We start from the raw sequence: 72,089 nt of genomic DNA, 5'->3' as shown, positions 1-72,089 counted from the left end.
TTACTTCAAGCTATCGTTAAATATTTAGGTCATGACATTTCTTGCGATACAAGAGCTCTCTCTAGCGGCCGTTTAACCATCATTCAAGACCTTCCAAGACCGGTCACAAAACAACAGGTTACGTCAGGATATTTCTCTGTGTCTGCATAACTTTTGATGGGAATGTTTTCTTGTTGTGGAGTTGTGCTGTGTGTTTCCCGAAATGGATTGTCTTTGTTTGTCGCTGGCACTTGGGTCGCCACAGAAATTAGTGTTTCCTTGTTGTCGCTGACCCGGTTCCGCCACGGACTTTTCCATGATCTGGAAGCTAGCATGTATGGCACCACGGTAGGATGAATTCCTAATTTAAAAGTAGTACCAGCTTGCGGCCTGAGAAGTTGTTTGATTGTAAGTTTTTCAGGAGGAGCACAGTCTTTACAAAATCTAGCTAACACTGCCATCTGGCTGCATGCAGTGGTATAGCAGGCTGACAAGGCTCTATGTGATTAAAAAAAAAAAAAAAAATGCACTCCTCTCACTTACTATATTCTCGTCCATTCACTTTGTTCGTGGACGAAAAGGGGGGATTAATGAATGCAGTTCTATGAATGAATGCAGTTTTAACGCAACCACATACAGACAAACAAAGTGCTCATGAGCCCCCTAACAGTAAAGGTACCTCACGCCGTTCATTCTATTTTAGTACAGGTTAAGACCAGCGCTGGCAAACCGATCCAAAATCAAAAACTGATTGAAACCCTCTTAGAAGCTATAACTAAACCATCAAAGTTAGCGATCGTTAAATGTCAAGCTCACATAGGAAAACAAGATCCTGTCAGCAAAGGAAACGAATTAGCTGATGACTTTGCTAAACAGGCTGCATAAAATAACACACCAATCTCTTTATTCCAACAGAGAAATAACCAGGACCCTGATAATCAACTTGTTTCTTTACAGAGTGCAGCCACGGACAGAGAAAAAAGAAAATGGTCCAAAGAATGGTCCCTCTCTTATGGAGTCTGGACCCATAGGCAAACTAACAAACCTTTCCTCCCAAAGGCTTCTTTCCCAGGTATGGCAAAAATCGCTCAGGCCTAGACCATGGCCATGATTCAAGATGTTGAAAAACACTGGGAAGCTGCAGGCTTCTCTATATATGCAGAGCAGTTCTGCAGACGCTGTGCATTATGTCAAAAGTCTAATGTAGGAAAGGGCACCCAGTAAGTCCAGGTAAGTCCCGCCATTACACCTAATCCAATGGGTCCATTTGAACACCTCCAAATGGATTTCATTGAACTAACTCCGTCTAAAGGTTACCGTTATTGTCTAGTAATTGTTGATGTGTTCTCCCGATGGGTAGAACTTTTTCCTTCTAAACACGCTGATGCTAAAACTGTAGCCAAAGCTTTAATCAAAGAAATTATTCCTAGGTGGGGCATACCACAGAAATTGCAAACTGATAATGGCACCCTAAAATCTAAATTAGCAAAAATCTGTGAGCAGACAAATTTATCCTGGCCAGACGCTTTGCCTCTGGCCTTAATGGGATTGAGGGGAAGAACACACCGGCAATTAGGACTGCCGCCGTTTGAAATTCTGACCGGACGACCCATGCCTGTGGGCATGGTTATGGGAAATGTTAACCTGCATACTGTGGACAATGATCTTCTCTCTTGTCTTACAGGTCTCTGAGCTTCTCTGAAAGAAGTCCACGAGCAGGTTAACCAGGCCTGGAGGACTAGTCTTCCATCTAAAGACACGCCGATTCCCTTAGGCACTTGGATCCTCGTCCGTGACACTCGGATTAAACATTGGCATCAGCCGAGGTGGAGAGGACCATTCCAAGTTCTTCTGTCCACACCACATGCAGTGAAAATGGAAGGATTGCCCACCTAGATTCACGCCTCACAAAGCAAGAGATGGCACCCTTGATTGCTGTGCTACTATGCTTCCTTTTCCCTTGTCTACTGCCCTGGTCACCTTGAATTTCCCGTTAGGAATCACCACATCAGTGAAGGTTGATTTCTGCTCTATTATCAACTGTGGGACTGGTCGACAAGCCCAGTGGACCTGGTCTGACAAATACGTGTGTATGACTGTTTCGAAGTATTATTGGGGAAGTAACTGCGACACCTGGCAATAGGTTTTTGCTAACACTGGAACTGAGGACTGGGGTTATCAACCTTTTGAGGCCCAAAAATACGGTTTGAAAAATCGATTTTCTATCATAAAAGGACATGCTTCTCATGAATGTGTTGACAACCATTGTAACCCCTTGATTTTCACTTTGAAGAACCCCTCTTTACATGACTCAGGAACCTATATATTAGGGGCATATGTATCTGGAACAGACCCTTTAGGGAGATTTCTAATTAAGATTGACAATCCTGTTACTAACACCTCTCATTCTCCTGCACACAGACCTGTCTCCCCAACTTCTGGTTCAGACTTTTCTCCTGTTACGATTATGAATATTTCCACCCTTTCATCCACTTTTTCAATTGAAACTGGCTATGGCGATCAGAACCGTTGGTTGCAGTGGGTATTATATTCGGCCAAGCAAGTAAATCAATCTGATTGCTACGCCTGTGCTACAGCCAGGCCACATTTGGCTACCGTCCCTTTCCCTCTTTCTAATAACTGCATTACACTTTCTCTCCTCTTTCCCCCCACTCCTCATATGACTCCCCCGATGTTCCAGTCTAATGAAGGCAATTATACCTGCTTCTCTAGTAATTATAGTTCCCCCTTCATGCTTCTCGCCGAAAAGGGGGGTGTATGTACTATGTTTGGTGATGCGTGCTGCACTTGCATCCTTAATAATATGGCTCCCGATGGATCAATCACCCGTGCTATGACAGGTTTAACTGCCCTTTCAAATGAATTAGCTACCACTTCTGGCATTTCTAGCCCCTGGGGCTGATGGCTCAGGTCAGTTTTTATTTCACTGGCCGTTGCTTTTATAATTCTGTTGCTTGTGGCCTGCTGTGTAGTTCCCCTAATTAGACATGTTGTGTCCCAGTATTACACTGCCTCCGTGGCCAAGGCTTATATGTTACACGAAGAATGCATGCTTCCAATTTCTTCCTCCTTCCACTCCTTCCCCTTCTCCTACTCTTTCCCGCGTTACTCCTATGTCACCCATATTTTTGTTGGTTCAAAAAGGGGGGAATGTAGAAGAAGAATGTTCTCCTCAACACCATGTATTTAGTGTGTTTAGTAAATTAGAATTTTTATAATAACTATTTTGTAACTTGCCAGTGAGAGACGCTTTGGCTTATGAACTAACAAAAATATGTTATTCCAGGGTTCAGGAGAAATAGTGTCCACATGAATAAAATCTAAGCTGTTCCTTGTTTTCTCTTTCTCAGAGTGAATGTTTCAGGGACAAGGTCACAAGGCTGCAGAAAGTACATGTAGTTTATGCAAAGGCGTCTCTCCTGTGCTTAGCTTTGAGAACACAGATAATGCTTAGCTCAACAGACATATTGTTTAACTTTACTGTTTTGATAAGGATGTTCTTTCTGTCTTATTAAACATGAGATGCTGAAGTATAAAAAACCCCTCCTGGCTTTTGATCAGGGTTCAATTGAGCTTTGCGGCAATAAGTTATGCTATTTTGAATCTCTACTTACTGTGACTCAGAATGAATAAAAACGAGAATTAAGAAATATTATCTGCCTGCTTTTCAGTGTGCCTTTTTCGTCCACACAGTTCAAAGAGAGACCCCTTTCCAGGTAGGTTGGGTGTGCAGTGGGTGTCAACAACAAGGGCATTAATAAAATACAAAACACAGAACAGAACACAAGTAATCCTCAATATAATAGTGCAATAGAAATATTACAAGTACAGAGCAGAATTCAACCGTAGATGATAATATATAATACGATTTGCATTTGTTCAGAGTCCTGGAGACCTCGGCCATCAAGCTGGGCCAGCCAATCTGATGAAATGACCCCTCTACCCGATGATTCGTGTAATCCTCCATCAGAGATAACTATCTTAGCCAGGCAAAAACAACTTGGCAGGTGGGCCGTGGCACCAAGTGCCACATTTGAGTACCAGGAAGAGAATCCGAATAGGTGAGGGTTAGTAACAAATTATAACTATCACATTACTTATGTTTTAGTGCTAATGATCAACAACAGAGATGCAGTCTGTACAGTTAATAAGCAGCTCTAGTCAGGGTGTGTTAAACTGAAGTAGTGAGTCTTCAGTCGGGATTTGAAAGCTGAGACCGAAGGGGCATCTCTTATAGTAGCAGACAGACCATTCCACATTTTAGGGGCCCTGTAACTAAAAGCTCGACCTCCCACTGTTATTTTATTAATACTTGGAAACATAAGCACCTTGAACTCTTAATGCATGTTCTGGTTTGTAACTCATGATAAGACAACACATCTTTCCATTAGAGTATTGTCAGGAACACACCCATCAATGCTGCATTTCACAATAAGTGTTTATTTCAAAGAACAGTCCTTCTAAACTGAACAACAGGATTCTCCATTCTTCCCCATCCTAGGGATTTATCTAAGAGTGCAGAAACAGTAATAAGCAGTAAAACAAAGTATCGGTATGGTAGACTGCTTTATCGGTTATAAATTAAAAAAATTAAACAGTTCTAGTAAAAGCACTTTATAATTACAGTAATCCCTCGCTGTATCACGCTTCGCCTTTCGCGGCTTCACTCTATCGCGGATTTTATATGTAAGCATTTTTAAATATATAAATATAGATATAGATTTTTTGCTGGTTCGTGGATTTCTGCGGACAATGGGTCTTTTAATTTCTGGTACATGCTTCCTCAGTTGGTTTGCCCAGTTGATTTCATACAAGGGACGCTATTGGCAGATGGCTGAGAAGCTACCCAACTTACTTTTCTCTCTCTCTCTCTTGCGCTGACTTTCTCTGATCCTGACGTAGGGGGATTGAGCAGGGGGGCTGTTCGCACACCTAGACGATACGGACGCTCGTCTAAAAATGCTGAAAGATTATCTTCACGTTGCTACCTTCTGTGCAGCTGCTTCGTGAAGCGACATGCTTCACATACTTAAAAGCTCGAAGGGCACGTATCTATCTATCTATTGATTTTCGATTGTTTGTTTTTCTCTGTCTCTCTCTCTCTCTCTTTCTCTGCTCCTGACAGAGGGGGTGTGAGCTGCCGCCTTCAACAGCTTTGTGCCGCGGTGCTTCGCATACTTAAAAGCCAAAACAGCCCTATTGATTTGTTTGCTTTTCTCTATCTCTCTGACATTATCTGCTCCTGACGCGCACTCCTTTGAAGAGGAAGGTATGTTTGCATTCTTTTAATTTGTGAGACAGAACTGTCATCTCTGTCTTGTCATGGAGCACAGTTTAAACTTTTAAAAAAGAGACAAATGTTTGTTATAACATTCTCTACAACCTCCTGTGTTTCTGCGCAAATCTGTGACCCAAGCATGACAATATAAAAATAACCATATAAACATATGGTTTCTACTTCGCGGATTTTCTTATTTCGCGGGTGGCTCTGGAACGCAACCCCCGCGATGGAGGAGGGATTACTGTAGATTCTTTTACTATATAATAAATGGAAGTAAACCTGGATTAAATAATTTGTTACTTGATACAAGGTCTAATTTATTTCCAGGCTGCATGTGATGCATCTCCCTCAATTTAAGTCAATCAAAAATTTACCCTAAATTAGATCCCTCCTGTGAGAAAGTCTTCAACCTTATTTTTCACTCAACAGTCAGTTTATACCTTACTTAGTACAGTATAGGGGAGTGAGGGGTCCTCACTCTTTAACAACTCCTTTTGGAGTATTACCCAATTAAACAATTTTAGCACTATAATTTGTACTGTAATACTGCCAGGAATGTGTTATTCCTTTGTTTATTACATTCTGATTTTGTTTTGCATACAATTTGTTTTAATATTCATTTGTTAATATTTTTATCATTAATAGTTTATCCCGTCATCATTTTGTGCATTAGCTTTTTTTGTATGGTTATTTTTATGCTGACTGACATTTTGGAATTATGAACCTGATATGTCGTTGGACGCATGATGCGAATGTCATGTGATGTCATCAATATGCAAATCCAGTGTAAAAGCAGACCACAAGCAGCTTAAACTGAATAAAAAATAAGGAAAATATTTTGGTTTTATTAAGTTTTGCTCTTAAAAACTTTAACAAATTAGGAAAACTTTCTGATATCAGGTCACAATCTTGACTGTCCTTTTGCTTTACCTCTAAAAATGGCTTTTTTGTTCTCTGCCACCCTCGAAACAAAAACTGATGGCTGGTATTAGGAAAAAAAAAATTGTCAGCCAGGAAAACAACAGAAATGTTTCTGGATACGGAAAACCTTTGTCAATTACATCATCAAGGACCACCCTTCCAAGTAATCATTGATAACCCTGAACTGTTCGAAGCCTTGTTGGCATCTTTGACTGTCTACTCTTGACTATGTTTCCTTTACTTTATTGATTTTTTTATTTGTTTACTTACTTACTGTCTTTTCTTTTTAATTCACTTTTTAAATGTTCAATATGCAATTGCATGCAATTCGCTAACTTTCAACGTATGTACTGCAGAGCAGTTTTGAAGTGCTTAATATTTTGAGGGACAATAAAACTGAAAATAGAAAGGTGATATATACAAATGAAAATGTGGCTCAATAAAAAAATAGAACACAAGATTTTCTAACCTACTTAATCCAATTGTTGTGAAGGTAGGAGGTTATTCCAACAACACTGCCCAAAAGTGTTGGGTGCGAGTCCATCACAGGCCTTACTCAAAGACACCCACATAAAGCCAATTAAGAACAGGCAATCAACTTGTACAGCCTGTCTTTTGGGATGTGGAAGGAAAATTGGAGTACACACAGAAAAATCCATGCAGACATAGGTGGAGCATGCAAATTCCACACGAACAATGACCAGGTATAAGAATTGAAGCCAGAACACTGGATTTGTTAGGTAGAAGCACTACCCACTGCAAATGAAAAATGTAATGGTAAACAAGAAAAAAACAAAAAAGAAAAACAACAATCTTTATTATGTCTATTCTTAAAAATATGTACAAATAAATATGTTGTCCAAAAAGAAAAATTATTTGAACCTGTATGTATGGGATAGCTGCAATATGTTTTACACAATGCCATGGTATGATTTTCTACTATATTATTCTAAGTTATTGATTTAGACCTATGGTAAGTGGTGATGTAAAACCAATATGTTACCTATTCCTGAGATATATATATATTGTGGACGCTAGGGGTCGCTGTTGCCCTGCTAAGCCCACCAGACAGACGTCCAAGACACACTTGCAAAAAGCACCAAGAAGACTTTTAATATTTTTCTTCAAATAAAGTGTACAAAGCACCACACACTCTACAATTCTCCAATAATAATCAATAAATCACAATACAATAAACAATCCTCCACTCTCAGCTGCTTAGTCACCCAACCTCCCAACTCCGGCTCTCCTTGCTGGGTCTTCACCAGTCCTTTAAATAGTCCATAACCCGGAAGTGTTCCTCCCGGGTTAAACGCCATATTATCCTTCTCAAGTAGCCCGGAAGTACTGCGGGCTTCCGTCCTCACGACTCCGAAGTACTTCTGGGTTGTCGTAACAGTAGTAGTCCCCAGATTCTTTGTGAGCTCCCCCTGGCGGCACCCAACAGCGCTGAGGAAATGGACTCCATGCCCCAGGATGCTTTGAGGGAATCCAGGGGACCGTTGCCGTCCAGGGGAGCTGTCACCTAGCATCCCGGGGGATGCAGTGCCCTGAAAAAGCTGCTTTCCTCCACTCTTTTTTTTCAGGGACGTCCCGGCTGTCCATCACAATATATATGTATATATTACATATATACGTGTGTGTATTTTTTATTTTTTCTTGTAACAGGAACTCTGTCCAGTATTGTATTCAGCTTTGTTCTCTCTGTGAAGCTTCCTTATCTTATTATAGAAATTAACATATTAATGAAAGTTAGATCCTTTACAAGATAAATGCATGATTGAGAGTTAATAAGCAGCAGGAGAAAAGAGAGAGAGTGAAAGAGAGCAAGAATCAGAGAAAGTGCAGTCAGTTTTATAATATCCTTCCCTTGGAATCTGCCAACTTAAAATCAGGAAAGTGCAAAGAGGGGCTGTAAACTGGATGGGGAGATCAAAGAGTCTGTTTTGTAATGTTACAGAGTCAGTAGAGAAAACATGTGTCCTATCAGGAATGTGGTTATATTTAATTGATGGGGTATTTGAAGACAAGTAACTGTACACAGTTATAAAGCATACTGGACCAACCAAGCATAATGCTGTATATTTCCCATCAATAAATTTCTGACTGGAAGTGATTGAATGAGTGCATTATCATTATCTGTGATTGGTTGGAGATCTTTCAGTAATCTATCCATCCGTCCATCCATTAGATTCTGTCTTGCACTTCATGATGTCACTTAATACTATACAACCTTGAACTGGACTAACTGGGTTTGACAATGGATGGATGGAGTAATAATCTATCAATTGAAAATTCCCAAACAATATTCAATACCTAATAAAAGTTTCATTCATACACAGGCATAATAAAACCCCCTCTTGTTTTTGTACTTTTGGCTACTTTGTGTCTTTGCTGGGTTCAGGAATGGCTTTTCAGTATGGATATGGCAGTAGACTCTAACAGTGTTCTTAAAACCAGATACAGACCAAGGAAGCTGACAACCAAAAAAAAAAAATTGTTTATTTATACAAAATCAGTAAAATAAATAGTACAAAGAAAGGAAAAATGACAAACCCACTGTCTTGCACTTGTCAGGTCAGCATCTTTGATATTTATCTGTTAAAGTGATAAGACAATCCAGTGATAAGATTTGAGGAGATTTTGTATGACATGTGGGAGGACAGGGTGTACATAAAATAGTTTTTATATATATATATATATATATATATATATATATATATATATATATATCCATTTTACTTTGTTTAAGAGGAGAGAGTCATGATTATATGGTCATGCCTGGAGTGATCACAGAGTGGGGATTGTTATATTTGAGTGGGTGGCATAAAGTTTTTAAAAAGAGATTTTAAAAAATAGTCAGATGACAAGTGGATTTGAGGCAAAATAGCAATGAAAGCAAGGGAGTAGACAAAATTGGTTTTTACTTCCAAACAAAGTGCAAATTGTCAGTGGCAGTCTTTATAGACTCAAGTTCACATCTGAACTGAGTATCACAGTCAATGATGGCATTTATATATCAGTTTGACAGGAAGTGATGTCAGAAGGGCCTGGAACAGGAAGTGATGTCAGGGAGCTCAAGTGGGATTTCCTTCTGTTGGTCTATGTAGGAGGAAAGAGAGAAGGTGTTAGTGGACACTGAGACACCCTGGTCCAGTGTGAATGAACAATTATTCAAACCCATTAGCTGCCTCCAATGCACACGCGTGTAACACGAAGAGCAGATTAATACTTGATGTGCACTCAATGCCAAAGTGTTTCATCGTCAGGATTACTGTTCAGTTGTGACAACACATTTTTAGAGTTTTAAAAAAAGGCATATTTATTCTCAAACTAGACTGGAGCGGTATGACTACAATGGTTATTTAAAGTGGAAGATATTGTTTAGTAGGTCCTTATTCTGTCCATCTGGTGGATGGATTCTTCATTTTCTCGCTTTTAAACTAGGACTACAAAGCAATCAACTTTCTTACATTTCCTCTCTCTTAATGGTTCACTTTAGATTCTGACCTGCTCTTTGTTCCACCAGTGAGACGTCTACCCCAATTCAACGCTCATGTTTTGTGTAAGAAACAATTTTTAACAGCTATCATGGGATTTCTTTCTGGTTAGACTCCAGAATCACATGAGGGCTTCTTTATAAAGTAATATTGGTTATTTTTGACTTTCACTCAAATGGATACAACCCAGGACCCTTATTGGCCCTAAATGGGTCAAGACTGTTACTTGGTTCCAGGTCTATCTATCCTTTTAAAAGGATACTATGATTTATTTGGTTCTAATCAGGAACCACATGCTAACTCCCTCCATTTTGTATCAGATATCATCTACAGACAGAAAAAAAAGCATTCACCATCTGGCAACCCACAGGTATAACAGATTCAGACATTTTGTTAAAAATGTACTAAAATGTGTGACAACTTATGAGGTCAGTCTCAAGGCATTTACAGGAGTTCTCATACTTTGTAGTTGAAGTAAGCTGCTCCACGTTCCAAATGTCTGCCAAATAATCAACAATTTCCAGTCTTATCAGCCATAACAAATATAAACAAACATCGAATTATCATTTTGGCATAATGCACAAATTAATACATAAAAATAACGTTAACTCACAGGTGACTGCAGTTTCTACAACGCCACTGATTATTAACAGCAAGTGACAAGGTCAATCAGTATCTGAAAGATAAAAGTCACATTTTACAGTCAACCGGTTGGTAAATATGAAGCTTTTTCTCATTTTAATATGTCTATAATTTAAATTTGTTTATTCAGTTCTAGAGAAAAAGTTTAGAAAAAGGCATAAGGGTTGCTGACTGTTTTAGAAGTATCATTCACTGATATGGAAAACAGTGACACCACACTAATTTACATTATAACCATTTTTCCTTTCCAGGCTACTGTCCACCACTGGACTTCTTTCACATACTTAATGGCCTCTTACTCCACTTTCTGCTTCATTTCACTGCTGTTTGTTTATTGTAATCAATCACCACCAATGCTTTTTTGCTCATTCTCCCCGTTCTTGTAGGCTATTCAATTCAATTCAGACCATTATTGTATAGTGCTCCTCACCAAGCCCAGGCCCAGAGTGCTGTATCAAATTCACATGTAAAATGTAATTAAAAATGTATACACATAAAGTTACAGTTTTGTTTAAACATACAGTAAAACAAAGCAATTCCAAGCTGATTAACATAAATGGAACATAACAATATCTGTCCATTAAGATTATACTTAAACTGTGGCCAGTTGATAACAGAAAAAAAGAAAACAAAAAAAATCAGTCAACAACATAAGTGGGGAAAATAAACCTCTTCCTCCAAACAGACAAAGACAGGCACAGTCAGACTGGTCACCCACCCTTTCCTAGGAACTCTACAGCAGAATCTTTCTGTCTGTTGATTACAAGACTCCCGGTATCACAGTTGTCTTTCCATGGACAGAACAACAACTTGGAATTAGAGCAGTGGCACCAAATGCCACAGTAAGATACCAAGAAGAGAAACAATTTAGAGGTGAGATAGAAATGGTACACAATTATTTTTAGTACTACTCACATTCTTAAAAGATTAGTTATGTATATTGTATTTCTTTTTCCTAATCAGCTACTCTTATCAGGATATGCTAGACTAAAGTAGTTGGTCTTCAGCCTGTATTTAAAACTTGGGATCAAAACGGCATCTCTTATAGTTGAAGGCAGATCATACCATAGCTTTGTGGCCCTGTTACACAGAGCCAGAATAACAACTTAAAAACAGGAGTTATGTAGTTGTACTTTTAAGTTCTTGTAATGAACTTGAAGCAGCATTTTGAATTAACCAGTGAATAATGCACTGCTGTAGTTAATCTTATTAGAAATATGAGAATAAATCAAAAAGTAAAGGCAAATTGAAAATTATGCCGTAACTGCAACGGATAGAAGCTAACACAATACAACACATTTGTAATAGGTTATGGGCAATATGAACACACACACAAGCACAGCGCTCTACCTTTAGTGTAGTTGAAGACAAGGTCAGATGAACATGAATGCAACACTGTGGGATTGCACCTCTGTTGAACAGCACGCAATAGTGAGATTTCTTTGGGCAGAGGGAGTGAGAACTGCTGAAATGTGCATGTTTAGAACCATAGCTGATATCCAAATATGCAGCAACATTGGACAATGTAATCCGTTGGTCTTCTGTGATGAAGACATTCACTGTGTTGATGTGGGCTTGTGTGCGCAATGTTGATGGTTGACCAGATCGAGCTTTGTCGGTTACACTTGTTCTTCCTGTTTTAAACATTTCTACCCATTTATACATTTTTGTTGTGTCATGTTGTTTTCACTTCCATACTGAGCCAACGTCCTTCAGTGAATTTTGGCAGATTTCAGTCTCTCTAAGTGAAAGGTCTATATAACTGACATTTTTAGTGTATTATGGACTGTGACATCCAGTAATTAACTATTGATTATTCTAAGAATGGTTGCTGCCAGAACAGCCATTGAGCATTTTACTAGTTTTGTTGGGACTGAGTCTAAAAGATAAGCAGTAAATTTCATTTTAGAAATAAAATTATGACTTCCTGTTCTGTCATCTCTCTGTTAAAATTACTAAGGTGAAGTATTTATGAGATGACTCTGAAATCTGGGATCTTATATTGCCAATTTTATTATTTATCATTTTATCATTATGTCAAAATTCCCATTTCTTAGATTAGTAATTGTTCTAAACAATACACAAAGATTATTTCTGTTGTCATCTGTTAGTCTCACACAGTAGTCACAGCAGCCCATTTTTAATAATTTTAATGCTCTTTGTCCACGCAGTTTGGAAGACATACAACTTTGATGCTCTCTTCCTATGCTCAGGTACTTTCATTAAAGTTTTTATGTGCTGTAATCACTTTTGTTTCAAGGGGAGCTACTGTATCCAAGGCCTCATTCAAAGTCACATTACAATTTGAAGTGAGCTGATCTAAATTATTTTCTCTAATTTTGTTTGAGCATCTTAAAATATCTACAAATTTTACATGACTTACAATCTAGATGTCACTCTGACCTTATTTTAATCTGAAATTATATTGGTAAGAGCAAAAACAAATCAAATGTAATTAAGTAGTAATTACAGATGACTTTATTTAGTTAAGTTTTAACCTCAACTCTGTCAGTAATAATTACCTCTAATGTGTGTGTTGGTTCCTGGAAAAAAAACCCTATTGTGTCTAAGGAAAAATAATAAAATCCCCTTTTAATACTACATGGTCATAATTGAAGTTCACAAATTCAGTGGTAAAAATGAATACAGCCCTGGTGGCCTGGAGACTAGTAGTACAATAGTAATGCTGGAATTTGTTTTAATATCTAATATGAGTGGCTCCAATGATGCAAATTTGCTTACATGTTTGGAAGTGGTTTGAAGTTCATTGTTGAGAACTATCCCAACACCAACCTTTTGACCAGTATCTCTAGATTAATGGAGGAATGTAAAACCATTTGTTGCTGCCTCAACTAAAGGAACAGTGTCAGTTTTTATTAGACTAGGTTTCAGTAAGAAGACACAAATTAGATTTTGTACTTAATATAACATTGTTTACCAAAGCAGCTTTTTTCCAAGAGAGTGAATGTCTAGCAAACAGCATTTTAAGCTGCAAAGATGTTTCTTAGTTGGCATTATACTTTTTATTTTAATTTCAATTAGGTTACTGGTCTAGGTTATTCTAGCTCTAATTATGCCGCTTATACTCTGGTTATTACTTGATTTACATTTTGTTTTGTAACAAAATTTATAAGGTGCCTCAAAACAAGGATTCTGGGTAGCAGCAACAGAACACTAATAAGGGGGATGAAAAAAACAGTGATTTAAGATCACAAAGCCTGTATAGTGCTTTGATTAGTCTGCTAGGCAATTTTGCTGCCATCACTCCTGAAAAATCCCTTTAACCACAAATCATCCCAATTATTAGGTAGTAAATGCTTTTATGTGCCTACCTGGTGGGTCCAAACTGATGACCCGGGTGCTGCAGGACTAAATTTTGATTTTTTAGACTCCCTTCTCACTGTTAAATACTCACCCTGTAGTCGAACTGCTGCTTCTAACTTTGACCATGCACTGACTATAGTGGAGACTGGAGAGACTGAAGCTTAACCAGAAATGTCCAGATTGTATAAACAATTCATCATTATTTGTTTGTGTTTCTTGTGTTGTAACTTCAGAAATGCTGCTCCTGTTGGGGAGGTCAGCTAGAGACTATTCACTCTCTCTAAATAACTAACCAGCAGTCTATACAAGATCTTCTGTTAAAACAAGCAAAGGATAATCAGCAATGTTTTCAGCCTTCTCAAGGCATGGAATCTCGTCTAAACACCACCAATTGTGCTGTGATGCTGATTTTACAAGGTATTGAATATAAACATGGTGCAATTTTCATGTATATATTTATTCATAATTGACCACATATGATTGTAATCATTAATAATTTAAATTACTGTGAAAAATATGCAACATGAATGTTTACGTAATATTCATATGCATAAAATACACATAATTGAAGTCAGAAGAATCCTTTTGTTTAAGTAATTTAAATTTATCTGGCTTGTCAGATCCAATGTTTGTCAAGTTACAAAACATTTTTTTTTGCCTGTCTCTTTCCCAAAGTCATTTATGAAAAAAAAAAATATATATATATATATATATATATACACACAATTTTTTGTAATTAACACAGTAAAGTGACAGATGGGCAAAGAGAGTTTTAGTCACTTCTTAAATCCATATGTGGTTTAAAATCATCTTACTGATCCTTTGTTCTTTAATTTGAGTAGTGATCAATCATATTTTGAGCATTCATATGAAACATTAAGAAGGAATGGTTGCACAGACAGAAAATAAGTAATAAGACGCAATTTAATATTCTTTGTGATGTTCTCATCCTTCACTAATGTCTTCTTGATTGTGTGTATTTAGCTATTGCCGAAGCAGAATCACAAAAATAAAATAACTGGTCCCACAATGTCTAAACATGTAAGGTCAGTAAAATTACTCTTTAGGTGAAACCCAGTTTTATTGTTTCTCCTGACTTTGTATTGCATATCTCCTGTTTGGCTTATCTTTGCTTGGGGAAACTACTTTTATAAATAAATTACATACAGCACTATATGAAATTTGTTCTCATACATCCATTTTCTTAATCCACTTATTCCATTACTGGATTACGGGATACTACAACCTTACTGCTTTGCTTATTTTACAAATAAATGTATGTCAACTGAAAAAAGGACACCTTTTAAAACTTTCACAATAGAAATATATAGACACAATTAAAATAATGAAGTATTCTGAATTTACATTGCACGAGAAGCACTTGACTATATCATAACACACTATGTATCTATATCTTAATTACAATAAATATATTGTACATCCTTCCATTTTTCTTATGTGCATTCTTCTGTTTAGTATATCTATCTATCTATATATGCTGACTGACTCTTTTACTCACACACTCATCACCAAAAATTCTACTTCCCATTTTGTTTAAAAGTTGAAATTTGGCAGAATGGTGTTATCTAGGGTAGTAGGTACCTACTAAGAAAGGACACTGTGATAAATCAATATTTAGGGATACCCCCCTTCCCCAATAAACTAAATACCAAAAAAATGTCAAGAATGCTTTGACTGTTTTTTTGAAATATTCATGATAACATAGAAAAAAGAAAATTAGCCAACACATTTTTTTATTTATCAATATATCAATAATTATTAGTACTGTATTATGCTAATGTACATACTATGTGCTGTGCTTACAGGTGGCTTTAAGGAAATTAAGGAAAGAGCAGAAGCGATTGATGGCTCAAGCAAATCGCACCATTAACCAATAAGATGGACAGATGCCTGAAGATGGGGCAATGTTCTGGACAGGAAAAAGGACAAGATGAAACCGAGACCCAAAGGAAGATGTAACGCTCAATTGTTAGCAAGCACTGATTTTTGTTACAATCTTAGATGCATACTGGCTCTCATTCTTGGTAATCCATTCCACTCTATCAACCTCCTGCCCCTAGTCATGGTGAAAACTACGAGAGGGGCTGAGCCCCCACCACTTCTCAATCTTGGTGCTTAAATCAAGCAATACTGAAAAGCCTGTATTAGATCGGGGCACTTCAATTTCTAGTGGGAAAGCCATAGAAATTGTGTCACAAAACACAAAGCTATTGCTTTGTACTCCTTGATGAATACATGAATACATCAATGTAACACATGGGGTACTGGCATTTATGTATATCCACATCGAGATCCATATACATTCTCATCTGCAGACTTCAAACAAATAAATTCTTAAGTAAAATAAGAGAAAATAATATATTACTCAAATTTTATATTATTTCTACTGACTACATGTTTCATTTCAAAAGAATACACTTTCCTGTAAAATTGTGTTTTGCAATGACCATCAACAAAAGCCAAGTCACTGGGAGAAGCACAAAAAAGCAGGAATTGATCTAATGCAAGTCTATTCTACTCAAAGACAATTGTATATAGCGTGGAGTGAGTAATCAGCTCTAGTGACATGATACTATTATTACATTTTTACTTGAATGATGCCTTTATCCAAGGTGACTTATAACATTTGAGATACAATTGGTTACATTTCTTTTGTTTTCCAGTTGGAGCTCAGACAGGGGAAGTATCAGTAGCAGGATCAACCTCTTGCTTTGAAGTCTTAGGTCCAAAGCCTTAACCACTACACCACACTGCCTGCTAATGATATTTTTTATTAAAGATAGCAGCAGTAGATGCTGTGCATGTGTGATTTCAGTCCACAGTATGACACAGCTATGCTCATACCATGCAGGAATAAATTGTATTTGGCAGTTAAACAGCATATCTTTGGTTGGTGGAAAGAAACTTATGTTTGTATGTAGAACATGTACGTTCCAAGAAGAAGGCAACTCGGCTGGGGTGACAGTACTATTTTCTATTCCTACAAGATACTTTCCATCAAAAATAAAATTCTTTATTAAAATATATACATTTTTGATTAAACAGAAACCAGAGACCAAATTACTGAAACAGTTAAAAAATAGGAATGTCTGAAAAGTGCACAATAAAATAGCTGGTTTAAGAAAATATGAAATATAGGCTGTAATATTAGTCTGTGGATTTTAAGTTACAGATGCTGAAACACAGAGTGAGTGTAAAATGCATTTATATGTTGATTTTTTAAAAAATAGAATTGAGTTTCAAATTAATCAAGTTTAAGATTTTGTAGATTTTTTATAAGGCTACAAGATAAAGTAAACAAGACAATTTTATACAAAAGTTTACACTGGAAAGAATATGACCATTAAACACACTCTTCTACTGTTTGCACGATATGATTAAAACAGATTTTGTTCTAAATATTTATTTTATTTTAAAGAGAGCTGTTATTTTATAATGAGAAAGCTGCTGAAAACCAAAGGAACACAATGTGTCATCAACACTTTCTTTTACTTTTAACAGTTAATATAACTTCTCTCTGGTGTTAGGATCTAGCTACCTAAAATAAACTGTTCAGCCTTAGCTTGACTAGTAAATGGATAATATTTACAAGTGCAGCACTAAAGTTTGGCAGCCTCTTTACATGGCTGTTATATTAGCACACTGGAAGCTGTTGTGGAGAAGAAGATGATGGCAAGATTGGATGTTATCATGAAAAATCCTCTCCATCCCCTCTAGGAGGTGCTCTCTCAGAGCACTTTTACCCACAGTGTGCTGAGAAGTGCCTCTGAGGGTCTTTTGTGCTCAGAGGTATGAGGTAATTCAATACTACTGTACGATGTACTTGTTATACTTATTTATTTATCGATTGATTGATCGATTGATTGATTTGCTGTATTTTTTCATATGAGTCTGTATCCTTGATTTTTAATGTTTCTGCTGCTGTATGCTTCTGAATTTCCCCAAGGGATTAATACAGTTTATCTAAGGTAATCTAATCTAATCTAATCTAATCTAATCTGATTAGAGTTACTTGGAATTTATAGGACATCAATCAGATGGGCATTTAAATGAAACTGGAAAATACACTAGGATGCTTTTCATTACACTGTATAAAAATGTTAAGTTTTTTTGACGTGGAAAAAAAAAGAATATCGCTCCCTAACCCTAACCCTGAAGTCTATTGTCCCCTACTGTTCACATGTCTACATTTACCTGTAGTATTTTCACCGCTGCCTAGCACAGTTAATCTGCAGAATACCTGTAAAATTAACAATATTATATGGCTCTGGTTCAATTCACTGCAGAGGAGTGCAGTGATTTTTTTTAAAAATATGTGACATACTGTATATTTTCTGGAATAACACTAATGAAAAACTGCTGAAAAACCCTACTACACGGGAACATGTCCCTTGCCGTTTCCTACCAATTGCTGTTTACAATTTCTTGATTCCTAGAAGTGAGGCTAAGGATATGCATGGTCCAAATGCAACACACATGCCATATGTGACTGTCAACATAATTGGAAATTCAGGCAATGTACTGCAAGAACAACCACAATTCATATCTCACAGCTCAGCAAAATTTTTACCAGTGACAGCTAATACCATACCATTTTCTAAGCAGGGTCGGGGGGACTGGAGTTCACCGCAGAAAGCATAGGGTGCAAGACAGGAACAATCCCTGGACAAAGTGCCAGTCCATTGCATTAAGAACTCACAGACACACACCACCTACTCACACACACACATGCACACACACACACAGGCCAATTTAGTGTAGCCAGTCCAGCTAACATTCATGTCCCACACACACACACATACGCAGAGAACATGCTAACTCTACACAGAAGGCACCTGGGATGTAAACTGGTCTCCTTATTGCAAAGGAGCAGTGCTACCACTAGCAGTGGCTTGTAATAGGTAATCAGTCCAGTCCAGTGCAGGAAAACATTTTCAGAGAAGGACTATGTAACTTTCTTCCTGCGTCAATTGCTCATATCTATTCATGACTACCTTGCAAGATCACAAATTGAAAGGCTATGGCATAGGAAGAGATAGTAGCTTAGAACATATTAGTTGTTGTGGATAGTAAATGGAGGAGTAAATAAGTCATATCCAAAATAAAATGTTTTAAGATTTTTGGAGGTTTAATGGTGAACACAGGAACAGGTTTTAACAAAGAAGTGAAAAGGTGAGAATCCAAGAAGGGGTCCAGTGGGAGTGTAAAAGATATATTAGTAAATGCAGCTGTGGACCTAAGAAGAAATCTATGAGATATCAAAATTAAGACAAAGAGTGAAGGGAACCTGAGAACAGTAAAAGCTATCAATGCAGAAATAGAAACAGTATTTCATAAGAAGGAAGCAGTAAGCCAAAGGTAGAAAGACTGTTCCTTAATGTGGAAAATGAGTAATGGAAATATATAAAATTCAGGGCCAGTAATGCAGATAACAGTAGAAGAAGTCAGACTAACATTAATGAGGATGAAAAAATGAAAGGACAGCAGATTTTCAGAAGTCTCAGTTAGAATGGTCCAAAGTTTGGAGACTAGGGAATGACAGAAACTGTGGCAGAAAAATGTTGTAGTATCTAGTTTCAAAAAGGAAATGCAACAGATTATAGGAACTTTAGAGGGATTGAATTAATTAAACTTATCTTAAAGTTTTTGGAAAAAATGGTTTATCGACACCTTAGAGATATTTCACCTATCAACAAACCTCAGTTTGAAATCAGAAAAGACAATGGAATCACACACATCATTTTCATGTTTAGAAAGGTGTAAGAGAGCATAATTGAAGGAACTGGAATTATGTACAGTCAAGGAGATTGTCTACTGTTGTCTGAGGAAAAAATGTATGCTGGAAACAATTCTAAATAAAGTCTAAGATGTTTACTATGTACTGGAGCACATAGAGTTATACAGTACAAATGGATAGTTTTGAAATAAATGAATGGTTACATCCAGGGTCAGCACTCAGCCCATATACTTATATATTGGTGATGGATGTACTACATCAGAAAAGAAGAGCTGCTGCTGCTACTACTCTATGCTAGGATTTAGCCATAGTAGCAGATATAGAAAATAAACTATGCTGTAGATTATGAAATTAGCAAGTCGTGGAACTCCAACGATCAAGTGTACACACCAGAAAGACAGATATTATGGTGTACAAGTGCTGTTCATCAGAAAGGAAATTAATATGCTGTGTTGTCCTAAGAGAAAGTAAAACTATTAGTAAGGGGACAGCAGTATTTATTGTAGACTGTAAATTCATTCACAGTAGGCCCAGCCCTAAAACTAAAAATCAGGCTTGTGGCAGGCACACAAAATCTATAAAACCTAATATAGGAGAGGGGAATTATTGGTGGTAATAAGGACAAAATATTAATCTTTAATTATAATTTTATTTAAGAAAAATAATATAATGTGGCAGAGTGTAAAAAATGAGTCACAAAAGACAATTTAAAAAAGAACAAAGGCAAATTTGAAGATCTAAATGCAATACTAAAAATAAGAGGAAATGGTGAAAAAAAAAGCCAAAGAATCAAAATAGACTGTTGAGATTTTGTTATGATTTTCGTATTTTCCGTGACTTATATATTTCTCTGTTTATTTCTCTAGTGGAAACGTAACCAAAATTCAGTAGTCAGAGTCCAGAGATCAAAAAAACAAGTACAGTAGAGTCTTGCTTATCCTACCTTCTCTGATCCAACATTCCGTATTATCCGACGTCCCACCACAAAAAAACCCCAAATAAACGCATCAATCGGCAACAAGAACTGCAAGTTGCGAGCGTGAGCGTAGTCTATTTTTTGTTGCTCCCAACTCTACTGCAGCTAATTACAGTGGAACCTCGGTTTGCGAGCATAATTCGTTCCGGAAACATGCTCGCAGTCCAAAGCACTCGTATATCAAAGCGAATTTCCCCATAATAAATAATGGAAACTCAGATGTTTCGTTCCACAACCCAAAACTATTCATATAAAAATGATTAATATAAAATATAAAGTAAAAATGCATAAAACAAATTAACCTGCACTTTACCTTTGAAAAGAATCATGGCTGGTGTGAGTGACTTTCTAAATTCTTCTGGGATTGCAGCCAGCGGGACGACATATGGAAGAGCGTCCCAAAGCAATCGCAGTCTCCCAGCGCTGTGGCAGTTCGCTGTAAAAGCGAATCTGAAAAGAGCGCGACATGCTATAAGCGCCTACCGTTGATGGGTGATACAAGGAACAAGGAACATTAGAAATGCGCAGGGCACAGTATTACTTGGCCACAACCCTGCCTGACTGCTGTGTCTGTGTATAGGAGAGTGGCAGATCCCGCTACAATAAATAACTGCGCTGTTGCTGTTTCAAGCTGAATAAAGCTGGTGTTGCTAAAGTACTGAGACTCAGCTTCGTGTTTTCGGGTGCAAGACGGGGACTGTCACGTCACAGCACAAACACACACACACACGCAGTCACAATGCTGTAGTAAAAGGTATACGCTTGTGCAGATGTTGACTATATGAGTGACAGAGTTAAGGCTCTAGAAACTGCAATTAAATACATTGAGCAACAAGAAGAAGCTACAGGAATTGACATAATGATGCTGCAAAGATGGCGAGACTTGGCAGCGAAGAAACGGCACTCGTCAGGAAAGCAGACTACGATTAAAAATTTCTTTAAATCATCACAGGACTGAACTTTTTAAGTACAGTACATACTGTATTTAACTTCAGACAATTCTGTAACTGTAAGTTTATTTTTTCAGTTAATTTTTCCTGTTGTTTTGTTGCAAAACATGATTATTAGGTTTGTAATGTGTAAAATTATAACATAGTTTGACGTTTAATAGGCTTTTTCTTAACACCTCCCATTATCCAACATTTTCGCTTATCCGACATTCTGCTGGCCCATTTATGTCGGATAAGCGAGACTCTACTATAGTCAAAAGGTTTGAGTATAAGTTCTATCCATAAAACTTACTTTGGAGATGCTTGGAGTGACCTTTAAACCGCCGCTTCAATGACTTCACAGGTTGTGTGCAATCCACAAAATTGTGTGAGAATGCTATAACAAAGGGAGATGCCAAACAACCTAAAATTATGGTGCCATAGGAAACAAAGATGCCATCACAGGTTAACATGAAAAATCATGATCTTTCTCAATGTACACTGGAAACAAACACTACTGAGAAAATCAAGATCCTTGAAATCTAAAACCCCATAAATCCATCAAGGAATTTCCCATAAAAACTTAATAATGGTACAGATCACAACACATCCCTGAAGACCACAGCACCTTAGAGCTTTAAATCAATAAGGCAGGGGTGTCCAACTCCGGTCCTGGTGGGCCACAGTGGCTGCAGGTTTTCATTCTAACCATCTTCTTAATTAGTGAGCAGTTTTTGCTGCTGATTAACTTGTTTTGCCTTAGTTTTAATTGACATGACTCAAACCCCTTAGTTGTTTCTTTTTCCTTAATGAGCAGCCAAACAATAATGAGACACAATACCAACTGTCACATGACCAGCTAACTGTGAAAATAAAGAAAGTTGAAGGTCTTGGTCATGGTGGTCTGCTCAGGTCACCAAAACATCTTGACAGTGGTCTTAGAAAAAAACATAAAATCAACAGTCTGCTGTGGCAAAATGAGGGCAACAACAAGTCATGGTATTCAATAACGGCTTTAATTAACAGCAAAAATTGGCTTCTCATTAAGAAACTGGTTGGAGTGAAATTGGCTGGATGTTCCAATTTAGCTGGTCCTCTGTTGGCTCGTTTCACATTTTGGCTGCCATTTAATGAAGAAACAAATCAAACAGGGCTATTAAAATGAAGGGAAAAGGAGTTAATCAGCAGTGAAAACTTCTTGCTGATTAGGAAAGGGGTTAGAATGAAAACCTGCAGCCACTGTGGCCCTCCAGGACTGGAGTTGGACACCCATGCAATAAAGCATCCAGCCTCTGTAAAATGTGAAAGGCAACAGAGAAAATCAAAAACAAAGCATAAAAAACAAGGGAGTAAAGGAAAATGACAGACTGAAAGACAAATGAAAAGAGGGAAGGAGCACTTCAGCAATTCTAACTGAACTATGCAATAAAACAAAGTTGTACGCCTTGTTAAATAATAAATTAGTCATACTTCTTTTTCTTCCAAACATTTAGTTAATAAATATATAAAAGAAACAACAGTGCAACAGAAGAAAGTTTACACTGTATAGTAAATTGTCAGTACCCTGTTTCCCATCCATCACTCAAAAAATAACACAAAAAGAACAAGCATATTCAGACTCTGAATGCTGGTATAACAAAATGAGACTTTTTCTTTCTGGTTTCTAGTTAGCAATATGATTGTGTTGCATCTCGCATTCTGCCTCAAGTGGTCTTAGTTTGAAGTGTCTGGTTTCTGGAGCTCCTGGTAAACTTGTTAACCTTCCAAAAGCTTATTTTTGCCTACTATCCTGGGAAAAGTAATTCAAAATACAATTAGAAATAAGCTGGACAGCTAGATGGCACTTGACTTCACTCTGAAGCTGTGAACCTGTGACTTATTATCCTCTGATATAATATCCTAGATATTGAATTTAAAACTTTTCAAAATGAAGTTTTAATGGTATCTAATTTTAGTACTATATCCGGTGACAGGGGCTGTTAATGTCAGATTGGAAATCTTATCCCATATAGCCCCACAGCAACATATTTATATCAGTTTTTGTAAGTCTGCTGACTAAAACCTTTATATACCTTTGTACAAGTACCGTTCCTTTCCATGAAACACAAAAATGAGGACACAATGATTTATCCCTTAATCTTGACTAATTGTACCTCAATGGAAATGCCATCATAATGCTCTGAAAGCACTGGTTGTAAAACCATGCTGAACACAACATCAGTCACCCCATGTTTAAAAATGAATTTTTGACATAAAATAGGTCAGTATTCTTTTTTGTGTCTTTTTTTTTTAATTCTTAGTCTCCATATGAGGTTTAAAATGTTAGTTATCTCTGGATCCAAGCTTCTTTTCCAATAACATTTTTTATTGGCCCAAAGCAGATGTTTTTCCAGCTGAGTATGTCTCAGAATATAAAGACATACTGTGCTCATCAGCATATTCTATTTCCATCTTAACATATTTTTAATGGTAATGATTCCCTTCTTGGTAGTGTAAGTTAAAGTGAAAAGTATATGAATTAAAACGATTTAATACATGTTCAGAACGTTAAAAGTAACCTTTCATTAAGGATATGTAGATCAATTTGCAAACATTTTTTTGATAAACTAATTATTTTTAATTGGCCTGTTTTTACAGATATGTATTGGTTTTATAAATGACACCTCTGCAGTTCGCATACCAGGAGAAGGTGGGAGCGGAAGATGCCATCATCTATATGCTACATCGATCCCTCTCCCACTTGGACAGAGGCAGTGGCGCTGTAAGAATTATGTTTCTAGACTTCTCTAGCGCCTTCAACACCATCCAACCTCTGCTCCTTAGGGACAAGCTGACAGAGATGGGAGTAGATTCATACCTGGTGGCATGGATCGTGGACTATCTTACAAACAGACCTCAGTATGTGCATCTCGGGAATTGCAGATCTGACATTGTGGTCAGCAACACAGGAGCGCCGCAGGGGACTGTACTTTCTCCGGTCCTGTTCAGCCTATATACATCGGACTTCCAATATAACTCGGAGTCCTGCCACGTGCAAAGTTTGCTGACGACACTGCTATCGTGGGCTGCATCAGGAGTGGGCAGGAGGAGGAGTATAGAAACCTCATCAAGGACTTTGTTAAATGGTGCGACTTAAACCACCTACAACTGAACACCAGCAAAACCAAGGAACTGGTGGTGGATTTTAGGAGACCCAGGCCCCTCATGGACCCCGTGATCATCAGAGGTGACTGTGTGCAGAGGGTGCAGACCTATAAATACCTGGGAGTGCAGCTGGACGATAAATTGGACTGGACTGCCAATACTGATTCTCTGTGCAAGAAAGGACAGAGCCGCCTGTACTTCCTTAGAAGACTGGCATCCTTCAACATCTGCAGTAAGATGCTGCAGATGTTCTATCAGATGGTTGTGGCGAGTGCCCTCTTCTACGCAGTGGTGTGCTGGGGAGGCAGCATTAAGAAGAAGGATGCCTCACGCCTGGACAAACTGGTGAGGAAGGCAGGCTCTATTGTTGGCATAGAGCTGGACGGTATGACATCCGTAGCAGAGCAACGGGCACTCAGCAGGCTCCTATCAATTATGGAGAATCCACTACATCCATTAAACAATGTCATCTCCAGACAGAGGAGCAGTTTCAGCGACAGACTGCTGTCACTGTCCTGCTCCACTGACAGACTGAGAAGATCATTCCTCCCCCAAACTATGCGACTCTTCAATTCCACCAGAGGGGGTAAACGTTGAACATTATTCAAGTTATTGTCTGTTTTTTACCTGCATTTTTTATTACTCTTTAATTTAATATTTTTTGCTGCTGGAGTATGTGAATTTCCCCCTGGGATTAATAAAGTATTTATCTATCTATCTCTATCTATCTATCACTAGAATTGGAACCACGTCGGCTAGCAAGCTAGTCATTGCCTACTAACCCATTATGTAGAAACCCAAAGTCACCTTAAAACCCTGAAGCTTTTTAAAAAATCTCACTCTTTGAGGGCTAAGAAGATCACAGGAGTGTACGCCACCAAGAAGCATTCAAAAAAGTTCCAGTCTGATGTCACTGGATTCAAAGCAGGGTTCTGAAATGATTCATGGGAATGTCTAGAATGCATCTCTCAGTTTGAAGCCACCTTCTGCTCAGAGCCTCTAGGAGTCCAGAATTATATTTTGGAAGATCACTGGCACAGGAAAGAGGCCAGGGTCATAATCCAATAATCTGATTGGTTAGTCCATGTCTTTCTCCAAAAATCCTTGTTTACATCAGTCTTTCCATTATCCGATCTTTGTCATTGGTCTTTTTGCCTTACGGATGGGGATAGAAGGGTTGAAGCTGATCAAGTAAACAAGCTGTGTCCTCTTGTCACCTTGTTGCCTTGTGATGATCTCTTTGTTGTTATGTACTTTATTTGGTCTTGGCTGTCAGAGAAGCAAGCAAGGTTATTCTGCACTGTGTAGGCTTGTCACAGCACCCCATATAATGAAATGCAGGAAACAAAGATTTTAAAGAAAGTGAGATCTGACAGTGAAATGTAAATTTAAACTTTCTTTGGTTTAGAGATAAAAAGTCTTGCCTGAAGAAGAGGCCTGAGTTGCTGTGAAAGCTTGCATATTGTTATCTTTTTAGTTACCCAATAAAATGAGTCATTTTGTTTGACTTCTCACTACAGATTAATAAAGATAAATACTCTATAAGGCGAGAGATGCTATATATACTAGTTATTTCTTTCTTTTTCAAAATTTTCCTAACTATTGATTCTACTTTGCCAGTTTCTGGGCAATGAACCTGAATGATTGTTATTTTTTTAATCTTAACCCCCAAAATTATGTCAGTCAGTCATTATCCAACCTGCTATATCCTAACACAGGGTCACGGGGGTCTGCTGGAGCCAATCCCAGCCAGCACAGGGCGTTAGGCAGGAACAAATCCTTGGGCAGGGCGCCAGCCCTCCGCAGGACACACAAAAACACACACACACTAGGGACAATTTAGGATTGCCAATGCACCTAACCTGCATGTGTTTGGACTGTGGGAGGAAACTGGAGCACCTGAAGGAAACCCACGCAGACATGGGGAGAATATGCAAACTCCACGCAGGGAGGACCTGGTAAGCGAACCCAGGTCTCCTTACTGCGAGGCAGCAGCACTGCCACTGTGCCCAACTAATTATCTGCAGTTCATTTGCCATGGTTTAGGCCTACTGACTCCAAAGGAAAGAGAAGAGGCTGCATTCAGTGTCACACATATTCATGGTTCTTTTATGTGTGGACAATTAATACAATAAGAAATCTGAATAACAAGATACACCTATTGTCCAATTTTTTAAAAAGGAGTGGAATGTGAAAAGTATCATTGTAACATTCACTTACACATGCAATGGAATGCCCAGTGATAATGTTTGAAATGGGGGTACTGCATAAATTAATAAAAACTAACTGGAAGTTCCTAAGAGATAGTTTGAACACTGTCAGCAATAATAGCGTTCATCCATTGACTACTGGACCCTCTTAATCCAGCTCACAGGTGTTGGAGCCTAACTGGGCATATCAGCAGAAGACAAAAAAACAAACTTAAATGGATACCAGTCCATTGCAAGGAACGCTCATGAACACACCGATATACACTCAAATGAAGCAGTGAGGAAGCAGTGCTAGTTACAGTTGGCACTGTGCCACACAGAAAAACAAAATGTACTCCAGGAAAAAAATCATTCTTGGAGAAATGAATCGTGTTCTTAAAATAAACATAACTAAAGCAAGATTTTGGGTACTTCATGTAAATGAAAGGTAGCATTAGGAGTCTAAATTGTGGGTCACTTCCCAAAACCTAGTTTAGTCACACAATACTTCAGTTTACAAATTTTTGTTTGGACAATGGTGGTAGGTTCCAGGACATACATATCAACAGCTCCTACTAAAGTGCAGAGCATGAGTCGTTTTTCAGCCTGAGATATCTGAGCAGTGTCCTCATTGTGCAGCATTCACCTTAATAAAGTGGCACATCAACCCAGCCTTGATCTCATTCAGGATTAGTAACCCTAAGAACAGAGGATCTAATTCCTCAGTTCTCAACCTCAAAAATATAGATGAGCAACTTCCTTTCATCTACCCTACTCTTCTTCTTCTTTAGTATCCAACAAAGTTTATTTTTCAGCACAAAGTTTAAAATCGAAACCAGTCTACACAAAATCAGTTTAGAAAGCAGAAGCTGACAGTTCAACAATGGTGCTCATCATGAGTTACACTGATGAGAAAATTATCATATAAAATGGGAATAGTTATTATGCACATGAATTAGCAGCTCTAGAAAACTGTGGCTAGAATGTGGAGCCTGAAAGAAAGATGTAGAGGAGTCAAAGAGTTGCAGTGGAATTAAAAAGAATGACAGCTGATTACTCTCAGAGGTGAGACTTTTAACATTTGCAGGTTATTGAATATGGTCATTATCTTCTTTAGGAACTTTACCTTAGAGTAATCATTCTGCTAATTTCAGAAAGTCATATTATATGAAAGGTAGGCATATCTGAATGTAGTCTTGAGAAAACAAGTTAAAAGTCTAAGTGTATCACCATTGGATAGGGACAGCACACACTGTGGAAATGCAATGCTTATATGAGCAGTTTTTTTAATATGGTACAATAAATAAAAATTATTTTAAATAACTTTCAAAACTTAAGTATAAACTCAAGCTGTTTCTGTCTTGAAATCAACTGTAATAGTCCCCTGTGGTTACAATAACACAATAATCAGTACCACTCCATAATAAAAAATGAGGATTGCTTAATTTGGTGCATATGCGTAGGAGGCACACACACACACACACAGAGAGAAGGATAACAGAGCAGAGAATATTTAATAAAAAGGACAAAGTAAACAAGGTTAAATGGTACCCACAGTGTCAGATTAGTGACAGGTACCAGCTACTGCCTGATATTGAGGCAAAAAACATTTAATTTCTTACCTCTGAATATTCTGTTCACAAAACTTTACTGAACTTCACCTCTACTGAGCTAAAGACTACAACTATCAATAGCTATGGGTGAGAGCCTTTCGTAATCCTTTTTGTTTGAGTTTGAGGTATAGACAACTTTATCGCCTCATATCCTAGACTACTAGCCTTTCCTAGGCATTTCTCAGGTTTTATTTTTCTTATTCTTGCACTTATTACTTTGAGAAAATGGGAAACCTGCCAGATGAGTAGCAACCCTGATGTCACCCTAATTTAAACAACCATTGGAAAGATGCTGGACAGAAAGATTTTCAACTTAAACTGATTTTTTAAAGATTTTCATTGCTTTCTTAAAATAAATGTTTGTAGCAACAGGTATAATTTTGATAAGCTTGCAAACACACACACACCACGCAGGAGTGCAATGTAAAGTAAAGGAGAAAAAAAAAATAAGAAAAGGTGGAAAGGAGAAGCTGCATCATGGAGCAAAGCCCAACCAGCTCTTTAATAACTGAACAGCATGAAGCCAGCGGTGAATAGTAGAGCCAGAATAGTTATTGATCTGGAATGCAGAAATTTCAGGAAGGATAAGATTGTAAAACGAAGATTTCTGGATTGCATGAGAGACAAGGGCAGGAGTTTTGCGGCAAGAGGCTAAAAATAATTTAGCAGCAATAGTTGCAAGCATTAAAAGAGAAAGGTAAAGTGACAAAAGAGAAAAAAGGTCCAGAAGGAGGGGAACTTGAGAACTCAAACGGATGGGGAAAGTAAGAATTGTATAGAGGGATTCAACCACATAGCACCAGACAGCCACAGCCAGGGGACATTCCCAGAACATGTGCAGAAAAGTGCCAGGGACTTTAATAGGACAAAGGTAATATCAACGCCTGCTTTGTCTCATAGGTACTGTTTTTCATTACATTTATTGTATTTTTCCATAAGGCAAAACCTATTCTTTGATAATTTCTGCTACTTTGCCTTTCTTAAAAATTCTTAAATACATTTCTTTTTTTGATCTTGGACCAGAGGTTTACAGCTTCTCTTTCTCTCTTAGGATACTTTGACATTTTGAAGTTTAAAGAGTCTTAGCCTCATTTTTGGGCCTATGCAGGGCAGAAGCCTGCTATTTCAGATAGGTGGTTGTGAGGCCACCTCTGTGGAGACAGATCTAGGTAAAGTGCTGGTTTAGCGTATGGGCTTTTGATGCCTGCCTCACTTTTTGACATATTTGTTTGCTGAACAGCGAAATTTACCAAATAACGGCAAAATCTGTAGCAACTTTACTGCATTCTTCGGTGACCTTGTTCACGCAACATTTTCGTGGAACTGAATCTTGTGGTGAACATTTTTTTCCCAGCGCCCCATGGTGTTTTGCAAGGCCAGCATGACATTAGGCTATATCAGCCATGCACAGAACTTTAACACATGCATACTGTAAGATTGATGCCCAACCTGCTTTGTGCATGCATAGTTTCACTATCTGATCCAGCCAAATTTGCTCCCGGAATGTGTGTAAAAAATATAATTTGAGAGGTACACATTGACCATATTGAGAATATTATGAGTATTGCCAGTGGATATATCTTATCCTGTCCAGGATTTTAAATCGCCTGTTGCTCGCAAACAGTTTGACCTATTATGTTGAAATTTGGTACACATATACTGTGTGACGTCATCTGTTCACTTTCAGGGTGATGATTGACCTCCAAGGTTAAAAGTCAACCCAGGAAGTTCAAGGTCAAAAATCAAATAACCTGTAGCCTGAAATTTGGTACACATATACTATGCTGAAACTCTGCACTACAGCTTTATATTAAAAGCGAAGAGTTTTGCAATTATTACTCCTTTTATTTTTATTTTATTTTATTGTAGAATGTGCGTACGGGCCCCATTCACATCCCTACCACCTTCGCCGTCACTTCCCCTACCTCTTAATATCTTAAATCATTCTTGAGGCAGATTGAAGACGTAAGTGCCAGCTTAAGTGAAAAATTAAGGAAAACGTACTAATTGCAACACAAAAACTGACTTAATCAGTTTTAACACAAAAAGATGCAGACGAAAGAAGAAAAGAAGCGGACCACTAGGGTGGAGAAAACAAGAGCTGCTCAGGAAGTAGCAAGTGCATCAACCTCTGAGCAAATGAATGCTAAACGTACAGAGAAAGTGTTATGATAACTATGAATGCTCAAGTCAAGTGTTTTCATCGTACGTTATCATGCAGTGCGCCATTACTGGTAAATAATAATTCTTGTGCTTTTGCGTATTCACATGCTGCAGCGCAGTGCTGCATGGCTAATTATGCAGGCATAATTACCATGTGCAACAACTACTAGTCAAAACGAGCCTTAAAGGAACCCACACCCTCTCCAAGACAGAAAATACATGAGAACCTGTGAAATATTTATTATTTACAAGGTGTTTCTATCTTCTTGATGGAAGAAAAAAGTGCAAGGTATCTACGCAGATACATGGGAAGCAAAAATGACATGCCAGCTTCAAACAAAACAACAAGCCAGTCCCATGCTTCTGTTTTGTGGCATAGCATATGTGGGCACCAAAACTGGAACATTGGGAGGGCAATATAGATATTTAAATATACTTGTTGTTAGTTTGTAACCATTATATACAGTTCCAAACATTCCCGTGATTTAAACAGCAGGTTTAACTTTTAATAATGCCATATATATTTTTTTTGTTTCAAGCAGGTTTCATTCCCAACCAAAAATTCAATTTCTCAGGCTCCATTACTTAGTGCCTCAGATCCTCACCTAATGGTTTTTGATAATCGGTTTAAATGTAGATCTATGCATGTAGATAATTTTTCCAGTTTTGAAGCTCAGCTATTTAAAATTGAGCTTACCAGTCATGTACTGTGTACACTTGTTTACAAACCGTCTAGATTAAATAAGGATTTTTTCCAGGAATTCTCCGATATTTTATCTTTCATGGTGTCAGACTGTGATAGACTGCTGATTCTGGGAAATTTAAATATTCATGTTTGTTGTCCAATGAAACCCTTAGTTAAAGACTTTTTATGTCCTTTAATCTATCCCAGGTGGTTTCAGTTCCCCTACACATCAGAAAGGTCATGTGTTGGACTTAGTTCTTACTCTTGGCCTCCCTGTAAAATAAGGTGGAGATTTTTCATGGTAGCATTTCTGACCATTATGCAGTTGTCTTTGAATTCGATCTCGTGTCGGCCCAGGAATTTCACACAACCCAAGCATTACTTACATTCAGTTTTCTGATACCTTTTCATACCTTCACTTACCTGTGGTGACAGAAGCCCTCTCTGTGTGTTCTGATGTTCATAGCCTGGTTAGGGTCTTAGAGTCGACTTGTAAGCATACTATGAACTTGACTTCCCCTTAAAGTTATGGAGAGCCAGGGTTCAGGCCAGAGTTCAGCCCTGGCTAAATGAAACCATTTGTGCTATCAGGCAAGATTGCAGGCATGCTGAGTACAGGTGGAAAAAGGATAAACTCCACGTTTCATATGAAATTCTGAAATCTAGCTTAAAGCTCTACCAAGAGGCGGTGAGCAAAATCAAATTATCAATCAAATTTGATTACAAATGCTGCCTTTAGACCTTAAGTGCTTTTTAACACCACGGACACTTTCTGAAACCCACCGGTCAGCAACTTCCCTGTGAGCTTGCCTGAGACCTGTGAGTTATTCCTAAACTTCTTTATAAATAAAATCCAGGTTATTCGGTCTGGTATTATCCATCCAGCTGTGGATCATAGTGTGCAAATTTTAGCTTCCCTTGGGCCAGTTCATAGCCGGTTTATGCTGTTTCAATCAGTTTCCTCTTCCCAGCTATCCAATATAGTCCTGCATTTGAAACCTTCTGGTAATCCTCTTGATATTTTACCTGCACGCCTGTTTAAAGATTCTTTTGGAGTCCTCAGTCAGCTTGTTTTGGCCATAATTAATAACTATTCAAAAGTGGGGGAAATGCCTGACAACTTCAAGCATGCAATTGTAAAGCCACTATTGAAGAAGCCGATTCTGGATTCCACAATGCATTCAAATTACAGGCCTAACTCTAAGATACCGTTGCTGTCCAAAATTATGGAAAAATTGATTTATGTGCAATTATTTGGAGAAAAACAATCTGTGATTTATTTCAATGTGGTTTTAAAAAACTTCATAGTATAGAATCTGTTTTGCTGAAGGTGATATTTTATTAACCCTGGACATGGCTTCTTGTGCTATTTTAATGCTGCTGGACCTTAGTGCAGGTTATGATACCATGGACCACAGGGTTCTGTTAAAACTGCTTGAGTGTGAAGTCAGCATTAAAGGATGTCCACTGAAATGGTTTGCATCATGCTTAAAAGATATACAATATCTATGTCAGTTAACATAGGTGATGATTTCTCCCACCCAGCTCTGCTCATATAAAGTATACCACAAGGTTCTATTCTAGCACCTTTATTATTTGCCTTATATCTGCTCCCTCTGGGATCCATATTTCAAAAACCGATTACCATTGTTATGCTGATAATACCCAGCTTTATTTTAAAGTTAGCCCTAACATTGCTTCATCTGTAAAAAATGGCTGATGGAGTGCACTGATGATATTAAACTTTGCATGGTGCAAAATTTCCTCCAACTGGCTGAAAATGAATTAGATGTCATTATCTTTGGACCTACTTCTTTCTCTAATGAAATTGGCACTCATTTAGGCTCGCTGACAGCAAAAATTTATAATGATGTCAGGAACCTGGGTATCATCTTCAAGTCATCACTAAGTTTTGACAAATTTCCAAGGTGGTAAATTCTAGCTTTTCGCAACTAAGTCAAATCTCAAAATTAAACTCCTTTCTTTCTCAGAAGGAAATCGAAATAGTGATTCATGCTTTTATTACATCTTGGCAAGATTATTGCAGTTCCCTATATGTTCGATTACCTAAATCTGCCCTGTTGCGCCTTCATCTGGTTCTAAATGCAGCAGCTAGATTTTTAACCAGCACTTGAATAAGAGAGCATATCTCACCTCTATTGGCTACTGGTTAGATTTCAGATTGATTTTAAAATTGTTTATTGTTTATTTTTAAGGCCTTGCATGTTTTAGCCCCTGCGGTGGGCTGGCGCCCTGCCCGGGGTTTGTTTCCAGCCTTGCGCCCTGTGTTGGCTGGGATATGGCTCCAGCAGACCCCCGTGACCCTGTAGTTAGGATATAGTGGGTTGGATAATGGATGGATGTTTTAGCCCCAAAATACATCTGCAATCTCCTTCATCCCCTGTCAGGAACAAAGGCTTTGAGGTCATCTGCTCAACTACTCCTTGCAGTTCTAATATCACAGCTGACTTCTAGGGCTGACAACGCTTTTTCAGTTGTTGCTTCTAGGCTTTAAAATGATCTGCCATTCCACATCAGATATTCTCCTTCTATTGAGGTTTTAAAGACTTGATTAAAAAGTCACTTTTTCTCTTAAGCCTTTCACTGTGGGTAAGATCGTTGGGAGGGGGAGGATGGAAATTAAATAGTCAATGACAAACTATTTTACATAATTGTTTGCCTTAAAGTAGTCTTATACGTTCTTTTCTACAGCACTGTGGTACAACTTCTGTTGCTTTTAAATGTGCTTTTATAAATAAATTTAGCTTTGAGTTTTGACTTCACTAACAGTGACTCTTGTCTGTCCACTCCAGTGCAGAGTAACTGAGCCTGTTGGAACTAACTGAATGAAGAAATAAAACCACTCAAAGGGCATATTTTTACAATTTCACTTGACAAAGAGAAAAAACAAAAAAAATATTTTGTGCTTTTCCTGATGGATCACAAAACTTATTTTTTTAATAGCAAGGGTAAGTATGCCTTAAATGCTATGCAGATGGCCATCTTAATAGAAATAAAAATGTATTTGGTAAGATTGTCTGCCAATTGTACAGGATAAGACACACATTCAAAAACACAGCTAGCTTTGGAGAATGTGAATCGGCACTGATTAGCAAAACACAGTCATCCCCCAGAAAATTAAAATCTGAACATGGTTGATAAAAGATAAAAAAAGCACTATTTTTTTTGTTGAATCCGTTCTCAGTCATGGTTCATCAGTTGTACAAAACAAAACAAATGGATCACTTTATTTTGAACTGCACCACATAAACAAAATATTTTTGTCTTACAAAGACAAAGAAAATAAATTGTGAACGCCAGGGGTCACTGTTGCCCCTTTAAACTCAACAGACATATGCATAGGACACAGCTTAAAAGCACAAAGAAGTATTTTTAATTCTTTTCCTTTCCAATAGCGCTCCCCAAGCACCACAGCCACAGTAAAGAGGCAAGTAAATAATCACAAATTTCTCTCTCTCGATCTCCTCCACACCTCCCAGCAAGCATTATCTACTATCTTCCTACTCTGGCTCGCTTGCTGGGTTCACAGCAGTCCTTTATATAATCCTTGACCCGGAAATGCTTCTGTTCTTCCGTCCACTTGACTTGCTAGCACTTCTGGGTCAGGTGGAGAACTTGCTTTTTTCTTCAGCCTGGAAGTACTTTGGAGCTCCTGTCCTCATTACTTGGGAGTACTGGGATATGGATGAGGCATGACTCCTCCGGTCTTCTTGCAGCATCCCTGACGGCACCCACAGTTTCCAGCTAGGCTGTGTTGTCAGATTCCATGTCCCATAGTCCCCTGCAGGATTCTGGGGCACCGCTGCAGTCCAGGGAAGCTGCCATCTAATGCTTTGGGGGAGGCAGTGTCCACAAGTAGCTATCTTCCACCATCCTTTTATTCTTTGGGCATCCCGGCCGGGTTGAGCTGCCGGCCATCCATCACAAAATAAAGAGCGATAACCTGTCACATCACATAGATGTGCACATACTGTGTTAAGCAACAGTAATTTAAGCATGGCAATACATATTAATAAAACACAAACTAAACACAAATGAAACCAAAAAAAAATTCAAAATAAAGAAAACAAGAGCTCAAAAAATGAATGAAAAGACACTGCAACAAAGTTTTTTGAATAAATGGTACCAGCCAAGCAAGCTTAATACCCATTGAATAGAAAGAGGGATAAATCAAAAGGTTATATGTCTTCCTATATGAAGACCAGCAGTAAATCATATATCTTCAACAGGACTTCTTTAAGCATCAGAAGAGCTCTGCAAAAAATGTCTGAAGTTAGTTTCATTGATCTACAGTCCCTTTGCCAGCCCAATCCAATTTTGACGCCATGAACACTCTGATGTTTGCCTACCATGTAAGAAAAAATAGAATCAGAACACTTTTCAAGAGAGGTACAATGCCTGATAGGAGAAAATATACATCCCCTTATTATTTGTGTAGTGTAGAAATGGTGAATGCAAATGTCAGACTTAAAGAAGCTGGCAACAGGATTGCCACATGGCCTTACAAATTTCTGCTCCAGTACCCCTTGCTAATGAAATACAGTGATATGAGTATGGACAGAGTACAACCAAGACAAACCTGTGGGCACCTTCATCTACCTATATCAAATAGAAAGCTGGGGAAACTGGGCTAATCACAGACAGGGGATCCTGATTTATAAAGGTCTTAGACTAGATGCACTGTATTAAATCTGGTTTGGGGGCAGGAGAAATGAGGGTGAGGTGGTGAGTAAATGATGTAAAGCAGAGAGGTTAAGGATTGCTTTTTGGAATATTGTGAAAATTACCGGACAATTGGGATAAGTAGTGGAAGTGCAGCACAGAAGGAGAGTATATTTGTGTACCATCAGGAGAGTACTTTGTGGGAATAGTGGAAAGTATGTAGCGGGGCCACATAGTGTTTAAATGTCAGTTCTAAGTGTGTCTCGTTTCATTGTCCCGCTTACTGTTTATGTGCATCAGTTAATGCCGTCCCCGAAAAAGGGGATGGATGATGGAAGGAGACCACAGCCGCAAACCTGGAAAACACCTGTTTACAATCAATCAATCCCAGCCGTCACAGGACTATATAAGCAAGCAGGAGGAGAGGAGAGAGGAGAGAAGGAGATTTTGTTTCACCATCACGACCACGAGCAACCTGTACCTGTTTTCCATATTGCGCTTATCCATCCAGTTTGTTTTTCCATCTGCCGGATTTATTTCAAGGACCTCACCACGAGATACCCCGGGGTAGGACTTAATCATCCACCACACACACGAGGATTCACGGTGAGGCTGTTCCATTTTTTCCGGGGAGAATCAAACAACTCAATATCACTAATTCAGTCATCTGCTTTCAGGACATTTTCTTTATTACCGGACTCACGTACTCATTCATTTTCAGTTTGTCATTCATTGTCGTTATTCGTGTTGTGTGTTTATTTGTTACAGGGACAAGGGAGGGTTTTTGTTGTATATATATATATTTGGTGGTGTCTTGTTATTGCTGGGGTGGAGGGATATTTATATTTATATGTTTCTATTTTTCTATTTCATTTCACTTAATACATATAATCTGTTTAATTTTACATCCTGTTTTTGTGTGCTTATATTTTTCACTGTCGATTGTGGGGGGGAAAAGTTTAATTGGTAAGAAGTACGGCTTGATAGTAGATTATTTCTCAGTCAATTATCCAAGCCACAGGTCTTGGGAGTGTAGCTGCTGGCTGGGTAAAAGGGGTCGGCCGTTACAAGTATACCTTTCTCTGTTCTGGGGAAGTGAAGGTAATGCTGGAGGTGGTGCACTTGTGTCTGAAAAATGGACAGACAAGATGGGGAAGGTGAAGAGGGTGAATGAATATGTTATAGTTTTTAGGATGATTGTTTGTGAATGACCGATAAATATTGTCACATCATAAGCGATGTAGAGAATGATGTGTTATGGGAAAAGTTGATGGAGGCAATATCTGGCTGACTCTGCAAAATTGATTATAATGAGTGCTGAGTTGATTGGATAGGGTGAACAGGGAGTCCATGAGAATTGGATTCAGTACTTGAAATGTTGTTGGCGAGTGTATGCTAGTGTTTAGTGATGAAGATGGTTGTGTGCAACACCATGTGGCATAAGACTCTGGATGTGTAAGGAGTATGACAGACTGTTGGTTAGAAAAGCCAAAGGGAACAAGGAGACCCTGGAGAACATTGTATATTACAACATGGCTTGTTTGAAGATCTTGTAGTCAGAGGAATAAAGAAAAGTAAGAGAAGGTATGTACTGAGGACGAAGATCTGGAAGTTGAAAGAGGAGAGTGTAAGAAGTTTGTTTTCTGAAACATTAGTACCAAGAGATAACAAGATTTCAGAAGTATTAGATGTGAATGGAAAATAAGAAACAACGAAGAACGTATGGTTAAAAAAAAAATTGAAGTCTATGGTTGGACAAACAGACCACTGAGACACAAGGAAAAAATGGTGGAATGGCTAAGTGAACATGGCAATTATAGAAAAAGGTGCCATAAAGAGTGGAAGAAAGTGGCAGAGCGATCTATAAGAAAGCAAAGTAAAATGCTTTAAAAGTAGTTGGGAGATGACAACAGAAAGGCAGGTTGTGGTAGATGTGAATTACTTAAAAAAAGCTAAAGGGGAATGTCACGTTTGATTGTAATGGGATTAAGGATACCTGCTCCAGCTCTTCTGATGCCAAACTTGTCTTTCTATTCAATCCTACTGAGCCAAATGTGTCCTAATGTGGAAACTAGAGAATCTGAATAAACAGCATGACAAGTAAGCACAAGGAGTTTGCTAAACAATAATAGGGAACTGATATTGACTGTGCCTCTGGTGATAGCTGACTAATTGAATTCTTTCAGCCATAGAATTTGGCAGACATGACTTACCTATGAAAGAAACTTAATATTCATTTGTTTTAATAATAATTTTGTTTATAAAAGTTCTGGCTGCAAAGACCTCAGCTTTATCATGGGGCACATCATTAAATAGTTTTTCAGTCCATTGTAAGGATTACTCTCTCCAGGGTAAAGGAGGAATGCTCAAAACGAGAACTCTAACAAAGGAACAAGTCATAAGTAAAACTTGCTGCTCCACTTGAGTATAGATTTGAACCCCTGTTTGTTTGGTAGACTGGTTTATTTGTCTATTTCTCAGGTACCTCGTCAAGCTCACTCTTCTTGTTTTTCCCTCTGTCGTTTTTTTCTCAGCCAGTGAACTCTAGTCCAAAATTACTTTCCTAACTACAGACTCAGATAAATTCAGGCCTGTGACAGCTTTACTAATAAAGCCACTACAGAGCCAATCCTTAACATCCTTTATAGGATTAAGAACAGCTGACTTTGGCTACTGTGACTTCAATCTAGAGTGACTGCCAGTGATTCACTGTACCCTGTAGCATTTAAAGTGACAGGTTTCAGAGGAGGCTCCCAAGCTATGACTTGTACATGAGCCACATCTTCTTCATCCTCCCAGTTAGGAGCCAGGCATTTCAGTTTAATGGGCTGGAGGGAAATTGCTAAACTCCTGCCCACTTTCTGATTCTGCACTTAAATAGGCATTATGGTTCTAACTCCATGAAGCTGGGGCTTGCACTGAATGCCATGAACAAGGAAATCTGGCCCCATTTGCCATACTCTCTCTCTTGTGTCATTTAGGGAAGTTGTTTCTGGTCAACTAATTCCTATCTGGGAGTATTGTCATGTCCCTCCTTGCATTGCCCTTTTTCTCCACACTACCATGACATTCCACCTAAAGAAATTTTCAGATGACTCCTCCATCATAGGCTGCATTACTAATGGAGACAAGTCAGAGTACAGGAAGGTTGTGGATGATTTTGTCTTGCGGTGCAGGGAGAATCACCTGCAATTCAACATTAGCAAGACAGAAAAGCTGGTGGTGGATTTCCATTGAAGGAGCCTCTGAGACCAGATGCCATTCCTGAGGAGGACATGGAAGTGGTGCAGACCTACATGTACCTGAGGGTTCATATACTTAACAAACTGCCTGAACAAACTTATCATGAATCCCTGCTCTGTCACAGGGTGAACCCTGGACACACTGGAAAAGATGATGTTGGCAAAATTGGATGCCATTTTGAAAAATCTGCTCTCACTCATCCAGGAGGCACTCTCTTGGAGCACTTTTAGCCACAGGCTCATGCCACCACAGTTTGCTAAGAAACATCTCTGGGGGTCTTTTCTGTGCACTGCTGTCATGTAATTCAGTGCTTCCTCCTGACATATTCTTGAACTTTTTGAGCAATATACATTTATTTATTTGTTAGTTGATTAATTGATTGATCTGTTGCATTAGTTGTTCTTTGACTCTGTATTCTTGTTTTAATGTTTCTGCTGCTGTATGCATCTGTATTTCCACTTGGGATTAATAAACTTTACCTAATCTAATCTTGTCTAATGGGGAGGTGCATTTCTACTGCAAGTATGGATGTTCCTTTTTCTCTGTCTTGGCCCCCACTCATACTTTTGCTCCCCCCTTGTCCTGTTCTCCCATGGTTCTACTAGCACCTCTGTTAACACCTTGCCAATCATTTTACAAGACACAGATATAATAGGGATTAGTTAATCAATATTAAATGTAGAATTTGAAAAGTGGAAGACAAATTAAGTACAAGAAATTACTGAGCAAATAAATCCAGGACAGAAGATATCTCAATCTACAAGCAATATATGGTGACTTGGTTTAAACCCATTTCCTAGACAGCTCCATGCAGGTATAGAAGGTTAAAAAATGAATGAATATTGTTTGGAGAGAAAGAACAGAAAGTGGGAAAAAGATATGTGGGACCAGGAAACAGGCAAAAACAGTTTGAGCTCAAGAAACAGTCATCTACAACTACAATGTTAACCAAAACTTGTAGTAAAAAATGCACAAAGATTCATTATCAGTAAAAATAATAAACTTTTTAGTAAACTCCATTACTTTTTATTTAAAGTTCTTTGGAATTTCTGACGATTACTGATGGCATTGCAACGATTAAATACTGTTGCCTAAATTGATGTCACATCAATGCTAACTTCTTGCTATCGTATCTGAAAAATACATCATTGTATCTTGATGACAGAGACTTAAAATGACTTCAAGGCAGAACAGTAAATGATAAATATTCCAATACTGCATAAGTAATGAATACAAATCTAGAAAAAGATAATGGACAAATTAACTCCATAAAGATTACAAAAAAAATTAAACAAGAAAAAATAAAGTCTTGCAACTTTCAAATTCAAATATACTTAGTAGTACCTTTTTACCAGTATAACATCAATTCAACAGCCAAACTGTTGAGTCGAGCTTCATTCATCATGTCCTAACTTAGACTGGCAACTTCATCTTCTTTCGGCTGCTCCCATTAGGGGTCACTATAGCAGATCATATTCTTCCATCTCTTCCTGTCCTCTGCATCTTGCTCTGCTACACCCATCACCTGTCCTCTCTCGCCACATCCATAAACCTTCTCTTAGGCCTACCTCTTGCCTGGCAGCTCTATCCTTAACATCCTTCTCCCAATATACCCATCATCTCTCCTCTGCACATGTTCAAACCAACACAATCTCACCTCTCTGACTTTGTTGCCCAACTGTACAATCTGAGTTGACCCTCTAATGTACTCATTTCTAATCCTGTCCATCTTTGTCACACCCAATGCGAATCTTAGCATCTTTAACTCTGCCACCTCCAGCTCTGTCTCCTGCTTTCTGGTCAGTGCCACCGTCTCCAAACCATATAACATAGCTGGTCTCACTACCATCCTGCAGACATTCCCTTTCACTCTTACTGATACCCGTCTGTCACAAATGACTCCTGACACTCTTCTTCACCCATTCCACTCTGCCTGCACTCTTTTTCACCTCTCTTCCACAATCCCCATTACTCTGTACTGTTGATCCCAAGTATTTAAACTCATCCACCTTCGCCAACTCTACTCTCTGCATCCTCACCATTCCACTGACCTCCCTCTCATTTACACTCATGTATTCTGTCTTGTTCCTACTGACCTTCATTCCTCTCCTCTCTAGAGCATATCTCCACTTCTCCAGGGTCTCCTCAACCTGCTCTCTACTATCGCTACAGATCACAATGTCATCAGCAAACATCACAGTCCACGGTGACACCTGTCTAATCTCATCTGTCAACCTGTCCATCACCATTGCAAATAAGAAAGGGCTCAGAGCCGATTCCTGATGTAATCCCACCTCCACGCTAAATGCATCCATCACTCATACCGCAGACCTCACTACAGTCACACTTCCCTTGTACATATCCTGTACCACAATTACGTACTTCTCTGCTACTCCCGACTTCTTCATACAATACCACAGCTCCTCTCGAGGCACCCTATCATATGCTTTCTCCAGGTCCACAAAGACACAATGTAACTCCTTCTGGCACATCCCTATACTTCTCCATCAACATCCTCTGAGCAAACATTGAATCTGTGATGCTCTTTCTTGGCATGAAACCATACTACTGCTCACTAATTATCACCTCCCTTCTTAACCTAGCTTCCACTACTCTTTCCAATAAAACTTTATGCTCTGGCCCGTCAGTTTTACCCCCCTGTAGTTACTACAGCTCTGCACATTCCCCTTATTCTTAAAAAATCGGCACCACTACACTTTTTCTCCACTCCTCAGGCATCCACTCACTTACTGTTGCCACTTAGACTAGCAACAGTACCATTAAATTAACACATAAAGTTCTGAAATCAACAAAATGATCCATTGGGAAATTTTAATGTGGGATCTCAACAAGATTTAAATCGAACAATACCTTTAAATTTATTATTTTTTTTTTTATCATGGAAAATTAGGCTTTTTTTGTGTCAGTCTTATTCAATAAGAAATGTTAAGTGCCCTGAAGCTTTTGACAACTTTAACTTTAATGTGTTGCTCATTGCATTTAAATGAAAAATTCACTTATATTTTTTGCTCTTTTTTAGAATGTCAGCATGCTTCTATCTGCATTTTCGATTGGCAGGAAAAATATCATAAAAGATTTGAAGTATATTTCAGTCTTAAGCCATCAACAACAATTGGCAAAGGAACAGTGGAATCTGTCATGCTCTATGCTTGTGTAAATGAGATGCATGTTCCATTCTGGCTGCTTCACCAAAACTACTCAGTCATTACAAAACACACTGAGACACAGTCTGGAGGTAGTTAGATGCATTCCAGCTCATTCCCTTAATTAAAGACACAGAATGTGAAACAAGTTCCAACAGTGTGGTCTAACACCAGCAGTAAAATAAAAGCTAACCACAAACCAAGTGATTGCTGTTTTTAGGACTAGTTATGAGCTTGATTGATATTGCAATCTTTATTTGGTGCCTGGAACCAAGTCCTGTGGAGATTCTTTGTAACAGTCAAAACAATCCTTCAGCAAAAGCTGCCCTCAGATACACCCTGGACACTGTGTATATACACACAGTAGTAACAGTATATTTCATAAGAATGGGTTTTTCTTTCAAAGACTGCACACGAAGAAAGGCAGTAACTCATTTAACAACTTTAATGTTATCTTGGACAAAGTTAGGGATTAGTAGCAGGAATAGTAGTAAATTACAACCACATAGCCTACAGACACTAGCTTGAGTAACACTTAGGCAGGCTGTACATTAACTGGATTTTTCAGTGGTGAGGCTTCTCTACTGCTCTCCCATGCACAGCCACTGCAAATGGACTGATGATAAACACAATAGTTTCAATGTCCTCAGAGGTATGTCCAAAATGGTTAATTTCAACCAGTTTAAATAAGAAGGACACTTTACCATGTAACTGAACTCTTCTTCATGTAAGTTTGCTTTAATATCTTCTTAACCTTCCTTTTTATATGATCAGTCTTCATCTAGGATTAACACTTGGTTTCAAATTTAGCAAAGAATGGCATGATTGACATGGAATGTCATGAATTTTCTGAGTATTTTCTGTTTCTTTATGTCTTATAAAAATTAGGCTGTGAAGACAAAGAATTTGAGTGACTGCCCACAAATTAGCTGCTCATCTGCAGAATAGATTACTTACACCTGTGTGCATTCATTTGTTATTCAGCACATTAATTCTTTATTTTAAAGAATTTGGACAAGAATTTGGATGCAAGAGAACTATTAACCACATATCAGAACAGGCAGGATGCATTTCTTTGATCTTAAATTATTGAAAGAAGCCTTAAGAAAAGAAAACACTGAGGGCAGGATCATTTCAATCCATAGCACACAATCAAAGCCTGCGTGACCTTCCATGTGTTTAAAGAGATGGTATTGAAAATAATAGAAAACAGCCCTCTACCACCAGTGCTGACTCCAGAATACTAAATGGCCAGGAACATTTCTGCTTATCCTGTTTATACCCTTCACTGTCATTTTCTTATTGATAGACCATTTTTGCATCACTATATACCAAAAATGTTTAGCAACTTCCTAAACATATATTTAATTCTAATACCTGATAAAATAAATTAAACTATGACTTACAAAACTATGCAAGATATTTAATTTGCCTATTAGTCATGTTAGCTTAATATGTAGAAGTTCTTAAGTAAAACCCAAATGAACTAACTGCAAGGATCAGTTTTTATTTGAAGAGAACAGCTGATTGTATGACATTGATATGATATACTGCAAGATATCAATGCAGACAAGCATTTATCTGACTGAGTTCTTAGTTCTGTTTTCAGTAAATTATCACAAAATCTGTGGTCCTTAGTTTCCATTAACAGATGAAATAAGTTTCTATTCTCACAGCCATACAATTTATGCTTATCCTTCTTCCACTTTTTATGTTGTCGCAAAAACTAGACATAAGAGTCATAAAAAGGTTTGGGGCAGCCACCCATATATTGGTATCCTGGCTGCAAAGTTGCAAAATGCATAACAGCACTGATGTGCACAAAACCAAGTCCAAACCAGAACTGAGGGAATAGGGAAAAGGTGGAGCCTTTTAAAGGGGAAGACAGGAAGTGAGGTCAAAGGGGTCGGGCTCACAAGGGTCTTCAGCCATAGGCTCGAGGCCTAACGTGACATCACAGGGGCCGGAGCCGGCAAGGTCTTCCTCTATAGGCTTGGACCCGGAAGTGACCTCAAGAGGGCCAGGTGGAATCTCCTGTGAATGGTCTGCAGGAAAGGGAGAAAAAGAGTCAGTGCACTCTGTCACATCCTGGTCTGATTCGGAATTGCACTTACTCAAGCCCTTTAGCTGCCTCCCATGTGCACGTGTGTGACAATGGCTAAAGTGATTTTTACATATTTCATTTGTAGAATTCATTCATCTTTTTCCATACTTGCTCATTCCTTTACACTGTCACATTAACTAATTCCTTAATTTCCTATCCCTACTTAATCCAGTTTAGTGTTGTAGGGATCCAAATCTGATCCTATCAGCATTTAGCGTAAAAGAAAAATAATAGTATTTATTATTTTTAACTTTTTGCTCAGTATTTTTGAAATTTTAAAGATATTTTAGTGGGATATCATATAAACCTGTTCTGATAGTCTTTGACCATAAACACACATTTATCTTCATTGTACTTTGCAATATCTGCTCAAAATGTACTTTACTGAATTTAAACAGGTTCGGTATTTACATATACACTTTCCCAGACCGATGAGATGTATGTATTATATTGTATAATGATAATGATTACAAGTCCCTAATAATTTGATCTCCTCTACTAACTGAACTCTGTCCTATTCTGTTCTATTATACTGTACAGTAATAAATCTAGACAGACTTGTTTATTTATTATTTATTACAAAATAATTACGGATTATATCTATGAATTTCTCATCTTGTGCTTCACTGTTTTGAAGAATTTTCTCTGCTAAGCTGGGTACTTAAAGTACCTTAATACTCTAATATCTAACAGGGATTACTCTTCACTCCCTACTACCTCAGAATTATTAGAGTCAACATTCTGCTCTTCAAAGACTTGATAACAGTTAGACGTCAACAAGTATGGGGTTGAAGTCCCTGGACATTGTGCTCCAATTACCTTGTACTTATGCCTGATCATGACCCTTGAGTCTTTACTGCTCTAGACTCAAGCCTACTCCCCAGTGTTATTATCTGATGCCTTATTTAATTTTTTGTGGCTATTTCTGTGACTCTCTACACAAATATTACATGGAAAGTAGAGTATTTAATCCCAAGGAATTAATTTTTAATATTTTTCATTCTAAATTATTTTTAACAACATCAAATGCCACCATTTTTCTTATGGGCAGCACCATTTTCCAGTCTTGTTGCGATTATTCAGTGGTGACATGTCTTATATTTTTTCTTATGGGCAGCACCATTTTCTACTCTTGTTTAAATGATGCATTGACTTCTTGTCACGATTCATGTCCTGAAAGCTGTGTCATATGATTTCATTAGTGTAACCTATTTTAAGCAATCATGGCTCTGAAACACTTTATCCAAATTGTGGATTCATCCAAAACTTTAGCTATTTTCTGAGTATAAGTTTAGAATTTTGTCTCATGGTATTTGTTTAATGATTTTCCAGTTTCCCATCAACACAATTTTTCCACTATCTCCAAATCTAAAACTTTTTTAATCATGTGTAATTTCATAGGTGTATGACACCATTGCGAGTCATGCTAAAGTGTGGTTCTCATTCAACAAACACCTCATCAGTGCCAGTCTGCTGCAAGAGGACTTGTTCCTGGAACACTCTATAAAGTTCCCAGATCCAGCGCTGGAAGCCACAGTGGAGGCCTACCTTACATTAAACAAGACCAGGCTTAAAACAGAACTCTTCCTCATCTATGAGAATAAGGAATTCAAGGCATGCAGTGGTGCACTGACTCTGTTCCAGTTTTTCATGGAGAACAACTTTCAGGACACATTCACCGAGACTGTCAGTCTTCTGGGGATTCTTATCACCACACCCATGATAACAGCAGAATCAGAGAGGCACTTCTCTACTTTAAAGAGGATCAAAACCTTCCTGAGGAACACCATTACACAGAATCACCTGAAGGCTCTTGCTATGCTCTCCATGGAGAAAAAATGGATCAGAAACATTCCTGACTTTTATACTAATGTCACTGAAAGATTTCCCACTCAGAAAGACAAAAGGGTAAAATTACTGTATAAATAAGATGTCACACAAACACATGCAGATATTTCCCCAATCCCATTTTTCTTTGCATATAGTTGACCTTAGCATGATCAAGCAATATACGACACTCTAGAAATTCTTAATACTTTTTTGTTTGCTAATTTTACTGTATTTTTCAAAATGTCAATTAAATGACTGATTATTTCACAGGGCACTGGTATGCTGCAGTTTGTATTAAAGTCAATTGGGCTGGTTACTGAAACTGACTGAATAAGGCACAAATGTTATGGCGAGCCAAATTAATATTTAGAGATATCTCAAAATACATTTTTAGATATCTGGAAATGCATTTTAGAGATCTCAAATTGAATTGAAAATATCTCGAAATGCATCTATTTCTTTTTTTTAATTGATTTTCTTAAAACCAAGTAACATTCCATACATTCAAGTCAAATTTAACAAGTCTAAACTGAATTCAACCCCCACTCAAGAGAGAGAGAGGAAGGCAAACAGCCAGAGTAAAACTTTAAGGGTAGAAAAGTGGGAAGAGAATCCTTTTCCTCAATATAAATGGCTGTTCTATAATGTTATTGATTAGATCGTTTTTTAAAAAATGAATTAGATTTTTTCAATTTCAAATAGTATATAACATCAGTTGCCCACTGACTTAAAAGTGATAGGCTAGGATTCTCCCAGTTGAGCAAGACAAGCCTACATGCTAACAGTGAAATAAAGGCAAATACAGTTTGTCCTTCTCCCCTTCAAGCCCATCTGGGAGTACACCAAACACAGCTGTTAATGGATTAGGAGGGATTGTGACACCGAGGCTGTCTGATAGGCATTTAAAAAGTTTTGTCCGGAATGATGTTAATTTGGTACACACCCAAAACATGTAGCCAATTGAAGCTGGAGCTTGACTGCAAAGTTCGCAGGCTGGGTCTTGCCCAGGAAACATTTTGGACAATTTTAAGAGAGATAGATGTGCTTGATAAAAAAAATTTAAGTTGAATAATTGAATAAATTGCGCACATGGAGCTAGAGTGAATTCTGTGCATGGCTGCCTTCCACTCCTTTTCTGAAATGTTGAATAAGAGATCTTTTTCCCACTGTACTTTGGGGTCTATAAAAGGAAGGGACATTAAAATGTTTTTATATATTATAGAAATGCTGTCTGAGTCTTCAAGACTGATCAATATCTCCTCTGGAATAGAAAAAGATGGGAGATGAGGAAAATTGGGCAGATTTTGTTTAGCAAAGTTTCAAATTTGGAGATAGTGGAAAAATTGTGTTGATGGAAAACTAAATCCATCCATCCATCCATTTTCCAACCCGCTGAATCCGAACACAGGGTCACGGGGGTCTGCTGGAGCCAATCCCAGCCAACACAGGGCACAAGGCAGGAACCAATCCTGGGCAGGGTGCCAGCCCACCGCAGGACACACACAAACACACCAAGCACACACTAGGGCCAATTTAGAATCGCCAATCCACCTAACCTGCATGTCTTTGGACTGCGGGAGGAAACCGGAGTGCCCGGAGGAAACCCACGCAGACACGGGGAGAACATGCAAACTCCACGCAGGGAGGACCCGGGAAGCGAACCCAGGTCCACAGATTTCCCAACTGCGAGGCAGCAGCGCTACCCACTGTGCCACCGTGCCGCCCGGAAAACTAAATTTAGAGTGTAATTGTTTATAGAATGCAAAGACATTATTTATATACAGATCTCTAAATGATTCAATCCCATATGTTTTCCAAACATTAAAAACTGTGCCAGATTGAGAGGGTGGAAAAAGGTGGTTATCATATAGAGGTCCAACATTGGTTCCATATTCTGAGAGAATGAAGGACAATTGGGTTGTTAGCATATTGACAATACCTTGTATTTACTGGTGTACAAAGCAAAGAATATAAAGAAGTGCTGCAGGATTTAATTTCTATTGCAGACCAAGCTAGTGTGTGTTCATCTATTTGTGTCAGTGTCCAGGTTTTTATAGCTTATATGTTTTCTGCCCGGTAATAAAATTGAAAATTAGGTAGATCCATGCCACTTTCTGATTTAGGTCATTGTAGGGTCACCCTTTGGATGCATGGATATTTCAAGGACAATCAGAGACTTATCTTAAAGCTATTCTAGCATTGTCTTGGCTGTATGTTTTGGTTCATTGTCATCTTGAAAGGCAAACATGAGAGGACACGTGCACTCTGGGGGAGGTTTTCTTCTAGGACGGTTTTGTATTAGGCTGCATTCTTCCTTTCCTCAATTCTGACCAGTCTGTCTGTCCTTGCTGCTGAGACACACGCTCATAGCATGATGCTGCCACCATCATACTTCACCATAGGGATGGTATTAGGCAGGAGATGAGTAGCGCCTGGTTATGGCCAAACATGGTGCATGGAATTCTGTCTAATACATTCAATTTTTATCTTACCAGACCAGAGAAACTTTTCCCTTATCCTCAGGATCCTTTAACACTAGAATCCCAGAAGCCTACAAAAAAAGTCGTAATCCCGGGCTACCTTAAATTCCTTTGCACCTCTCCATTAGCGTCTTTTGTTTTGCAAATGTGTCAGTCACGCAGCTTGCTATCTAACCCTAACCACCGCTGCTGCTCAAGTCGGTCAAAAAGTTCCCTCAGCTCAAGTCTGTTTATCTGAGTGTGAGGTGCCTGGAGTTGTATAGAGTAAATAATATCTCGTTATTTGGAACACATGCATTTCATGTGTGTTCCTGGTCTACAACTATCTGGATAAATGTAGAATGACAGGAAATGCGAGGCAAGAAATGTTGAACATAAAGCTAAAGCAGAAACTTTTTTCATGTTATAGTAATAATGCCAAAATTTTGAGATGAAGTGTATAATGTGTGAAGACTGAAGTCCAAATATTAAATATACTTGTACCTTTTGTGAAAGTGTTTAACAAAACAAGTGTGCTTTTATTCAAGAATATAACTAAAGAAAAAGAAATCGGGTTAGGGTATGATGCTGACATAACCACTTAATTGGTGCAGTAGTAAGAACTGCTGACTCATAATCAAGCCTCTGATTTACCATTTTGAGTAGTGAGCTGCTCCTATTGTTACTATTATAGAATAAAAACATACATTTGATTTGACTCTGTAACCACCGGTGTAAATTTATGGTACTTGTAAAGGTTAGTGTTTTTTTTTTTATTCAGTTTTATTCTCTCAGTCACGTTAACGCTCCCCCCAATCTGACACTGCTGTTTTCAAATAAAGACGTGCAATAACAGAGGTGAACTTAGATGAAGATGAGGGTTCTACATCGGAGAAAGAGAACAGAAGCCCTCCCTGCAAGAAACCTCCATTGACACATAAGAACAACGCAGCTGCACCAGGCGTAAAGGCGAAAGATGGCATTGTTTGGATGCAGCAACAGGTTGGGCGTCACCCTGCCAGTGACTCTGCCACACACGTCCTTCAACGAAACAGCAGGGCCTACAGAGCTCGCCAAGGTATCATGCAAATTTCCATTTGAAATTATGTTTCTTGATAGTCTTTAAATGAAAAACATTTATATATTACTTATATAAATGCTACATTGAATGTTGTTTACCTATATTTATTTCCTTATCTTCCTACAGCGTAAAGTCAAAGTAGACTGCAATGCTTCCTGTGTTTGATCGACATAAGCATGCTGACAAAGTACATGTAGTGAGTTCCTTGGACTTCATGGCTTGGGTTTTGTAATGACATGCAACATGAGTTATTTGAGGTTATATACACAGATGAGCTCCAATCAAGTTCTAGACACACCCCAAGGGTAACAAAAGCAAACAGGATGCACCTGATCACAATTTTCAGTTCCACAGCAAAGGATTGGAATATTTATGTAAATTAGAGATTTGATTTTTAGTAAATTTGCAAACCTTTCTCAAAACATTTTTTAAGTTTGTCATTATGGGGTATTGAGAGTGGCACAACTAGCAAATTTATCCATTTAAAATTAAATCTACAACACAATAAAATGTGCAGAAAGTGAAGGGGTCTGAATACTTTCTGAATCCATTGTAGATTTAAAAAGTATTCAGACCCCTACACTTTTTCACATTTTGTTATGTTGCTGCCTTGTGCAAAAGTCAATAAAATTCATTATCTTCACATCAAGCACAATCAATATCCCAGAAGTACATAGTGAAAACAGGAATTAAGAAATTGTTGCTAATTTATTAAAAATAAAAATCAGAAATATCCCAATGACACAAGTATTCAGATACTTTGCTATTAATCTTGAAATCTGGCTCTGGTACATCCCATTCTATTGATCGCCTTTGAGATGTTTTTACACCTTGCCTGGAATCCACTTGTAGTCAATTCAATTGATTGAATGTGATTAGAAAAGGCATACCCCTATCTAAATAAAGTCCCAGAGCAGACTATGTGTATCAGAGCAAAACATTTTAGGAATTGCCTACAGAGCTTAGGGACAGGATTGTGTCAAGGCGCAACTCATACAGTACTGAAGGTTTCTGAGAGCACCATTGTCTTTTTAATTCTTAAATGGAAAAAGTTTGGAACAACCATGATTTTTCATAGACCTGACCACCTAGAAAAAATGAGCATTCAGGGAAAAGGGTCATGGTAAGAAAAGTGACCAAGAATCCAGTGGTCGTTCTGGCCAGAGCTTCACAGAACCTATGTGAAGCATAAACAAAACTTCCAGAAGGACAACCATCACTGCAACATGTCAACTCATGAGGACTTCTTTCCTTACAATCCATAATTTTGGCGACAGTCCCTGGGGTACATATGGAAGGATTTCTTGGTTTCAGTGTAATATGAACAGTAATAGTAGTATGCTGCCTCTTCACCAATTGCTGGGTTGTGCATTTCTCAGGAGCACTTGCAGCAGGATACTGTTCCACAAATTCCACACCTGTCCAATTCAAGGAGTTTGAATGAACATACAGCTTTACAATGGAAATTCGCTGTTCAAACAATACCACATGTCTTCTCTCTGCCAAACACACAGGTAACAGCACTAAGCAAATTAACAAATTTCAGATAACTTCACCTGACTATCTTTCTCCTGCTAAAACTAGGATGGGGCTGTTTTCCATATGTTGGGCTACTTTTTCATGCACTGCCCTGTAAACTCTAAGGTAACATTCCTAACCCCACTTATTTCAGGGTTGCTGGTAGCCAAAGCCTATCCCAGTAACAGTGGATGCAGGGCAGGTAATAGTTCTGAACAGAGCACAATTCACTTGCAGTATTTATTATATAAAGCATTCTGTGTAATACTGGATCCAGCTGCTCACTGGTTTTGTGTTCTTTTTTAAAAATGCAGCACATACTCGAACATGTATATATACCCCTTCGATAACCATGGTGGAAATATTAAGACAAGAAATATGGTACAAAATAATCTATATACAGTGCATAATAAATTTGCAAAAACCTCAAGTAAACTTTTTTCACGTTGTCATTATGGGGTGTTATGTGTAGAATTCTGAGGAAAAAAATGAATTTAATCCATTTTGGAATAAGGCTGTAACATAACAAAATGTACAAAAAGTGATGTGCTGTGAATACTTTCCGGATGCGCTGTATTTAACTTGCTTTGAAATGCTACTTACGCTCTCAATATACATTGTACTATAATCATCCATCCATCCATTTTCCAACCCGCTGAATCCGAACACAGGGTCACGGGGGTCTGCTGGAGCCAATCCCAGCGAACACAGGGCACAAGGCAGCAACCAATCCCAGGCAGGGTGCCAACCCACCGTAGGACACACACAAACACACCAAGCACACACTAGGGCCAATTTAGAATCGCCAATCCACCGAATCAGCATGTCTTTGGACTGTGGGAGGAAACCGGAGTGCCCGGAGGAAACCCACGCAGACACGGGGAGAATATGCAAACTCCATGCAGGGAGGACCCGGGAATCGAACCCAGGTCCCCAGGTGTCCCAACTGCGAGGCAGCAGTGCTACCCACTGCGCCACCGTGCCGCCCTACTATAATCATTTATACATAAATACCCAGGCTGAAAAGTAGCCATTGGAACAGTTCAATTATTGTTCAGTTCTTCAGTGAGGGATACTGCTGTTCATATTTTTCTGTTGTCCGTTCTTGCTACTGGGTAGATGTTCCCTTACAAGCCCTAAATATCCACACATTTTACATATTCAGTGAGCTATGTGTGATCAATACCAGGTATGGCCTTAAACACTGATATGATTAGCATATGTATATGTGCTGTATATGGACTGGGCTCTTCTAAGTCCTCAATATAACACATTCTTTCCACAATCTGTGAACAATGCTTCTGCTCTAATCATTCATGGTCTCTGCCTGAAAGTGATGGGTCAGGCCCGCTTTACTAACTTAAGGTCCCTGCCTGAAAGAACTGCCCTTGCTTTACAAATCACAATATCAAATAGTTATTTTTTAATTCTTATTACACATATATTAAAGTAATACCAATGTACAAATTTTAATACAGGTCAGAGTCCTGTACAATGAAACACAGAAATACTTAACAAACTGTAAAATATATAATATCCCTGCACACATGCTAAAGTCCCTTAAATCTAACAATGAATGGAAAAAATATATATTAAAACAATTAACAGAATCCAGCACATGCACCTAAGTAAAAAAAAAAACAGTAAGCATGTATAGAGTCTAGCATTTTAAAATTAAAATGGGATTGGTGTTCATCTGAACACCTCATACAATAACAAAGAATTCTGTGATTTATACAAGATTTCAATGATTTTCAGGTAAGATCAGGTTCTGCAATCCAGCTGTTCTGCAATCAGCACAGTGATAAACATATTGATAAGTTAATATCTTGTAAATAAGCAGAACAGCAGTGCCTTTCAAAGCTTCTACTTAAAAGAAAAATTACACTTCAAAGATTTTTCAAAACACATTGTCTAAACAGTGACAAATGTATTTGGATCAATGTCTTTTGCATTCATTACTCATTTCATTTTCCCAGAAAGGGTTTCTTGCTGGTTTAAAGCAGGTAGGCGCACATGTTTCTTTCTGCATTTGAAAGTGTAGGTGGAGTGGGGAGTTCCTTTCTGAACTGATGAGTTTCCATGGATACGCAATGCCCATTCCTCTCAATAAAAATAGGTAGAGGCTGCCCAGGCATTTGTTTAAAGCTGTCATTCCATAATTGGAGCCCTGCGTGTGCACCTTCATTAAACTGAGGGCATTCTCAACTACCTTCTTTCTCTCCTGCCTGCTTTCCTTGTACCTAGTAATGAGCTGCTGTTAACCAATGTAAAGCTATTATTCAAGGAACTGAATGATCAGTTTCTTCAGAAACAGAATACATCGAAAAATCCAAAATATTCTTTCTATAAAGATTTTTGAGGCAGGAGAAAAAAAGAATCTGATAATTTTGCAACCAACACTACATTCATGTTTTAAATGTATCAGATTCAGCAGTCAAGATGATAATTTTTAAAAACTGTCATTGAAACACTAATTAAGGTGACCTCATACTTCAAACTTTTCAAAATAATCTTTTAATTAGTACATTTAATTTATTTGTGTTTCTAGTAGTCTCTCGTTTTGCAAACTTTTTTAAAACTCAATTAAAGTTTCACAAAGATGGCACAGAGAAATTAATAAAAGGGAACTTTCATAGAGAGACATCTGCAAGATGGGGGCCACTGGGGTCTTGCATAGCTTCAGTATGTGGTTAACTTTCGTATTAAACATACATTTCTTGAATTACTAATCTGACATGCATCCAATTTATATTCTGAAGTCATGAGGTATAACCCAATATTTGATTTTAGTAATTACTGTAGATACAACCAGAACTGGATTAATGTACAGTATATAATGTACAGTATATAAGTATAATTGATATAAGGTGATAGAGCAAAAAATTAGATTATTTTTCAGGCTCTACTATTTTTACTTTGCCGTATATGTTTGTTTTTGATCAGGTCCTGAACATGATTTGTATTTTGATACTGCTGAAGAGCACATGTGTATAGGAAGTTTTTATATTATTACAAATGCAACACTTGCTGGTTACAGATCTTCCGCAGGATCATGCCAGGAGTCAGTGGCTGGAACTGAAGCAATAATCTCGTCCTTTACGATCTAAAACTTAGCCCCAAGGTGACACCAAGTATAAAGCAATATTACACAACAGCTCACAGAATACGCCTGTATGTGAGACCAAAAATCAATAAACAAAAATGAGGATGAAATCATGCATTATGAACCTATGTGCATGCTTACTCTACTGCAATATTGTCATTGACAAAAGATATGAAATAAATGACCTGAGAAGATAAAACTTTGATTTCACAAAATTCATTCTGACCTCAATGATCTTTTATGAAGTCATTATTGAACAGCATTGATAAATGCATTCAGTTAGAAAGTCGCTTATAATGGAGCTGTTGCCACAATTCTGCATGTTTACTGTAGCAGTTCTTTCTTTTAGATTCACTGTTAATAAAAAATAAAAGTAACTTCTTTTGGCCAAACTTCTCATGTAATTTTTAAAATATAAGTATATATAAACCAAAAATACAGAAAATTATCTTTTGTTGTTTAAAAAAAATGCTGTATTATTATTAATAGTAGTAGCATATTGTAAAGTTCTTACTTGCATGCTCAGCCAGCTTAAAACACATTCCTGCACCACGATAAAGGAGGTAATGCATTCAAAAATACTGCATAGCACCATTTTATGTAATAGACATGACAAATCAGCTTACCTGATGTACTCTATAGAACAGTTGGCACACAATATGCCTATTTAGATCAGGGTCACTGGGAGCCAGTGCTGATCCTGACGGCTATGAGTCTATGGACGGCACCAATCCTGAATGGGACATCAATTAATTAAAGAACACAGATACACCTTTAGTCGCTTATGTTGGACCAATTTAAAAGCACTAATCAATTTAAATTATATTTTCTTGAGATATGGGATGAAAATTGGAGTAACCTCACACAATTGTAAGGAAATCATGCAAACTCCACACATTCAGTGACCAGGCTGGAATATGAAACCAGGACTCTGGAACTATCAGACAGCAGCACTAGCCACTGGACCACCTTAACTACCTCCTGCATGAAGTATTTATCCAAAATGTTGTGTTATTACCATTTAAGAACTCTGGAATTTGAAAATATAGAATCACTTTTATGTTTCAATTATTTATTTTAATACACACTTCTTCTGTTAAAGTATTGTGGGGAATTGAGACATATTTTAGCAGCATTGGGTAGAAGTTAAAATAAGAAACCAGTATGAAATGCATGACCATCAGGATGCACATGCATACGCTCACTCATGTAGAGTAATTCAGAAATACGATTTAATTTAGTAATAGTACTTCAAATTATGAAAGAAAACTATAATCAATGATTAGCATTGCTGCCTCAGATCTACTGAGTGCTGGATTCAAATCACAGCCTGAACACAGTCTGTGTGAAGATTGAGTATTAACTCCACATTTACTGTACATGGGTTTCCTTTGACAACACCGGTTTTCCTTATACATCCCTTAGACTGGCCTGTGAGTTTATCTGGCAATTCTAAGATGCTTGTTGACTGGGTGTGGTCAGTGTTGAGTTTGCTGTCTGATGTACTGCTTCCTCATATACAGCGTCAAAACTGTTAAGATAGCCTTTGGCTCTCTGTGACCCTCAGTTGGACTAATGGGTTAGAAAATGGGCTAAAGGAGTGGAATTATAGTTACATTATTCTACACAACAAAAGTAAAATTCCATTTAATTGTGTATAAATTATTCCACTTTCTGTTCAGTGGGTGGCATATGAGGTACGCAAAACTATGTAAATGAGTAGTTACCCATCAAATAAAAGTAAAAGATGAAGAAAGATGTTTAAAGTTCATTGGTTTATTTTATACACATTGTAAGATGTTTGCTGTAATTAATTTTAATTGTTCACCAGTCTGCGGTGGGTTGGCACCCTGCCCAGGATTGGTTCCTGCCTTGTGCCCTGTGTTGGCTGGGATTGGCTCCAGCAGACCCCCGTGACCCTGTGTTCGGATTCAGCGGGTTGGAAAATGGATGGATGGATGGATGGTCACCAGTTATACCCTGAAAATGTCTTTAAATTAAAAAATATAATATTAAATATACACAAGTTATGTTGTTATTTTGTTATTTGCATTACATTTTTAGTGAAAATTGGATTATTGTTTATAATTTAGTGCAGCCACAATGATTTTGGAACTCCCTCCGCCACTCCAAGCCCAGCTTGTGAACCCCAGTTTAAGACCATGTTTTGAAGCAAAACATCAAAAATTGAATTTTTATAATACAGTCATTTGAAAAACTAAACATTAATGTATAGTAAGTCACAGTGTTAGAACTGTTTCTCAGAAAAAGAGATTATTTTGTTTTTTATGTAGTTTTACAGATTGATACTGATTTTTTGAGGCATTCAGATTTATCTGAAGGAAGATTAATAACTTGAGAGTTAGCAGGATACAGCATAACAGGTACAGCATCATGCTGTGCTATCACTTCTTGTGGCTATAATTAAGAAAAGTGAATCAGCAAAGCCCAAACACCTATGCACATAGTTTTTGGAAATGTGTGAATTTGGTCTGGTTTTGAAGAAATAATTTTATTACAATGGAAAATCAGCCACATACTGTACATTGCAAGAATGATATTTAATGTGTATGCTTTAAAAATCACAATCATGGATGAATGGAGAATGTCATAGAGGTGTTAAAATATTTCAATATCCCAAATAAAAGGCTTTTTAATTAAGACTGAAGTTAAGAAGAAATCAAACATATTTTGCTCTTTCCTAATTCTGCAGAAGGTTAATGAAGGGACACAAATGCTCCAAGAAACCTAGTTAAATGGTATTCCATGAAAATAACTGTATTTTATTGTTGAATGTATAATATAAAAAAGATTACAAAGGTAATTGATAATGAATATGCTGGATGTACTAAAATTAAAATGGAGATCTCCTCTTGAGCGTTTCTTTTCTGTTGGGATTGGCTTAGGCTCTTAGTCACCCTGTACTGGATAAGTAGGTTTCAAAACCTGATGCATTAATGGATGGATAAAAAGAGATAGATATATACTCATAATGACAATTTGATTTAGATAGATAGATAGATAGATAGATAGATAGATAGATAGATAGATAGATAGATAGATAGATAGATAGATAGATAGATAGATAGATAGATAGATAGATAGTGTGACCATTCTTAGCAATATACAGTTAATAGCTGTGATCAAACTGGTTTGCAAGTCTCATAGTATATTCATGTATTATGACCACAAGGGACAGACTCCCTGTTTTTGAAGGCAACTGGATTATTTGGGCTCCTATAAAAGATGGTCTTAATCCACTTCTGCAAAGACAGAAAAAAATGCTATGCGATATCTGGAGCAGGACCAATAACAATTTTCATATATGGGCAGCAAAGGTGACCGATTACCAATAAATATTGTATCGATATTGCTGATGTTTTTAAGTATTAGGTTTTCCTTGAAGAAGTATAAATGAAAAGAGGTAGTTTAAGTGCATGATGCTTTTAAATGAACATGTTTTAATTCAACACTTAAACAGATTACATGACAAGTGTTTTTTAATGATACCAAAAACACAGATACATCTGATGTTTGTCATTTTAACTGTACATTGCAGGAGTGGAGAGCACATGTGTGTAATTTTTAAATTGATGGTATTAAGATAATAATTTAGTCCATGTTAACTTAAATATGAAGAATAACCTTCACTGACAGCAAAGCTGTTCAATCATGCATTGAAGGAATTGATAATTAATAATCAATAAGACCCCCCCCCATGGGGATGCCATAAAATGTAAGAAAGAGTATGATTTATCATGTTCACCCAGAGGGAGGGCAATAAATGTTGGAAATGGGAAGATGAATTTTAACTTGTTATTATCAGTTTTAACTTCATCAATACCAGTAATTAATCAAATAATTCATCAAGGTTCCAATTTATTTACTTTACCTTTCCCTGTTGTAGGGAGCAGTGGCCTCATGTATAACGCCGTGCGTAGAACTCACACTATAACATGGCGCAAGCACAAAAGCGGGAATGTGCGTATGCACAGAAAAATCCAGATGCAGAAATCTGTGCGCACACAAACTTTCACGTTCTTCCACTACATAAATCCCGATCAGCGTGAAAAGTAACGTACGTGCACGCGCCTTCTGTCCCGCCCCAACTCCTCCCAGAATTACACCTCTTTGAATATACAAATCAATATAAATAGCCTTCTGTGAAAAGACAATGGAAAAACGTGCTGCTGCTTTGCAGTAAAGAGACTGTGGAAAATTGTGGGTCGCTTCCCGGTTCCTCCCTGTGTGGATAGCGCTTTGAGTACTGAGAAAAGCGCTACATAAATGTAATGAATTATTATTATTATTATTAAAAGCACGGGGGAAAATATAAGAATTTCAGCGAATACCAAGTGGAGGCAAAGGAAAAACATACTATTTGTTGGTTTAAACAGTGGTATAATCAACAAAATGAAGTTGATCGAGTGACAGAGTGTCGGAGAATCTTGAAAGCTTAAGTTCACAAAGTCACACAGTGCCCGAAATAAAAAAGAAATCACATATCAAAGTCACTGTGAAAAGGCGAGTCGTTGCCCACCGTCTGAGTGTAATATGAAAGCTTATTAGGGTACAGACAAAAAAAATAGGCACACAGTGGGAAAAAAGCACGAAATGTCAACTTTAATCTCGAAATTTCCACTTTAATCACGTAGTTTATTTTGCCATTAAAGTAGAACATCATCTTAAAATCGTTTAATTTACTAGTTTCTCAAATCCCATTGTAACCAAAGTAGCACGTTAAATGCTTTGTTCTGTATTCAATCTTCTATGTGCTCTATATGTGTGAATCACTACCTGCTTCTTAAACTGGCTTTCTTTTTCTCCGACAGGACACATACAGTAATCCATTACATTTGTGATATTACAGCTCTCTGAAAAATTAAAATACTGAGATGTATATGTGATATCTTTTTCATGATGATAGGAATGAAAGCATGTTATTAAATATGGGAACACGGTGGCGCAGTGCTTGTTCATGTCTCACGCAAGAGGCTTGCTGCGTCATGCGCAACCTTCAATGAAATAATTTATTGCAGCAGTACTGTCTCTTTCAAACGTACTAACCTCCAATTCCTGTCCTTACTTTTCTTTCACCAAATACCCAATCGCCACACAATCAGCTCTGTAATAGACGTGAAGCCATCTGTAAGCTTAGAACGCCGATTCTTCAAAACTTTTAAGGAACATTGAAATATCTTTGTAGTACATGTTTAATTATTCTATCCGTCTATCCTTCCAGTGTCGCGTCAGCACCAGCAAGAATACAACGCAATGCAGGAACAATCCCTGAACTAGCTAGCACTGCGGCACCGTGTCCTCACATGTTTAATTAATAACAATACAGATTATTTAAATGAAGTTAAAGTTTTATCTGTATAATATAATCAACATCTGCGGTGGGTTGGCACCCTGCCCAGGATTGTTTCCTGCCTTGTGCCCTGTGTTGGCTGGCATTGGCTCCAGCAGACCCCCGTGACCCTGTGTTTGGATTCAGCGGGTTGGAAAATGGATGGATAATATAATCAACATATTTTGCTGCATTTCATCTTAAAAATGATATCGTCATCATATGTAAATGCGCGCTTTATAAAGTGGCGCAGGTTGTGCAATATGATAACTGTAGTGCAAGTTTACAGTGAGGTAATTGTACTTATAAGTACAAACAGTTCTACAAGGAGCACTTGATGGACTAATTGAGTGCGTTTATAGTTCTTGGGATGAAACGTTTTACTAAACCGCAAGTCCGTACAGGAAAGTCTCTGAAGCATTTTGCCGTGGCTCAGGCAGCGTCTGCTTCATGCTGTATACCGATAATTCTCTTTCCAATCAACTGCTGCTGTGATTCCCCACTCAGATACAGTGATATAAAAACTCTGAGTGGTGCAGTGAGAGTAATATGGAAAAAGATGATCTGCTGTGGCAACCCTTAACGGGAGCAGCTGAAACAAGAAGAAGATGCAGGGAGAGTAACAACGCTAAAGCAGTTATGGTATTTGGAATACTATGGCTATTCCCTGGACCATTGTATTGCTGCAGGTTAATTACAATCAGATACATTATACTAATAAACAATATGCAGTTAGTTTCAGTGTATTTATAAAGCCGCGTCAGGAATGCGGATCTAAGCAACAAAGGGTAATCACACAGGAACAGTAGCACTGCTTTGACGCTGGGTGCCGCCAGTCTGCAAAACCGGGCGGAGAAATTGCGTACGCCAGGGTATGAGGTACCGTGGAAATGTGCGTGGCTTTACGCCAAGTTTTACATCGCGATTTGAGCGTGGAAACGTTCGTACAAAACATTTCTGTGCATACGCACCATTTATACATGAGGCATCCAGGTCTCCAGCCTTTAAACCTATATCAAGTTAACTGAAGCACACTTGTTTTATGAAAACAGAATAATACAATTTTTTTGAAAAACACAAGGATTATAGAAACATGATAATGGCATATAAATGTGTATGTATATATATATATATATATATATATATATATATATATATATATGTATATATATTGTGACAGATAGAGGGCGTTATCGCTCTCTTGAACTCTCGGACACCAGGTAAAATCCAAATATTGGTTTATTTATAATAACTATGTGCACAAAGCACCTACACTCCACAATACTCCAATAAACAATTACCAATAATCAATACTCTAAACAATAATCCTCCACTCTCCCAGACATGTTGCCACCCTTCCACCCAGCTCAGCTCGATGTCTGGGATTTCCCACAGTCCTTTTATAGTCCTTGACCCGGAAATGTTTTGCTCTCTCTGTCCATGTGACTAGGAACACTTCCGGGTCATATAAAAACTCTTCTTCATCCCGGAAGCATGTCATTCCTCTTGTCCATGTGGATCGGACGTACTTACGGGGCGTAGGGCAAATAGTCGCTGCTCCTCCCTGCAGCATCTTCTAGTGGCCCCTGTGGTATCCAGCAAGGCTGTAAAGGAAAACTCCAATGTCCATAATTCCCTGCTGGCATTCAGGGCACCTCCATGCTGCAGGGAGGGCTCTGCCTGGCGGCCTGGGTGTATTGGCCGGGATGAAAGGCCGGCCATATCTCACAATATATATATATATACACTGCTCAAAAAAATTAAAGGAACACTTTGAAAACACATCAGATCTCAATGGGAAAAAAAATCCTGCTGGATATCTATACCGATATGGACAAGGTAATGTGTTAGGAAAGAAAGGATGCCACATCATTTGATGGAAATTAAAATTATCAACCTACAAAGGGCTGAATTCAAAGACACCCCGAAAATCAAAGTGAAAAAAATGATGCAGCAGGCTAATCCATTTTGCTGAAATTTCATTGCAGCAACTCAAAATTGTACTCAGTAGTTTATATGGCCCCCACGTGCTTGTATGCATGCAAGGAACAACATTGGGGCATGCTCCTAATTAGACCACAAATGGTGTCCTGGAGGATCTCCTCCCAGATCTGGACCAGGGCATCACTGAGCTCCTGGACAGTCTGAAGTGCAACCTGGCGGTGTCAGATGGACTGAAACATAATGTCCCAGAGGTGTTCTATTGGATTTAGGTCAGGTGAGCGTGGGGGCCAGTCAATGGTATCAATTCCTTCATCCTCCAGGAACTGCCTGCATACTCTCGCCACATGAGGCCAGGCATTGTCATGCACCAGGAGGAACCAGGGACCCACTGCTCCAGCATAGGGTCTGACAATGGGTCCAAGGATTTCATCCTGATACCTATTGGCAGTCAAGGTGCCATTGTCTAGCCTGTAGAGGTCTGTGCGTCCCTCCATGGATATGCCTCCTCATACCATCACTGACCCACCACCAAACTGGTCATGCTGAACGATGTTACAGGTACCATAACGTTGTCCACAGCTTCTCCAGACCCTTTCACGTCTGTCACATGTGCTCAGGCTAAACCTGCTCTCATCTGTGAAAAGCACAGGGTGCCAGTGGTGGACCTGCCAATTCTGGTATTCTATGGCACATGCCAGTCAAGCTTCATGGTGATGGGCAGTGAGAACAAGGCCCAGTACAGGACATCGTGCCCTCAGGCCACCCTCATGAAGTCTGTTTCTGATTGTTTGGTCAGAGAAATTCACACCAGTGGCCTGCTGGAGGTCATTTTGTAGGGTTCTGGCAGTGCTCATCATGTTCATCCTTTCCCAAAGGAGCATATACCGGTCCTGCTGATGGGTTAAGGACCTTCTACGGCCCTGTCCAGCTCTCCTAGAGTAACTGCATGTAGACTGTGCTGGGAGACACAGCAAACCTTCTGGCAATGGCATGTATTGATGTTCCATCCTGGAGAAGTTGGACTACCTGTGAAACCTCTGTAGGGTCCAGGTATCGCCTCATGCTAGCAGTAGTGACACTGACTGTAGCCAAATGCAAAATGAGAGAAAAAACAGTCAGAAAAGATGAGGAAGGAAAAATATCAGTGGCCTCCACCTGTTAAACCATTCCTGTTTTAGAGGTTGTCTCATTGTTGCCCCTCTAGTGCAGTTGTTGTTAATTTCATTAACACCAAAGCAGCTGAAACTGATTAACAACCCCCTCTGCTACTTAGCTGACCAGATTGATATCACAGAAGTTTCATTGACATGATGTTATACTCTGATTAAAAAGTGTTTATATACACACAGTATCTGTTGACATATACTGTGAGTCAGGACGCATACAGACTAGACAGACAAACACATAACACAGAGAGCCTGGATGTTTACTGGTTATTTAGACTTCTAATTTAACTTGGCACAAATAAACACCTTTACGGCACCAAGTCTTTCAAGATTATGTCCAGTGTTGAGTGGAGATATTGCTTTGTTGTTTCTCCAGGTTCAAGTGGAGGCTTCTTCTTGTATTTAAATGCATTCTTTCTCTTTGCTGCATGATCCTTTATTTGTGGTTTGCATGCTTTGTTCAGCTAACTCCTTTTCCGTGCCATCTGCATCTCTTTTTGGCACAAGAGTTTACATGCTGAATTTCCCTTGTTGAAATGATGGATGCTTTTGGCTTGACAGAATGATTGTGAATTTCTGATACACAAAGAGAAATACTGTAGGGTGTCAGTTCTCCATTCCTGAAACAGAGGACGGCTCATTGGCTTTAATTTCAGAGTGCAGGTTTCAGAGGTTTTCATTCATGGTGGAGAGAATGGTGGAGAATCCCAGAGAGGTTTCCCCGAGAGAATCCCACAGGAGTTCAGTTAAAGTGTCCAGATAATAGCACAGAGAATATGAGTGTAACTAGTTTTAAGATAATGTATAACCTATCTTGACTGGATTAAAGTCACTTTCATTTACAAAATCAGTGTGTCCTCCATGGCATGTTCTTCTTTCCATCAGAGTTGTCATTCATTGATTTACAGCTCTTTGTTCCTGCTTGAGTCCATTTCATGCCTTTTGGCTCAAGATGTCTGCAGAGGGGCCTCTGGAGAGGTGTCAGCGCAACTTTGTTTTGCACCTTTGTTATCAAATGATGAACAGGCAGATCCTAGTAAAATATGGATACCTTTGTTCCCTGTTAAATCTGCTTTCTTAACAGGTCTGGAGCACCATAAAAGCCTAGCACAATGGGTAATTATCACTTTGTCCTACAGCAATTTCATGATGCTTATATGAAGTAAGAAATTTTTTAGGGGATTAATGAATGAATAAATGAATCACTGCCCAAGTGTATATTCTGAGAGATGAGTGCCTTAATTAAATTAATTAAGTTGAAATATATTTAACTGCATATACCTGTGCACAATATGTGTTATTTAATGTAGATTATTTTTATGCAACCAATAGTGTGTTTGTCATAGGCATGTCCAGCTTTATTTATTTTTACATTTTCGTCTTTTAAATGCTTTACTAATTTAATTTGCACATATTATGATGGCTCAAAGAAACAGTACCTGTTTGATAGGATACTGGAACATTTTAATCTGTATATCTCCCAGAATCCCACAACCTAAGAAAGTAGGCTTGAAAAAAGTAACGTAAGAGCACTAATCATAAGTCATATTATTTGAAAATGTTTTTCACATTTAAAATGGCTTTTGTTCGGTAGTTGAGGCAATTGACGTGATTCCCTGAAAAACACCATCCTTCCCTTCAAAAGTCTAAGCTTTCTTATTTAATTCTGCAGCTGTTTGTTTGTACAACTTTTTATTTCAGCTGGGAAAGTGGGTTTTTCAAAGTTTTAAAAATGTTCCATGGTATAAGTCAGTAAAGCATTCCAGATTTCTGTTCAAAGTCTTGTAGCAAACATCATAACTAGAGCTAGAAGTAGGGCCAGTGCGTGGAATAATGCCACCTGAGGCAAGGTACATTTTTTCCACCCATCAACTGCCAACTACCACATCCCTGCCCAATCCTAACACACACACACATATACACACCTAGATTTATCATTACTACAGTATTCCCTCGCTACTTCGCGGTTCACTTTTCGCGGATTCACGACTTCGCGGGTTTTTAAATACAAGTGCTTGCCCGCCTATCGCGGAAGTTATGTTCCAGACCCATCAGCAACAAGAGAAAATCCGCGATATAGAAAGACATTTTAAATAAACATTTTTTTACTTTAAGCCTTAAAATACCCATCCCACATGCTTTAAACACATGTAAACTTATAAAACACACTTTATTAACACATATGATGTGTGGATGTCGGGCTAAGGATATGAGTAACATCTCACTATTATAAAACATTTTAACTTCATGCAAGACAAGACAGTGAGACAGGAAAATAGGTGATGTACACCTAAAAGCCTGATTGTACAGGCTTTTAAATTATTGACACGCAGAGCGACAAGCAGCACAAAGCCAGCACAAAGTCCACTTCTCCTTAGCGTTCATTCAGCTCCCCACCCCCTTGACAATGCGAAGTGGCAGGAGCATACTGCGCCTCCGGGGAGGGGTGTTTGAGTGAATGTGCGTTCAGCCCTCACACCCCCCACTCCTCCTCCTCCTTCCGAACGCGCAGAGCGACAAGCAGGCATTTTGGCAGAAGCAGCACAAAGTCCATTTCTGCTCTGCTGAGAGTTCAGCTGCCCCCCTTCACAAAGCGAGTGCAGACACATTGACGTCTGATTGCTGCGTGCAGTGTGCAGTGTTGGTCTGCGGTGTTTAAGAATGCAGAAAGTGTTTAAGAGCATAGGAAGTGTTTATAAGAGCGTGGAACGGTTAACAAGAGAGTGAGAAAGGTTTATAAGAGTGTGGGAAGGTTTTATAAAGCCTTAAAATATGTATAAATAATAAAATAAATATAGGTCGCTACTTCGCGGATTTTCACCTATCGCGGGGTGCTCTGGAACGTAACCCCTGCGATAGGTGAGGGATTACTGTATAGGAATCAGACAATTCTCCAAATTCACATATAATATGTATTGCTATATAGGTTAGGTTAGGTTTCTTTATTTAGTCATGTTTACACAGGAAAACATGAAATTTGCCTTCTCAGTTGCATCTAATAACAGGTAACAGACAGAATGAAATAAAACAGGTTTCATATAGGTTTCATGATACAGTGCATTCTTGCCACAATGGACAAAATTAAATAAACAAATATAAAATATAAAATAATAAAAGATTACCTTTAAAACAATAATCCCAAAATAGGAATTAAAAACAATTTAAAAACTGAATGTGAATCTCATCCCACACACTTTTTTTGTTCATTTTTGTTCATTTCATACTCCATCTTACAAGATAAAAGGTGCTGTGCATACTTATGAGATTTTTAACAGACCTCTGTTGTGACTGACACCTTAAACACATTCCAGAAAATAACAAAATATTAGAAAATGGTATAAACAAAATATGTACAATGCAATATGCATGTACAGTGACCTGTAAGAAACACTGGGGAAAGGTGGACAAAAATTAAATGCTGCAACATTCATTCAATATAATAATAATAATTCATCAATAATAAAAAAACAATAATCCTAATTCTGGTGTGGACTAGGAGACACAGAGATGGCAAAGTAAAGTAAATTTTAGTACATTTATTCAAAGTATAAGCATCTCTGAAATGGGCCTACATTAAAACTTGTATTATAACTCCACAAATCCCATCCACTGTTGCTCAGAATCATCATTGGCTTGATGGTTATATTCTTCACATTCCCCCATGGCATCTCCTGCCATGCAAAAAAGTGTTCCACAGCTAGAAAAACATACGCTGCACATTCATTGGATAATAATATTGCAGCATTTACATATATTTGCAATGATATGGTAAAGAAGAATTATGGGTAAATGTTAGAGACAATAATGCTTTAATATTATATCCAGCAGGGGGTGCATGCTATTTGGGAAGAGGTTCATTAGAGATTGCAGCCATCACTAAACCCATATATATATATATATATATATATATATATATATATATATATATACATACATACATACATACATACATACATATATATATATATATATATATATATATATATATATATATATATATATATATATATATATATACAGTATATATATATATATATTCACGGTATTCATAGTCTGTGTCACAATCTGATTGTATGGGTGGTTACCTACCAGGTAACGCTTGTGGTTGTATATATATATATATATATATATATATATGAATGGAAGAGAAGGTCTGTGATACGGTTTGCATATTTGCAGCTGGAGATCCACAAAGGGAGAAAAAATGAATCATGTATCATAAAGTAGTTTTTATTCCTGAGCTTTCAATCCCTATCAGGGGTCTTCATCAGAGGATAATGCTTAGACTTACAAGAATCAAAGGCAATATATAGCAACACATTAAGTTTGGGGGGGAGAGGTGACTAAGTCCGTATGATCAAGGGGGGGGGGGGGGGGTTGTATAAAGCCGTCCGGTTTGGACACCAGGACAATGGGACTGGACCACGGGCTGTGACTTTCTTCGATAATGTCCATGTCCAATAAGGTCTTTCCCGGATAACCACACCCGGGTCTGTCACAATATCGTGCTGAATCAGCGCAGTCCGACCTGGTGCTTCGCTGACCACTTCCGGGACGAACAGGATTGCTCCTTCAAGCTCCTGTTGTTGGAGGGGCATCAAATTGTTGCCGAGGTGAAGCGATATATTTTTGGAGAAAAGAGAGAGGGTGGACTCGGAAGGAGGTTGCTCCTCCCTGGTCTTCCACAACTTTAAGAAGTTCACGTGATACGTGAACGTTTTCTCAGTTGGTCGACGATTTGGTTGGCTAACCAAATAGTCAACGAGTCCTTTTCTTTCTTTAACCTCGTACGGGCCCTGCCAATGGGCCAGCAGTTTTGAGTGGGAGGTGGACATGAGCACCAGTATGCGATCCCCCAGCTGAAATTCTTGAAAGGGAGGATTTCCTATTATAATTTCGGGCTTGCGCTGCTTGAGCCCGAGACATGTGGTCTTTTAGTATAGGCCTGATTTTATCTAATCAATCGCGTAATTGCATGAAATATTCCAACAGATTTGTGTTGGGAAGTGCCTCCCCCTCCCAACCTTCTTTTAGTAACTCCAAAATGCCCCGGGGCTGGCGCCCATATAAAAGTTCAAATGGGGAAAATCCCGAGGAGGCTCGAGGCACCTCCTGATACGCAAAAAGTACTAAAGGTAGGAGCTGGTCCCAATTCCTTCCTTCCGTGTTGACTACCTTACGGAGCATCTGTTTAAGGATTTGGTTCAATCTTTCTACCAATCCGTCCATCTGAGGGTGATAAACAGACGTTTTGAGATGCTTAATATGGAGTAACTTGGCCACCTCCCTGAACGTATCCGAAGTAAAGGGTGTACCTTGATCCGTGAGGATTTCTTTAGGTATGCCCACTCGGGAAAATAATCCTACCAATTCCCGTGCAACATTTTTTGTATTAGCAGCTTTCAGGGGGACTGCTTCGGGATACCATGTTGCATAATCCACCATGACCAATATATATGTGTGGCCTCTGGCTGAAGGCTCTAGGGGTCCAACGAGATCGACTCTGATCTGCTCAAAGGGAACGTCAATAAGGGGAATCGGGATTAGAGGCGCTCGGTCCCTCCTGGGAATCTGGCGTAACTGACAGACTGGACAAGACTGACAGAAACAGCGGACCTCCTCATTGATCCCGTGCCAATAAAATTGGAGTTTAATCATCTCCAATGTTTTTCGGCCCCGAGGTGGGCGCCTAAGAGGTGGGCACGTGCTAGGTCGCAGACCTCCCGCCGGTAGGTTTGCGGCACTAACAGCAACTTCCGTACCTTGCCTTCGTGTTCCGCAACACGGTATAACAAGTCATTTTCTAAGACAAAGTAGGGTCCCTGGAGTGGCATCCTCCCGAGGCGTAATCGCACCCGGTTGTACTTCCGGATCGGGGTGCGTCCCTGAAAGGCGTCCCCTCGGGCCGTCCACGTCATCAGTTGCCAATGAGCACAGTGTGGGAGCAGTTTGGAGAGTCCCCTGACCATCCATAAGTAGACCCAGTTTGTGTACAGGAGTGGTGACAGTTTTACCGCATTTATTTTTAGACCAATCTTGTCCCAATATAACCGGATAGGGGGGTTCAGGCAACACCGCAACTAAAAGCTGTTTCGGAGTCCCCTTCCATGCTATATAACACCTTGCGGACCTGTATGATCTGGTGTCTCCGTGCACACATTTTATACTCGACTTTTTAGTGAGCCACTGTTGCGGTAAAACATAATGGTGAGCAACAATGGTGATATTGCTCCCGGAATCAAACAAAGCCATCACCGACTGCCCATTCACCAACACCATTCCCGTATGTGTAAATGCCAGAGGGTTTGAAAGCGCACAGTACCTCTCTCCTCTCGCGTAGCTGCAGTCCATCGGTTCCGCGTTGAGGGGGCAGGTAGGAAGAATGTGTCCCACCTCGCCACACTTGAAACAGCGCGGCGGGGTGAGCACCCGGTCTTTCGTCTTCGCTGGCGACTCCGTGGTGACAGCATGACGGGGGGGCTCCTGTGTGGTGACCCTTCCCTGTCGGGCCATGCGAGCAGGTTTCTCAGACTCCCCGATTTGGTTTACCGCCAGCTGTCGCTCCAAGACCTCCAGGAGCCCATTCATACCCCGGAAGGGATGTCTCCGGACCTGCTGGGTGAGGTAGTCCAGCATGGCATATACTAACGCCTCACAGGCTGCCTGCTTAACCACCTGGCGGGCTTGATTAATATCTGGCCGTAGCCATCGCCCAAGTTTGCCAGAGAACTCGAACGCCCATTCCGCTCGTGGCCACTGATTTCTGGCCGCCGTCCTCTCGAAGATGGTCAGGTAGGCTTCCAGGTCATCTGTTTCTGTAAGGGGAACAATTTGAGGAGGTGGAGGTCTTGCGTTGTCTGGCCTCGCAGCCTCTGCAGCCGCCAACCGTCTCTTTATTTGTGTGAGCTCTCTCTGTGTGGTGCTTGATCCATCTTGACCGCCTGGAGTTTTTTTTCCAAGTTATTTAGTACAGCGTTCAGGTCTTGCCCTTCCATCATTTTCGGGCTCTATCCTGCCGACTACGCCAGTCTGCGAAGAAACAAAGTCACACAGTATAAACTTTTGGGGTTTCCGCCCCGGTTTACTGAAACATAAGAAGAGAAAGGTTAGTGTGCTGCCTCTGTCCCTCGGCATGAGTTGTCGCGATGTGGTCTGAGTCCTTAAACTGCTCCCCATGCGCTCATGCGTGACAATATATATATACATACTTATAGTGTATCATTCCCTAGTGGTACGGAGGTCATCGAAAGAATCAGTAACACTAATGGAAGATTATATTTGGTGACATGTACTGACATGTGGCAAGGCATTGTGAAACGTGTAAAATTTTTAAAGGTGTATTATTGTTTTATATTGTAAAAAAAAAAATACTTGAAAATGCCTCCCTGACCAAAGCACTGCCTGATGCGATCACCTTGTTGCCAGCCCTGGATGCCCACAATATTTCTTAACGCATTATATAGGCTATGTTAATTGCAAAAATTAATGTTGAGTTAACTTTCCCAGGCCTGATATACTTAAATTAGATTCTTTTTTTTTTTGAAATACAAAAAAAACAAAATAGTTTCTATATCTTGTCTGAAATGTCATACCTCAGATGTGTATTTTTCTGAGAGATACTGTACCTTCAGCAGTGATGATTCCATTGACAACATCTTTGAGCTCTGACAATCATGTGATAACCAGTTCACAGACAAATTTCAAGACAGCATGTAGCTGTTATTCATGTTTATAAGGGCACATTTGTATAAAGAATTAATTTTTATTAATTTCGCAGATTAGGATAGATATAAGGAAAATGAATGGCAATTCCATGAACTGGCATGTGGCTTCAAAATGCGCACGTATCATTTGTATTCTTGGATGCTCATGGTGTGCTGAGGTGCTGAGAAGTGCTTTACAAGTTCATCACCATTTACGTCAAATATTTCTCATTATTTTTAAAGGTAGTATATAAACAAGGCACAGAATGTCTGTGTAATTTTTAAGGTTCATACCTGATGGATAACATAATGTTTGTAATAATAACTGCAAGCGTGCGTGGAAAGTGAGCACATATGTGTTTTTGCAAGTGTGAGAATTGTGCTAGGTTTTGGTTATTTAGATTTCAAGACTGAAAAATAAAGAGCGTTCTAGCAAGTGAGAAACTGTGTACTTCGTAGATACAACAATACCTAAATTTTTAATATTGTTATTTTGTAATATTTATTCCATGCCACCTGAGCTGATCATCCCATCACCTCACCACATACGCCAAATCTGACTAAAAGGTACTGTATGTTTGTGTAATTGCAGTTTTTAAATCACCCCTTTTGATTCCAGTGACTGTATATTTAGAGAGTATCTTTTTGAATTATAAAGTTGTGAATATCTTTCACCATATATTCCCTTCCAGAACTGTGCTCTTAGGAATTCACTGTGATCATGAAAATCTAGCCTTCCTAAAATTCCATATAACTCATGTAAACTTTGTCTTATTTTATTAGCAGTGATTTATTTTCTGTCGACTATGAAAGCACTTGAGACTTTTGTCCTCTTCTCATTGCCAACAAGCTTTAACAACTACAAATCTATTGATGGTGTGACAGTGACATAGTGGTTATAACTGCTGCCAGGTTCCGTATCGTCCTGATCACAGCTTGTCTGAAGTTTGCATAATTTACTCTGATCCATGCAGATTTTGTACCAAACATGTGTATGAGCGTGTCCTGTAATGAACTGATATCCCACCCACCCATCAAGCAATGCTCTCAATACTGCAAATGTAAGCTCTGGTATCCTGTACTATTATAATAAAACAGAATCTTTGGAAAATTGTTTCCTGTGAATACTTATATTTGCATGTTATTTATTACTCTTCATCATTTACCGTATTTTAACACAATATCTGTATATAGATAGATAGATAGATAGATAGATAGATAGATAGATAGATAGATAGATAGATAGATAGATAGATAGATAGATATGAAAAGGAAGTGTCGTGAATGGATAATTCAGGAGAGTTTCTATGACAGGAATTATGTGAAAATTTCCACACTTGTTTTTTCTTTCAGTTAAAGTCAGTCATTTTCTAACCCACTTAGACTTAGTCCTGAACAGAGTTGTGAGGGGTGCTGGAGCCTCTTCCAGCTAGCATAGGGCGCAAGGCAAGAACAAGCCTGGATGGTACACCAGTCACAGGGCAGACACAACCCAATCACACATCCGGACCAATTTAATATTGTGAATCCGCCTAACCTGCATGTGTTTGGGCATTGGGAGGAAACCGGAGGACTCTGAGGAAACCCATGGAAACACAGGGAGAACATGCAAA

The sequence above is a fragment of the Erpetoichthys calabaricus genome, chromosome 2 (genome assembly GCF_900747795.2).
Source record: "Erpetoichthys calabaricus chromosome 2, fErpCal1.3, whole genome shotgun sequence".
Taxonomy (NCBI): Eukaryota; Metazoa; Chordata; class Cladistia; order Polypteriformes; family Polypteridae; genus Erpetoichthys; species Erpetoichthys calabaricus.
This window is presented reverse-complemented; position numbering follows the sequence as displayed.